This window comes from Strongylocentrotus purpuratus, unplaced genomic scaffold (assembly GCF_000002235.5).
Source record: "Strongylocentrotus purpuratus isolate Spur 01 unplaced genomic scaffold, Spur_5.0 spur5_scaffold_20, whole genome shotgun sequence".
Classification (NCBI taxonomy): Eukaryota; Metazoa; Echinodermata; class Echinoidea; order Camarodonta; family Strongylocentrotidae; genus Strongylocentrotus; species Strongylocentrotus purpuratus.
The window spans coordinates 6,794,237-6,866,325 of NW_022145606.1; the positions used below are offsets into that span (position 1 = coordinate 6,794,237).

Consider the following 72,089-nt stretch of genomic DNA (forward strand, 5'->3'; position numbering starts at 1 on the left):
AGAAATTATTTTTCGTTCGGCCGTGACGAACGAAAACGTGCAAAAATGCGTGTTTTGCGTGATTTTTTATGAAATGCTTATAATGGCCTGAAACGTATGCAAAAAAAATTTAAGACGATTTTGAGCAATTTAAAATTTTACGCGCGCATTAACGCGCGCGCCTACGCGTACGCGCATTTTTGCGCGCATTTATTGAACTCAAATTAACCCGACGGATATTGATCTTAATCTTGATAAATATGAATGTAAAATTACTTTCCGTTATGAAGATATGATCATAAGTTGATTTTTACAAAATGGCGCCTGGATGACGTCACGATGACTTTGAGTCTTTGAAAAGTCACGCAGTTCTAAGTTAGACTAAGATCTATTATCATTGAAAGATTCATAACAATGGCTTCATTCAGTCTTGAGATATCCTGCGAACAAATTCGAGGAAGAATAATAATAAAAAAAAAAAGAAGAAAATCTTGACGAAATCAAAAGGTGATACGTTGACTTCGTTACGTATCACCTAATGATTCCTTCAAAATTTGCAATTTCAACTTTCGATCGAAAATTTTAACATGATCCCAACATCTGATTAAAAAACAAAGTCACCCTTTTTTATAGCCCATGGTCTCAGCTATAACATACCCCAACTTGGGAGAAAACAGAGCACACATAAGATAGATAGTGCTCATAGATGAATGCCATGTAGATTCATGATGTGAACGAAATTCACCTTCCATAGACATAACACGCAAATGACGAAAATTCTGACATGTGGCCTCTAATTGAATTTTGTACTATGATGACCTCATTAAAATGAAACTTAGTGAAAAGTGATCTTGTAGAGAATTGCCTATTCTACAGCATATCAACATTTCAAAGAGAATCGATGAATATTGAGAGAAATACACTACATTTTCCACAAATACAATGACGTCATAATATGCAATTTTGTATTTTTGACTTCCAAGGCCATTATGATGCCGTCAAGATGTACTTAATGGCCAAATGAGATATGAAATCATACCTCCGACTCATACTCTATCTAAATATGAAAAAAAAAATCGGCAATCCCTATTCATCCCAATGGACTTTTCATAGGCATGTTTTTGCCCATATATGCAATGTATTACAAAAATCGCGCGTACGGACGGTTATCTTGAACGGACGCTCATTCCGTTTTTACTAGTGATAAAGAGCTAAACATGGTATCAAATTTTCCGGAAAAATATGAGGAATATTCGGTCAAAAGCTTTTGCGGAGAAATTATTTTTCGTTCGGCCGTGACGAACGAAAACGTGCAAAAATGCGTGTTTTGCGTGATTTTTTATGAAATGCTTATAATGGCCTGAAACGTATGCAAAAAAAATTTAAGACGATTTTGAGCAATTTAAAATTTTACGCGCGCATTAACGCGCGCGCCTACGCGTACGCGCATTTTTGCGCGCATTTATTGAACTCAAATTAACCCGACGGATATTGATCTTAATCTTGATAAATATGAATGTAAAATTACTTTCCGTTATGAAGATATGATCATAAGTTGATTTTTACAAAATGGCGCCTGGATGACGTCACGATGACTTTGAGTCTTTGAAAAGTCACGCAGTTCTAAGTTAGACTAAGATCTATTATCATTGAAAGATTCATAACAATGGCTTCATTCAGTCTTGAGATATCCTGCGAACAAATTCGAGGAAGAATAATATAAAAAAAAAAAAGAAGAAAATCTTGACGAAATCAAAAGGTGATACGTTGACTTCGTTACGTATCACCTAATGATTCCTTCAAAATTTGCAATTTCAACTTTCGATCGAAAATTTTAACATGATCCCAACATCTGATTAAAAAACAAAGTCACCCTTTTTTATAGCCCATGGTCTCAGCTATAACATACCCCAACTTGGGAGAAAACAGAGCACACATAAGATAGATAGTGCTCATAGATGAATGCCATGTAGATTCATGATGTGAACGAAATTCACCTTCCATAGACATAACACGCAAATGACGAAAATTCTGACATGTGGCCTCTAATTGAATTTTGTACTATGATGACCTCATTAAAATGAAACTTAGTGAAAAGTGATCTTGTAGAGAATTGCCTATTCTACAGCATATCAACATTTCAAAGAGAATCGATGAATATTGAGAGAAATACACTACATTTTCCACAAATACAATGACGTCATAATATGCAATTTTGTATTTTTGACTTCCAAGGCCATTATGATGCCGTCAAGATGTACTTAATGGCCAAATGAGATATGAAATCATACCTCCGACTCATACTCTATCTAAATATGAAAAAAAAAATCGGCAATCCCTATTCATCCCAATGGACTTTTCATAGGCATGTTTTTGCCCATATATGCAATGTATTACAAAAATCGCGCGTACGGACGGTTATCTTGAACGGACGCTCATTCCGTTTTTACTAGTGATAAAGAGCTAAACATGGTATCAAATTTTCCGGAAAAATATGAGGAATATTCGGTCAAAAGCTTTTGCGGAGAAATTATTTTTCGTTCGGCCGTGACGAACGAAAACGTGCAAAAATGCGTGTTTTGCGTGATTTTTTATGAAATGCTTATAATGGCCTGAAACGTATGCAAAAAAAATTTAAGACGATTTTGAGCAATTTAAAATTTTACGCGCGCATTAACGCGCGCGCCTACGCGTACGCGCATTTTTGCGCGCATTTATTGAACTCAAATTAACCCGACGGATATTGATCTTAATCTTGATAAATATGAATGTAAAATTACTTTCCGTTATGAAGATATGATCATAAGTTGATTTTTACAAAATGGCGCCTGGATGACGTCACGATGACTTTGAGTCTTTGAAAAGTCACGCAGTTCTAAGTTAGACTAAGATCTATTATCATTGAAAGATTCATAACAATGGCTTCATTCAGTCTTGAGATATCCTGCGAACAAATTCGAGGAAGAATAATAATAAAAAAAAACTAGACTTTAATTCGTCACTTAGACGAATTAGGTGATACGTATTTGTATACCATAATGAAGAACGCATTTTCACGATTTCATCTTCCGTTATGAAAGACTCCTCCCCTCATGGTCTATAGATGAGTCAAGTTTTAACTGTGTAGGGCGGGGAGGCCGTAGAGCAAGAGAATAAGAGGGAGGCAATTATAGGCAAGTGAGAGAGAGAGGATCGAGAGGGTCAAAGAGTAGAGAGAGAGAGCGAGATGCAGAGACAGCCCATGCAATTAAGAGGATAACAATTTAATAGAGAAGAGAAGGGAAACAGCTAGAGCAAGCGAGAGGATCGAGGGAGAGAAATGCAATTGAGAACAATGCCTTTAATATTTTTAGAATTTCTTGAATCCTGATCAGGAAAGTGTTGCCGATAATTCAAAAAACGATAATGTTTATGAATACGATGATGACGATATTAATAATAATGATGACCATGATTAAAAGTGGCATAGCGCCCACTTCATGTATTTGATAGAGGATAAACTGTTTACTTACTAAACAAGCTTAAAACAATATTTTTAAATGAATAATAAAACATGTACATGGTGATTTATTTAGTCCTGATTAAATATAAAATATGAGTAAGATATTAATATTGTACCCGTCCATATTTTAACATCTGTAAGATGTTAAATCTAGAAAAAGTTGTTATATTATGGCAGTGCATGGCCAAACGATAAAAAATACCTGGAATTTCCTTGGATCAAATTGTTATATTATGTAATAAACTAAGTAAATGAGACAAGTCGAGATGATATGCCGAGAAAAAGGGGAGAGAGTAGAGAAAGAGAGGCAGCTAGAGATCGACAGAAGGATCGAGACAGAGCAAGAGAGGAAGAGGGAGAGGGAGAGGGAATTGAGTGAGAGGAAGAGGGTGAAAATGTCGATAGAGAGATCGAGGGAGAGAACAATAGAGATGCCGAGAGACGGAGCAAGAGAGAGGAGGGATAGAGAGGGGGAGAGATGCAATTGAGAAAGATGCCTTCACTACTATGTCTAACATAAGTAGGCTCTTGAATTACGATTTGTGCCGATGATGATATAATGATAATGTTCATGAATACGATAATGACGATATTTATTTTTTTTACTTTTTAAAAAGCTTTTTTTTGCCTTTATTCAGATTTTCATAATTATACAAAATGATGATTAGAAACACAATTGTTCTTACAGTATAAACATACATGTAGTACATTGTCTCATACATTATAAACACAGACATATTTCAAAAATATTTTCCATAAGTATCCAAACTAATATAGTACACATTCAATCAAGTGTACAAATTGTGCTACAATTCCTTTAAAAAAGGAAAAGGTGACGGTAATACTTCATATTAATATTTTTGGATACAACATTATAAACAGGATATTGATGATGATAAAAAGTGGTAAAGCGCCTCCTTCAGGTATTTTTTAAATATTGATTTGTCGTTTAAATACACCGTACAATGTGTTCCCAACAACACCAACAAAACATAGCGCATGTGTATACGTACGTACACACATGTCCAGGCTCCAGCTTTGAAATTTCGGTAAGCATTGCTGCTCTTGTATTATTTAAAAAAAAAAATATATTTATTATTCCCATTATCGTGAATCATTTCATATTTCTTAGTAGGACATTTCGCATTATCGTGGTTTAAGTCACCACTCTTTCAGTATGCACAGTATCGGTGTATTGCGTCAGTACAAACGTGATACTGATAGTGATACGGTGACTAGCTGTAGCTCTTGCAGTCTTGGCTACATGTAGGTACAAATTATGTGTGCGCTTTCGGCATGAAGGTTTCTGCCGCTGCCATGGGGCTAGCTGTTGGAGACCATTTGGATAGCCTACGCAATTCGAATGCGATCTGTTGATGTGCTGATTAGATTTTTGTTTCAGTATTGGATGAGAAGAATGACATTGTTATCTTTCATTTCATACTAAACTTCTATGATGTGATTTATGTTTTCGGCAGTTTGTTTTGCTGCACTGTTTTCAAGAGCCGTGTTTAGTGCCATTCTCTACCCTGATCCCGCATTCAGGATGAAACAAAAAAGGATCTAGGCCTAGGGTCTAGACCCTCTAGGATGATTGTTTACCATATGTGAATTTGCTTTTAGTGAAATTTCAGCGAAATCTAGCGTGAACACATACCACACAAAAATGATACCAAATGATTTGGGATAAAACACTCTTTCATAAGATAGAATCTAGAGTCTAACGTTAGATCTAGAAATCTAGGCGCTAGTGTAGCAAGGTATCCAAAATATAGCCTACTAAAACAGACCTCAAATTTTAGACCCCAAATTTCGTGTTTATCATTATCTCTAGGGTTAGGGTTAGGGTTAGGGTTCTAGGGTTAGGGTTAGGGTTAGGGTTAGGGTAATGATGACCACAAAATTTGGGGTCTGTTTTAGTAGGCTATATTTTGGATACCTTGCTACACTAGCGCCGAAATGTATAGGTCTAGACTATAATTAGGGTGTCTGAACGATTTTTCAATTTTCAATTTGGGATCGTTTTTCACCATTTTTGATGGATATTGGAAAATAAAATGTAATCAGAATAATACCTTTCAAATTTCAAGACTCACCGATGTTTCTATCAAAAGATACAGCCCCTCAAAAACTGCAATATTCATAGGCTTTTTGGTCAGAATTAATGGACAAAAAAGTGGTTCACGCAGAGTTATAATTTCTGCTCAAAAGCTGCACAGCTAATGCACAGCACGATATGCAAAGCGTGGAGCAAGGGTATTTTCAAACTGTTGTGCCAAATGATCCCTTGGGACTAGAGAAAAAATAAGTGCATGGATATATTCTTTACAGCTGGCCGAACTTATCCCTCGGGGGAGCAGTTCGTGAAATTGGTAAATCTCCGAGTTACCATGGAATCGATGTTTAAATCGCTGTTTTGAGCAAGATATTTTTAGAATTCCGGGGGTGGCCCCCTATGGGGAATATGGAGAAAAACCTGCTCTTTCATATGACACCACATTTATCAAGTTTCACCTTCAGGGTCATTTGTTATAAAGGTTTGAATTTCAAATTTTTCATAAAATCATTGACCAATTTTGCTTAGTCGCGCAATGCACATAGGGATGCGTGCAATCTCTATGGGAAAGATTTTAGCACACAACATCGGGTGCGCGATCAGACACCCTACTATAATAATTTACTGTTTATAGAGGGTCTAAATTATTTTAAAAATAATTAGCAATTTTCTAGGTGTAGATCTAGACTCTAAACTTTTTTTTGACTCACACGGTATGAAGAAAACAATTTAATAGTGGATAGTCAGGCAATGACGTCACAGACTCATGAGTGAGTTGCCAAATTGTCTTGTGATTTTTAAAGTTGTTCATGTCATTAAAAGGTAATAGATCTACAAAGTTTTGAAAAATTTTGAAAATTGGCTTAACTCCTTACAATTTTGATTTGGATGCCCATGTGTTATAAGCACTACAAAATTTAGCACCTAACTTTTGCTTTGAAGAAAAATTTAATATCACAATTTACCGATGCTCCCGGTAAATTTTGATAAATTTCAAACGGCGTTCAAACAGTGCCCATGAAAAAAGTACAATTTGTTTTATTTTTTAAACTGTTCCATTTAGCTAGAACTATATATCATTAGGATAGGCAGGCCAATGCCCGGGCGTAAGGCTTCTACACCTATGATTTGTGCGCTCGTCGTCCACTTCAAAAAATTAGCAGATAGAAAAAAATGATGTAAAAATAAAAATTGATGAAAATAACAAAAGAAAATACAATGATACATTTCACAACATAGGTCTACCTATAATCACGGATCTGTAACGGTCTTTCACCATTTGTTGACGATCTTGCAGATTTTGACGTATTTAAATCCAATAATTGTCATAGCAGAAGAACATGGCGCGCACGCCCACCGACTAAGAGAATCCTAGAGGGCGTACAGGTTTGCTCACTAAAAACCTTCTCATTGGCAAAAGGTAGACCCTAAAAATATGGGATCCGTTTTGATTTAAGAACTTTTGATAGAGATCAACATTTCAGATGTTCACAATTGTCACTTCTAACCACTAGAAAATATAAAGAAAAAAGATTATATCTTTTTAAATATGTTTGATTTTTACATACTGAACATTCGAAGGTAGATAGAGTACGATGTTTATGTCAATCTTGCGTTGGTTTGAGCCCCATAGCTACAGCCATCTCAAAATGAGAAGAAAAACAGTGAACAGTGATCTCATTGTTCTAGCCAAATATGGAGGTCTTGCGACATCATAATATGAATATGTATGGCTCCGGTCATATCGCGCGCCAGACAAATCTCTCGTAGTCTCACACACAGTACCTTACTCTCACAGCACTATAGACTCGAGTGTCGAGCTCGTGCAGTAAATCATGCATGAGAAATGTTTAAAAAAGATATTTCAGTAAAAAATGTCTACGTGAGCAGTCTATACTCCAATTGAGAAGTTCGGTTGAAAAGACATGATTGGATGATGTGTTGTCACGTATAGCCGGTCGAAGAAGAAGGAGAGAGAGAGAGAGAGAGATATCCAGGTAGCTAGGGTACAGGGTATGTACATGTATGCGAGGTACGGTGCATGCATAGTATCATTCCGGGGATTAAATAATGTGTTGTGCATTGTGCTGATTTTGGAGGTCGTTCTTGTTGATTGTACAGTAGATCTCGGACTGAAATCATAAGGAATACTCATGAGGAAATCAAGTTATTGGAATACACATCTAAGGTAAATATCAATGAATTAGATCTATTTTTTTTGTGCCAATTTTGATATCTCTTCTTTATTTTTTAACCATCGCCTTCGGCTCGTAGTAGTAGAAGATGTAATCGTTCGCACATTGATGGCTGGATTTCAGCCTGTGTCGGTGTGTACGTGTGCGACCGATTTAAGGCTAGCCGCTGTTGAGTGATTGTACTTTCGCACAAAGTTTTAAACTTCATCATGAACTTTGTCCGGACAATGACACGCCCATTCCCTCGGGCCTGTCTAATTATGAACGTAATTTTGCGACATGAAATATAATTGTTTCAAGGCTATTACGTAAGGATGGCGTAGAAGGAAATGCCTTCAAAAGAGCTGGATATCTCCTATTTTATGGAACTTATGGAGTCGGCAGATGGGTGAGTTGTCTTAGTGAAATAAAATGCTTTCTTTTAATCTTTGTTTTATTATAAACAAATTAGTAATTAAAAAGTTAGATTTGGGCATTGGCCTCCCTAATTAGGACACAGAGCTACTAATTCTTTCTACAGCTGTACTCCCTTGATTGCAATTAATATTACAAAATAAATGTCATCAGGGCATGTCAAATTACAAGTTTTTATCCCCAGTTCAGTTGTCATGAACTATTATGTATTTTGCTTACCGGACGCATCCTTTCGTGCAACTAAATTTGTGCTAAGCTACCAGCTAAATGAAACTTGATTAGTCTGACATTAATCAATATAATTTACAATGTTGTGTTTTTCTTATCAATCTTATCAAATGATCTCTTTGATTTTTGTCATTAATGTACTCTAATATATCATTACTTTTTGCTAATTTTTTTCTTCTTTTTTCCCCCCTCCTTTTGCATCAATGAATACAACGTGTGTGGTGTTAACCTTATCCTGCTGAATGCTGCTATTATACAGGTAAGAGACTGCTGTTTTATTTTTTAATTTAAATATTGTGAAACAGGTACGGTAAAATTGGTTTATTTAAAAATATTGTATGTGTGCAACCAGAAGGATGTAACACAGAGTTAATACCCTTCTGGCTCTGAACAGATGTGGTGTGGGAGAGTTTTTTTTACAACATATTTGGAATAAGAACATGTGTTTTTCAAGAAAATGAAGACTAGGTGGAATTGATTGATATGTATATGGGACTATGTGACATGTATGTGACATGTGCGTGACATGTGTGCGATATCTATCCGGTCCAGATAGATATAATAATTTATTATTTATATCAAATACGGTAGTACCGTATCTGCCGGCGATAAGGCCGCAGTGCCGCATAGGCCACACCCCAACTTTGACATTTTAAAGAAGGAAAGAAAAAAAACGGAAAAAAAAAATAATCGTAATTTTCTCGTAAAACACTATTTTTGTTGACAAACGGATACCAAATTTATCAATATTTTTATAATTTACCGGAAGTTTAGCTAAAAAAGTGATCGCAGGCAGATTTGGTGTCCGATATATGCAAAATGTATCCCTACCACAATGTACATGTATGGTGTAATGCGAAATTGCATGAAATGAAAAACGAAATGGCGACTTCGGATGGATGCTTCGCCGGTAGCTCCGTTAAACGGTCCCTTTCTTTACTTTTGCAAATGCATTGGCACAAACTTAGAGATCTATCGGCAAATTTTGTTTTAGGAAGTTGTTGTTTTAACAATGCAAGATAAAATTGTCGGTAAGATGTGTGGAAATGTCCTGTACCATAATGGTATAGTTATTTTACCGTTCGTAGTCCCATATGCGCAAATTTGTGCTGGTTTGGACTTTCGCACCCCAACTTTTTGATATTTTCTCTTCCAAAAATACTGCGGCCTTTACGTCGGCAAATACGGTAGGTGGTTTCCCGGCAAAATTTGTATCATCACGTATTAGTAAAAACATATTCTTTCACATGATTGGTAATAAAGAGCTTCCATTTCATTTTTTGAGAGGGGGGCATTTTCATAACTGGTCTTTACCATTTGCAGGCCCAAAAAATGAAAAGGGTAAATTCCAACGGCATTTGAAAGATAATACTAATTTAGAACTTCCTTAAAAAAGGTGGGGCTTCAAAATGTCTTCAAGTGGGAAAATAATGACCATTAGTTGTTAAATCGACTTAGGAGCTATAGAGCCAATAAGTAATAGTCTTGTTTTTCAGACCATTGTACCGAATGGTCATACGTTTTATGCTGCGCAAAGATTCAATCAGTTTAATATTGGCCATCGCAAGAAGTGGGTTATTGATGTAGACAAATGCTCATGAACCCTCACAGCTCATTTTATGTATATTATTACTAAAGAAGAAAAAAAGCCAGTCAGTCACTCAATAGTGTCTGACAGTGAAGTCTAGCAAGTAAACAGGTTTACTTGCATAATTTGAATATTAGGACACTGCTAAAGTTTAAATTTCACAGATAGGACATTCATGACATATTCATAATTCCTGCAAAGTTCTACAGAATTTGAGGTTGGCTGCAAAAGGGACATAGCACCTTTTAGCATGGGAAAGTGTTCTACTTTGCACAACTTTTATGAAAATGTATACAAACTAAAATCATGAAGAGACATTTTCACCATTTCTGGACCAATGCTGCATAGCACTAAGCAAACTGTGTGTTATATTTAGTCATAAGATTTCGAAAATTATGAAATGTTAATGTGACATCAAAGTTTGCAAATTAGCTCTCACCAAATTTAAATTTGTGATCGAATCTATTAAACTTGGTTTTATGCTTGACGGATTTTAATGAAATCTGATATGAAGGTACATTACATGGTATCAAAATACAGGCTAAATTTGATTTCGGAGTATGTAGGTGAAAGGCCATAGCTCATTAACCCTTTGAGAAGGAGCCCTCGCACATCGATTGTTTCCCCTGTGACGGAGCGATTTCGGTTACATCGCCAGTAATGGGAAATTTGGCGGTGCTTTCTACTTTCATTGCTCATTGTGCCTCATTCAGTCATTTTCGTGAGTTTTATTATATGTAAAAATATAAGTTTTGTTTATCAATACGAAAAATAAGATCTGTTATTTTTGAGAAAAATATTATTTTGCTGAAGCTTCACGTCTTTCCTTTTCAATACAGTCAACATACAAATTGCGTAAGCACCGCCACATGCTCAGATCTGTCGATACCTCCATTTATTCCCCCAATGTCAATGATTGTCGTCTGCTAAAGCTCGGCCGATTATCAACCGAGCCATAATTAATAGGCCTAAGCCTTCGCTTTACATGGGTTTTCGACAGATTTTGTAACTATATTCTGACCAACATTATGCCATGATCTACAGTAATTGCCCTTTTTTTTAAATGTGCAAATTGTTATGTATATAAAACAACATAATGGACATGCCAGCTGCAATGCATACCAATGTAATGCACATGCTAATGTAATGTACATGCCAATGTAATATACATACCAGCCAGTGACAATAGGACAATAACTCTCAGGTAAAGCACATATATGTTATAGTGTATCAGAGATACAACACAAATCAAATATAGGACTATTTGGGAAATGAATTTTGAGATGAACATGTGTGTTTTTGTTTTTGTTGAAAGGGTGTGGCTAATAAGGAGTTAATCACCGTAGTCTTGGTAGTCCTTTATTTATTTGAAAATAAATGATATTTAAAATATAGTAATTCATTATATGTTACGAAACAATAAAGAAAAACATGCAAACAAAAACACAACAGTTGAGGTGGACAATGATGAGAAACATAGGCACACTAAAACAATACCAATATGTATAAAACAAATGACCGTGATTCGGGGGCAAGGACACAAATGATAGCAATCAACAATAAAAAGCTAGTTGCGCCACCACCCCCCTTTTTGGCTATGACAGGAAATCGATAACGGTAATATATCATGTTAATAGAACACATATAAAAACAAATAAGGCAAAACATTTGTAAATCTATATCTGCCTTTTACTTTTTTCAATGTGGGAGGGGATCATGATTATTCAAATAAAACTGCCATCTGAAGAAAAAAAGCCGTTGTGTGCCTTATCATATTACCATCTTACCACTATTACCTAAATATATTTTATAAAATAAAATGACACACAAATCCCATTTATCAGGATAACCATTGAACATCTAGACTTGTTTTGGTCAAATCCCTTGTGAGAATTCAATTTATTTGTTTTCGTCTCCATTTGTGTTTTTGCTCAACCTATCGTGTCAATAAAACTTTGTTAATCCTTGTTTCATGATCAGTTTTGTAGATGGTATGTACATGTACAATGTATATATGAAATGATGATGATGATGATGATGCTTACAATATTGTAATAAAGTAGTAATGGTAATACAAATTATTTTCTTCATCTTGCACTCGCTTTTTTTTATTGCCAGAAAACTTGCATTTTTTTTTCAACAATGGTAGCTACTGAACAATGGTAGTTACTTCTTTACATTTATTTGTTCTTCTTAGGGTGGGGTCCGGTCCAGGCAGCTGAGATAGGCGTTTTATAAAAGAGGAGATCCATACATGAATGATTCGCTAAATTGGTCAAGTTGATAAAATGAAAAGCGTATAGTCAGAGTTCCAGCACTGGTAATTACAGGGCAGAAGAATTACCAAGTCCTGTTATAAATGCGTACTTATACACAGTTGAGAGTAAGTTTTATTTAAAAGGAATAGTCCTAGGTCTTTATGAATAGGCCTACTATAGGCCTAATAATATTATTATATGAATAACCACAATACATCTATGGAAATGTGAGGAAAACAACGCCCTCTCATATTGCCCAGCGAAAGTCATCCAATCACTGATGGAAAATCGCCATGTAATCGTCTTCATCAACAAAACCAATAATCCAAAGACTTGAATCATAAATAAAAAAACGCAATAATATAGCTGTCTCATAATTCCTTTTTTTTTGTGTGTCATAAATCTGCCAATGTTTTAATAACTCTTTTTGTGTTGCATATTCTACTTTTTAACTATGCATCTAAATCAGTTATGTAAGTACAATGACGTAAAAGATAGATGTGGAGTCAAAACTTTTGAGACGATGGGCTTTATGAATAACATATGGAACGACGCGCGCGTACGCGTCCGTCTCCAGCTGTACCGGTATTTCAAGGGCTTTTTTTTCGATCCGAACACTAACTTAGGGTAAAGTTGAAATGATATCACTTTTTTTCCACATAACGTTATTATTTTTTTAATAGATGAGATGAATGAATATATCTAAATAATACTTCAAACAACTTTAGCACATAATAGCTAATGATAAGCTGGAAAAATATTAGGGATACATCTCGGCTTCTGTAGAAACCCGTCGTCACAGACTTAAAAACTTGCTCGTCTTCTGTAGAATCCCGTCGTCTCCAAAGTGTTAAATATGCGAATATGTTTTTTTTTGGAATAACTTTAATAATGTTTAACAGATTTTAATCAAATTCGAAATAAAGGTACATAGTATCAAAACACAGCCTCAGTTCAATTTTCGAGTATGTAGGTCAAGTGTCATAGCTCATTAAATATACGAATCTGGTTTGTGTTTGATAACTTTAGTAACGTTTAGCGGATTTTAATAAAATTTGATATGAAGGTCATGGTATCAAAATACAGCCTAAGTTTGATCTTGGAGTATGTAGGTCAAAGGAGAAAAGTCATAGCTCATTAAATATGCAAAAACACCTAATTATATCTGTAAAAATGTGGTCAACTTACTTGCCTACTAATATAATAGTATAGCCCAATGGAGGTAACTTGTTTTGATGTACATGTATATATAGGCCATTTGTACCCTGCGAGGGGATGCTACGCTTTGCGTTCGACTTGTTTAAATAAATATTTTGGTCATGTTTTACTTTTTACTTTGTTATTTTTCTTTTGAAGACTGGTGGCATCAATTGAGTGATTTGGACTTTAGGAGAAGCAACGTTTCTGGAGAGTAGGTTTATTTTAATGCTACATTCCATGATTCTTTTAATAAATTACCCAACCTGTGTTACTAACAGATCTTCATCACTATTAGATGATATATTTATATGATTTTTGACATATTTATTTTTGAATATTATTAACTGACATTTCTGACCACTTCCCAGTATATTGTATTTGTGATATGGCTATTTACAAATGTACCTGTGAAACTGACTTTTTTAAACATGATTTAAATAAAAATAATATTATAATATTTTTGCATTTGCTGTATTCAAGGTACATGTAAATGGTATTTATCTAGTGATGTGAATAATATTTATGATAGCTTTGTTTTTAAATTCACAAAACTATAACTCGTGTTTCCCTGTAAAATTAATGTGTATGAAATATAAGCGTAAAAATAAACCTTGGATTACAAATGAAATTATAAAGTTGAGTAAGAAAATATGTGACTATATAAGTTGTATATTAAAAATCCTAATGATTATAGAAAAGAAATATATATAGGAAAATTTGTAATAAATCAAATAATAAGATTAAGATTGAGATAAAGAAATATTTAAAGAAAAGTCTTGAAGAAAACATGGAATATTATTAATAAAGCAATGGGAAAAAATGTAAGATAACTAACATTCAAGAGATTAAAAAAGTGATAATTGATAAGAATGACTTAGAAAATTATGAAATGTTTACGTGACATGATTGTAGACGGGAATGTATGATACAGTATTTAAAATTATGTACATTTTGTCTGTAATTCAAATGAAACTTTGTACAACTGATCATTCCAAGATTTACATGTCATATTCTAATTTTATGTTTCTTTTCGTTTCCTAGGCGGAGACTTTTACATTCCTTTCATTCTCATTGAGCTTGTTGGCGGACTGAACAATTCCATTTCATCTTCACCCATATTCCCTTCCCAACTGTCTTCAGACGTATATTCATCATTCACTTTTCTTTATCTCAGAAAGATCCTGCTCTCCGAAGAGAGTGTACCACAGCTGTCTCTTGTAGACCGTATTGGCTGTGTCTTTTATCCATTTCATCCCATTTCATCTTCACACTTGCAAAAACAAATGAAAAATTTACAAAAGCAATTATGAGAACATTATTATATATTCATGCAGAAGCATTCTATACCTAATCACAGAAGTCTTAAATGTTTGCTACAGAAGAAGTCCTACTTTTTACTTGTGATACTTTATATTACTGAATTTTCTAAATTTCACAAATCTTCTCTTATTCTACAAACTTTCTAAATCTATTCTTAATCACAAAAGTTATTCCTACAAGATCTCTAAATCTATTTTATACTAAGCTGTCTGAACTTTTCTAACCTATTTCATATTACTGAATTTTATATTTCTTAATTATGGAACTTGAAATTGATCAATTCAAGGAAGTGATGAAAGAGATTGTAGATATGCTATATACATGCGATCCGCATAATGAAGAATGTTGTGTCTGTAAAAATACAATCGAAGAAAGTGAAAACAAAGCTACTTGTGAGAGCTGCAATGAACATTATCATGTAACATGTATGGGCTTTTTGTGTCAAGATCTAGTAAATGAGCAAAGATTAATCTGGATATGTTCATATTGTGGAAATAACAACATTGCACATCGACTATTTGATAAAGTATGTATCCCCTCTCATATCAATAGATACCAGCCTCTCGAGACAGTGGATGAAGTATTCAATGATGATGTGCTCCTCTTACCCAAGCAAAATGACAAACAAAAGAAATGCAGATCAAAGAAAAGGTATTTTAAGAAATGCAAGAAAATCATTATAGAGCCAGGAAATCAAAGTGTAAAAGTAATGAAATCAAGTGAGTTTGACACGCATGAACATGATCATCTAGTCACTCAAAGAGATTCCCCCAAACAACGTGATCAAGTGCATAGTGAAGAAGTAGGCAGTAATGAATGGATGAAAGTGAAATCAAAAAAGGCAAAGATGTTGGAAAAGATGCAAGACAGAATATCACATTCAACAGCAAAAAGTGACAGTGGAACAGGTCAGAAAAAGAGAATCATAAATGGTGTTGTTTTAGAACCTGGAGTAACGTACATTGGCAAAGCAATGAAATCTTTCTACGAAAGACGAAAAAGTAAAAAATCAAAACGCAAAGTAGACATCAAACTAAACAGAGATGTAGAATGTCAGAATGTATTGGAAAATAATGTTCAAATGTACGCAGAAAAATTGCTAAATGAATACTCAAAGTGTGTGCAATCACCAAAATCTATGATGTCCCATGAAACGAAACTCTACAAAGAAAATAACATGAAGCAAAAACAATCTTGGGCTGATGTAGTAGGCCATGTACAAAATGAAATAATACAGGAACATTCTATTGTTGGCAGTGCGACATGCAGTCATGTTTTTTTAAAACAATATAAGGGCAAAGAACAGAGCACATTTCGAGTATGTGGTGGTGCAAAACCAAATGATAAAGGAAAAGTATGTGACGGAAAGACTGAAAACGCGGGTGAAGTAAAGGTGGATAAAGATTGTAAGCAACATGTGGACAAGTCTATTCCTATGAAAATGTTTGAAATGAAACATGATAGTAAATTTCATAAACAGTCAGTCAACACCTCTAATGTAAATTTAGAAGAGAAGCAAATACCAAATGAGAACATGTCAAATATGGAACAAAATACACTTGTGCAATGTGTTGCCCTGGGCAATTTTCATCAAGGAAATGCTAGATTTGGATTTTATTCTGGAAAGCAATGTGTTTCTAACAGTTTTGCTGCTATTTTATACAGTAAAATTACAGATGTTTCCCAATGGCAAAAACAAGATCTTGACAAGGTATTGAATTATGGTAATGAGTTGTATAGATTTATTCAGCTTAGTTCTGCAATAAATGAAGATTTCTTATTGATATCTGAGTTACCTGATCAATTAGAAGCTTTTGATGTCCATTTTAAGATGCAATGTTCTCAGAGTGTTGTGGGTATAATTTGTGGAGATGAATCTTTTTTAAGTCATTTTAATGCAGTAACATTAAAAGATGCTCTCCATCAGGAATTAGATAGACATGATGCATGCTTTTGTACATTTGGTGGCCAAACATTTGCAATCATATCCACACAAGAACAATATTTTATTTTTGATTCACATTCAAGAGATAGGCATGGACTTATGACAGATGGTGGGACCAGTGTCATTCTATGTTCATCAAACTGGGAAGGTGTGTACGATCATATTTTGAAATTAGCTGAATCTATGGGTATCAATAGAAACCAGACTGAATTTGAACTTACAGGTATAATTGTGAATCTTATCAATTCAAGCGAGATTACTGTGACGGAACATGGTGATAATGGTCATGTTGCAAAAGATGAACAGGACTGTATAAATGTAGTTGAAGGTAATGATGGATTTTTCTTGCCAACAGATAGAACTGACAAAAGTAGTAGATGTGTTCCCACAAATGTGCCTGATTCTATTGAAATCAATGAAGATGACTGCAATATTATTGATACTGAAAATGATCGGAATGATTGCAGATATTTCGCAAGCAGTTTTTCGACAGATATGTCTGATTGTATTGAAATAGATGATGATGAGGATGACTGCATAATAATTGATGCAGAGCATGATACAAATTATTGCAAAGATTTGTTTAGTGGTGCTCCCTCAGATAGGCCTGATTCTATCAATATAGATGATGTTGATGATGATGACTGCATGGTAATTGATACAGAATACATTACAAATAACTACAAATATTTTCCAGTCCATTCAAGTGAAAAGAAAAAAATGTGTGCTAGATTTAATATTACAGATACATGTATCAGTTCGAAATCAGATATCGACACGTGCATTAATATTGGTACTCCTGCTATTATTTCAAATATTACCGGCGATGGAAATTGTTTTTACCGGGCAATCTCTCTTTTTCTGACAGGGAAGGAAGGCAATCATAAATTTCTGAGGCAAAAGTGTATCCAACATTTGCTGGAAAACTCGCACTTATTTGCTGGTTGTTTAAGATATGAATTTGTATCAGTTAAAGACTATGTTAGTAAAAATAAGCCAGACATCAATGGTGAATGGGCCACAGAGGTAGAAATTGCTGTCATGGCCCATCTGCTTGAAACAGACATATTAATATTTAGTGATATTTATTTAAAGTGGAGACTATATTCATGGAATAACCCTGGACGCATTGTACATGATTCAAATATGGGCATTTATCTATTACATGTTAAAGGGGTACATTTTGATTATGTTGAATCTGTTAATTGTATTGATTTGGTTACTGACGAAGGAAAAAAAACAAAGGAAGTTACATGTAATAAAAAGAGATCTATTAATAGTGAAATGCTTAAAGACAAAAGTAAACTATCCAAACAATATGCATCTTGTGCAACGAAAGATGAAATTGAAGAAACGTTTATGCCAAGTCTAAGCGGAAAAAGTGAAGACATTTTTATGTCCAAAAGAAAGAGAAAAGGTGACACAATTCATGAAAGTGTAAAGTGTGCTAAGTCGAAAAAGATGTCTTTTCCAAAAATGCATAGATATTGCAAAACAAAAGAACCAAAACTGGAAAACGGTGAGAGGGATAAAAAATCAGCTTCTAAAATTACAAGTTATCCATCAGACAATTGTAATACTATGAATAGAGGTGTTTCTGATGTTTTAAATAAAGGAAACGTGTTCATTGGAAATGACCCTTTAAAAATACGGAATGAAAAAATTGTACTGAAAAAAGTGTCAATTAGACTTGTACGTTTATCTGAATCTGAAATAAAGAATCTTTCATTTGATCTATTGAAAGGTATAAAGAAAACACAATCTAGTGCTAACTTTAAAGGTACAAATATTCCAGGAAAAGGGTCTACAATTGAATTTCCTAAAAAACAAATTAAAAAAGAAAACAAGAAAAGCAAATGTAAGCAGTCCTTAAAAAAACGACAACAATTAGCTAAAGAAAGGATGAAAGCAAAACGAAAACAAATTAATGATCAAGATGCATACGAAAATGTACAAAACAATGAGAATTATGCAAATGATATGGATGGTTGCAAATTCAAAGGAGATTTCAGTGATGTAAAAAAGACAAAAATGAAACAAAAGTATCACTCTAACAAAAGTTTCAGAGATGAAAAGAAGAAAAAGATTAAAGAGAAGTATCAGTCTGACGAATCTTTCAGAGATGAACACAAGCAAAAAATAAAGCAGAAGTATGAGTCTAATATATTGTTTAGAGATGAACACAAAAAGAAAATAAAATTGAAATATGAGTCTAATGAATCCTTTAGAGATGAACATAAGAAAAAAATGAAACAAAAAATAAAACATGACTATGAGTCTAATAAATCCTTTAGAGATGAACACAAGCAAAAAATAAAGCATAAGTATGAGTCTAATATATTGTTTAGAGATGAACACAAGAAGAAAATAAAATTGAAATATGAGTCTAATGAATCCTTTAGAGATGAACATAAGAAAAAAATAAAGCATAAGTATGAGTCTAATATGTTGTTTAGAGATGAACATAAGAAAAAAATGAAACAAAAAATAAAACATAACTATCAGTCTAATAAATCCTTTAGAGATGAACACAAGAAAAAAATGAAACAAAAAATAAAACATAACTATCAGTCTAATATGTTGTTTAGAGATGAACACAAGAAGAAAAAAAGAAAAAAGTATCACTCTAACCAGCATTATAGGCAGAGACTCGCAGAAAAAAATAAAGAACGTGCTGGACTTAAGAAAATGAGTTTCAAAAAATTAGAAAATGTACTAGGAAATTTCAGAAATGTTATTTCTCATGGACCAGAATATGTCTGTTGTGTATGTCTAAAATTGCTTTTTCAAAGTCAAGTCTTAAAATGCATTAAGCCAAATTACCAAAACAAAACGTGTATGAATGAGTCCTATTTACATATTTGCAATTCACACTGTAATGAAAACTGTCAATTGGCGCACTCATCTCGTGGACATTTATGGATATGCTTTACATGCCACAGAAAATTGTTGGTGAATAAATTACCAGCTGAGGCTAGTGTTAACAGTTTGCAATTGCATGAGATTCCAGAAGAATTGAAGGACTTGAATAATTTAGAACAACATTTAATTGCACGTAACATAAGTTTTTTCAAATTAATCCGTTTACCTAAGGGAGGTCAAAATGCAGTTCATGGACCAGTTGTTTGTGTGCCTTCGAATACAATGAAAACTGTAAATATGCTACCTCCACCAGAAAGAGAAGATCAATTGATCCGTGTGAAATTGAAAAGGAAAATATCTTATAAGGGCCATCATGAGTATAAATTTGTTAATAAAAATAAGGTGCTAAATGGGTTGCACTATTTGAAAAAAAACAATAAGTGGTATTCTGATATAAGTATCAATGAAAACTGGAATAATTCGTTGTCAGGAGAAATGTGTAGTGCAGAAACAAACGACAATGACGATTCAATTCAAAACTTTGAAGAACAGGAAAATGATGACCAAGAAGCAAGGTTAAATGGAATTCAACTTGATACCTGCTTGCAACCAGTTGATATTGGACAAGAAATCCTTGATCAACATTTTGATGATATTTTCTGTTGTGCTCCATGTGAAGGCAACAATCCCATAGCACTTCTTAGAGATGAAAGCAATGAACCTAAATCTTTTCCTGTATTATTTCCAAAAGGTCAACCAACTTATCATGATTTCAGAAGTGTACGGGTGACCCTTGGAAGATATCTTCAAAATAGGCTAATGCACGTAGATAATCGCTTTGCTAAAAGTACAGATTTTATTTTTTATGCTCAGTGCATTTATGAAATTCAACAAGTTTTGTCCGGTGTTTCAATTGCATTGAGAAAAACATCAAGTAAAAGTGATACTGATGCACCAATCACTATCAAAGATTTAAAACAAATTGACAAAGTTCAGGACATATTAAAATCAGATAGAGGGTTTCGCTTTCTGAAACAGATAAGAGGTTCTCCTCCATATTGGTCTGCCACACAAAAAGATTTATTAGCCATGGTGAGACAGCTTGGTATACCTACATGGTTTGCAAGTTTCTCTGCAGCAGACATGAGATGGCCTGAAGTATTAAATACTTTATTAATGGAAAGAGGTGATAAACGAAAAATCAATGACCTAGATTGGACAGATAAATGTGAACTTTTAAAGTCAAATCCAGTGACTGTTGCAAGGATGTTTGACAAAAGATTTCACACTTTTTTGAAAAATGTTATTTTGTCTGAAGCACATCCCATTGGTCATGTAATAGATTATTTTTATCGTGTTGAATTCCAACAGCGAGGATCTCCACACACACATTGTTTATTCTGGGTAAAGGATGCACCAGAGCATGGATATAGTTCAGATGAGGAAGTAGTTTCCTTCATTGATAAATACATTTCTTGCAAGATACCATCCGAACAAGAAGATCCAGAACTCCATGAAATAATCACTCATGTGCAGCAGCATAGCAAAAAGCATTCAAAATCTTGTAAAAAGAAGGGAAAAACATGTCGGTTCAATTTTCCAAGACCACCATCTGATAGAACATGTGTACTTTATCCCAAAGAGGGTAATCCCGATGAAATTGATAGTGCAAAACAATTATTAGAATCTATCAAAAACGCTGTAAATCAGGAAAATAATTACACTAATGTCTCAGACCTTTTTAAAGATTGTAACACAACACAGACTGAATTTGAAACTGCAACTAGGTTATTAGCTAAACAAGAAATTTTGATCAAGAAAAGAGACCCCAAAGATGTATGGATAAATCAGTACAATCCTTTTCTACTGAGAGCATGGAATGCAAATATGGACTTACAATTTGTTATGGATGTTTATGCATGTGTTAGATATATTGTATCATACATTTCAAAATCAGAGAGAGAAATGGGAATGCTCTTAAGCCATGCTCAATCTGAAATAAATGAGGGAAATCATGATGCAAGAAAAAGTATCAGACAGCTCGGAAATGTCTACATGCAAAATCGAGAAGTATCTGCACAGGAGAGTGTGTATCGTGTATGTTCCCTTCGATTAAAAGAGTGTTCACGAAAAGTCGAATTTATTCCGGTTGGTCCAAATCCTGTTAGAATGAGTTTACCTTTACATGTTATTCAAAGGAGACCTGACGATGATGATGATGATAGGAGTCCATGGATGGCAAATAAACTTGATCGATATAAAGCTAGACCTAATGGAAGTGAATTTGACACTATGTGTCTTGCAAAATTCTGCGCATGCTACAGAATACTAACTGCATCGCAAGTGAAAGGCACTAAAACATCACCATATTTATTTGAATTGAAAAATAATTCGGGATACATTCAGAAACGAACAAGGTCTAGTGTTGCTGTCGTAAGATATCCACGATTTTCTAAAATACTTTCTCCAGAAAAATATTACCTCAGTATATTACAACTTTTCCTGCCATTTAGTAATGATGAGCAGTTAAAACCACCACAGTTTGAGACATATCAGGAATTTTATAAAACAGGTAATGTCAAACTACAGGGAGGCAATTTGGAAAGTGTAAAATCAATAGTAGACAAACATTGTAAAGAGTACGAAAGAAATTCAAGAGCCATTGAACAAGCTGAACTTTTCATGGACAAATTTGGTTCTCCAGAAGATGCGTGGGCTCTTTTATGTCCTGAAAGTGAAAAAGAAAGACTAGAAAATCCTAAGAACAAAGTTGAAATGGATGAACCAGAATGTGAATTGGACATTCCAGATTTCAAACATGAAAAAAAGAATGAAACTTCTAGTGTGGAATTTCGAAGCCATGGAATTTCAAAACATGAATCGAATAGTTTGATTCGATGTTTAAACAATGAGCAAAAAGAAATCTTTTACAAAATTAGACAATGGTGCTTAGAGAAAGTGAATGGTACAGAAAGTCAACCTTTTCATGTACTTATTAGTGGTGGTGCAGGAACAGGAAAATCTTATTTAATAAAATGTATATACCACGAAGCTGTACGCATACTTGGTAAAATGATGGTTAATCCTGATGACATTTCAATCTTGAAAGTTGCACCAACTGGCATAGCTGCATTCAATATAGATGGATCTACAATTCACAGTGCGCTCTCAGTTCCAATCAACGCCAAATTTCCTTATCGACCACTTGGTGAAGAAAGAATTAACACCCTTCGTAATAAGCTTGGACAGTTGCAAATTTTGATCATAGATGAAATTTCCATGGTAGATTCCAAATTGTTGTACTACATACACGGTCGATTAAGACAAATTAAGCAATCACGCACTGATTGTCCATTCGGTAACGTTTCGGTATTGGCAGTTGGAGATTTTTATCAATTACCACCTGTGAAAGGAACACCCTTGTATAAGGAATCGGTAGAACAATTGCTGTGGTCTGAAAATTTCAAAAAGGTAGAACTGGTTGAAATAATGCGACAAAAGGAAGATTTGGCATTTGCTCTACTCTTGAATAGATTGAGAGTTAAGGAAAAGAAAGACAATTTATCAGATGCAGATTTATCCATCCTTACCTCTTGTGAAACCGGTGAAGAATGTGAAGAAGATATGCACATCTATTCAACTAATAAACAAGTAAATGAATGGAATAGCAGAATGTTGCACAGCAAATGTGAAGATATTATATGTGTTAAAGCTGAAGACAGAAATAACAGCAAGGATAATGACGAAATATGTACCGAACCATGTAAATCTAGTCAAAGTTCTTTGCCTCGCAATCTGTCAATTGCTTTGAATGCCAGGGTGATGCTTTTAAAAAATATTGATACCAATATAGGTTTGACAAATGGATGTATAGGTACAGTTGCAGAAATAGTAAAACGAAACAACGAATCCAAGCCATACTGCATCAGTGTAAAATTTGATAGCCAGAAAATTGGCATTCAATCGATCAAAATGTATGAAGAATCAATGGGTAAAAATTACACAAGAAAGCAATTTCCCCTCAAACTGGCTTATGCTTGCACGGTTCACAAAGTACAAGGCATGACTTTAAATAAAGTAGTAGTATCACTGAAAAAAATATTTGCATCTGGACATAGCTATGTAGGCCTGAGTCGTGTAACTTCTTTATCTGGACTTACCATTGAAGATTTTCATCCAAAAGTTATATACTGTGATCCAAAGATTAAAAAACACCTTAATGATATGACCAATTTCTTGGAAACTTCTATAGCAGAGGAAACATATGATGATGGTTTATGCATAATGTTGCACAATATTCAAGGATTAAAACAACATTATGTAGACTTACAATGCAATCCAACATTCCTGAATTCTGATATTATTTGTTTGACTGAAACATGGCTATCGGATAAGGATGATGCTTTTGAAATATTCTTAGCTCATTTCAAATTGTATCATCAATCAAGATATAACTCTTATTCTATCACAAGTGACTCAAGGCAACAGTTCAAGGACCAGTCACATGGAGGTGTTGCAGTTTATAGCAAGAATGAATTTTCAAGCAGACTTGATATAAAGATTGATAATCTAGAGTTTATTGCTTTTCTTGTAACCTGTCCTGTTTCTGTTGTCATTGCAGTTGTTTATCGCCCTCCGACATACAGAATAAAAGACTTCTGTGAGTGTTTGAATAACTTATTAGAAGAGCTACATAAAGTGGGTACAAAATGTATTGTAATGGGCGACTTCAATGATAACTTATTAAAACAGTCATCTAAAATACAAGACTTGATGTGTAATCATGGCTATACACAACATGTAAAGCAATCAACCACTGAAGGTGATACTTTGATTGACCATGTATACAGCAAAGGTCTACCATTGGTTGAAACACAAGTGATTCCTATTTATTATAGTTACCATGAAGCAATTAAAATAAAGCTCTTTCACATTTGACATTTTAGATTTTTCAATCGTATCACAAGGTGATCCTTAGCTGTTAATCTAAACTACTCCAGACTTTATTTTGTTGAAGATTAAGATTAGGGTTGGTATTGAGTTCAAGGTTAGTTCTTTGAACTAAGTGAGCATTAGATATAGTGTTTGGTCCTGAGCTGAATTCGGGATTTGGTTGATGTAGAAAATTTGACCACGGACTACCTGTAATCATCTTTGGAGCATTTTTACTTTCTCTGATTGAAGCTTTCTCAGACCTAATCTTCATTACATTAATAAATAAAAGTTAAACTGAATTCGACCTCCACCACAAAAGGCAGCGACACTACCGCCCCAGAGATCACGTTTTGTCCCTGTAACGTCTTCGTCCAGGCTGCGTCCTGTGCCAGCAGTGCCACGGCCTCCTGGGACGTCCCTACAGCTACGGACGCCTCAGAACCCATCACAGCAGTCAGTAACTTCTCGCCTGGTGATTCCTTTGATGTAAGCACTTATCTGGTCATCTATTACCTTATCGATAACGCTAGTTTCTACTCGACATGCAGCTTTAAAGTCACTGTCACTTCAAGTGGAGGTCAGTGATTTTCTTTTAATAATTTTTGTTTGTTTTTGATTTGTTTTGGGAGTGTAGAACATTATTGTGAAATCTTGCTTTAACTGACCCATTTATGTATAGAGTACCAAGGTGTGACGTCATACTAGCCAAGTTGTCAAGGTTGCTGGTTCCAAACAATTTGTGCTAAACCATGATGTGGTAATCACACCGGTGCCAAACACTGACTTTGCCCTGCTCTAGCTTGTTGTGTGAATGATTGTGCCTTGAACCTCATTGACGGGCTCTGTTTAAAACCAGTAACCCGGACAAGTGAACATGACGTTAACACTTTACTCTATTACAGCAATTGTTTGGTTCAAATTTTTCCTGCATATAAACATGTTGCTATATTTGGCATTTGTCTGTGTTTCGTGAGCAGATTAGAATTGTAAAAATGTAAGTAGTGAAATGATTCAAATTTGTACCAAATCTGAGGAGATGAATGTACACTGTATCTCTGGATAGAGGAGGCAACTTATATTTTTTGAAAATGGAGGCTGCATGTAAATATTCCCTATCTCTGACATCATTTTCATCCTATTTCTTTGTCACAGTGGTCATCGACAGAGAGAACCCCATCCTGACCAGCTGTTTAACCGACATCGTCGCCAATGCCAGCCCTGGTACCTCGACCCCGGTGGTTTTATGGCTGGCTCCTGAAGCATCAAACAACTCTGACTCCGTTTCCCTGACGGTCAATCAACTACAAGGCGGTTCCATCGCTGTTGGATCTACTGAGGTCACCTACACAACTAGGTATGGATTGTTAGAAAGACAGAGCCAAGCTGTGTTATTGATAGAATTCTATCAATAACACAGCTGCATAATAAGTTGCAAGGGGACAAAAAACGAGGGTGCTGACTAGAACTATTTTATTTTTTGGGTACCATAGGAATTTTTGTTATCTGTCTTCTCTTTGAATGTCATGATTTAGACCTATGCTCAGTACAGATCGGGAGAAAAGTGTATAAAGGTGATATGCCATTTAAAGAGATATTTTTGCTTCATTATGATTCATCATAGTACGATTTATCCAGGAACGGATGGCACCCGACCATCCTTCCTCAACTGGCCAAGCAACATCGACGGGACTGTCCCCTTCGGTAGCAGCCCAACTACCGTCAGCTGGACCGAGCCCATTCGTGTAGCCAGCATTGCGGCCCCACAGAGCTCTGGATCTTTCTTTGCCATGGAATACACTAACATGGTGTACACCGACACAGACCCAAGCGGCAACTTCGAAAGCTGCTCTTTCTCTGTCACCGTCACAGGTAGGTGGGAACTTGTGTTTAAAAGAGATTGTGGTTGAAAGGGAGTAAAGATAGAAGCAAAAATGTTGATGTTTTAGAAAACTCAAATACATACATGTGTTCAAGTGTACCAATCGCCTGAAGATGAAAAAATCTTGTGTATCATTGGAATATATAAGATCAGCCGAACAAAAATTTGTAGGTCTTTAACAAAATAATGGAGTATGACTATGAAGACAATAAAGGGTAACAAACAAACAAATGGAACAGAGTGAGCAAGAAACTGAAGTCATTTGCGTTCCAGTTGCGTCTTTTCTACCCCTACAATTCGCTAAGCTACCTTATCCTAATTCTAAACTTCAACTCTGGACCAATGAAACCTAACACTAGAACCTAAGTGAAATCAGAATCGTCTTTGATTTTCATATTGTACCTATTGTTAAGTGCAAAATAGCATGTGTGACAAACGAGCGAAGATCGTAACTAAAGTGTTGAAAATAAGCTCTAAATATCATTTTAATAAACTTGTTTATTTTCCTTAGACAACACAGCCCCGGTCACCTCCAGCTGCCCTGCGTCCTAGACTATCACCTGGACTGAAACCCATCTTTACTGATAGCTCAGGTGTGGTCACCAGCAACTTCAACTCAGGCTCCTCTTTCCCCACCGTCACTTACGCCGCGACCGATTTTCTCAGCAACGTTGGATAATGTTCCTTTAATATCGTTGTCAATCTTGGTACGTAGGCTTCTATTAAATGCACAGACTGCAATAATAAAATCTGGGCCCTGCTTATATGAATTTAGGAGCACTCGTAATAGTAAACTCTACTCCATAACATGTTCAGCAAGAGGCTATTAATCTGCCTGTAAAATATATTGCAACTCATCTCTGTATGCCAAAAATATGTAAGTTAGCATAGGTATAGATCATTAGAAAGACAGAGCCATGCAGTGTTATTGGTAGGAGTTGCAAAGGGACAAATATAGAGGGTACTGACTAAAATGGTACCATAGGAATTTTTCTTATCAGTCTTCTCTTTGAATGTCCTAATTAAGACCTATGCTCAGTACAGATCAGGGGAAAAGTGTAAAGGCGATATGCCATTTAAAGAGATATTCTTGCTTCATTATGATTTATCAAGGAACAATTTATCCAGGAACGGATGGCACCCGACCATCCTTCTTCAACTGGCCAAGCAACATCAACGGGACCGTCCCCTTCGGTAGCAGCCCAACTACCATCAGCTGGACCGAGCCCATTGGTGTAGCCAGCGTTGCGGCCCCACAGAGCTCTGGATCTTTCTTTGCCGTGGAATACACTAACATGGTGTACACCGCCACAGACCCAAGCGGCAACTTCGAAAGCTGCTCTTTCTCTGTCACCGTCACAGGTAGGTGGGAACTTGTGTTTAAAAGAGATTGTGGTTGAAAGGGAGTAAAGATAGAAGCAAAAATGTTGATGTTTTAGAAAACTCAAATACATACATGTGTTCAAGTGTACCAATCGCCTGAAGAAAAAAAAATCTTGTGTATCATTTGAATATATAAGATCAGCCGAACAAAAATGTCTAGGTATTTAACAAAAAAATGGAGTATGACTATGAAGACAATAAAGGGTAACAAACAAACCAATAGAACAGAGTGAGCAAGGAACTGAAGTCATTTTGCGTTCCAGTTGCGTCTTTTCTACCCCTACAATTCGCTAAGCTACCTTATCCTAATTCTAAACTTCAACTCTGGACCAATGAAACCTAACACTAGAACCTAACTGAAATCAGAATCGTCTTTGATTTTCATTTTGTACCTATCGTTAAGTGCAAAATAGCATGTGTGACAAACGAGCGAAGATCGTAACTAAAGGGTTGAAAATAAGCTCTAAATATCATTCTAATAAACTTGTTAATTTTCCTTAGACAACACAGCCCCAGTCACCTCCAACTGCCCTGCGTCTTAGACTATCACCTGGACCGAAACCCATCTTTACTGATAGCTCAGGTGTGGTCACCAGCAACTTCAACTCCGGCTTCTCTTTCCCCACCATCACTTACACCGCGACCGATTTCCTCAGCAACGTTGGATAATGTTCCTTTAATATCGTTGTCAATCTTGGTACGTAGGCTTCTATTAAATGCACAGACTGCAATAATAAAATCTGGGCCCTGCTTATATGAATTTAGGAGCACTCGTAGTAGTAAACTCTCCTCCATAACATGTTCAGCAAGAGGCTATTAATCTGCCTGTAAAATATATTGCAACTCATCTCTGTATGCCAAAAATATGTAAGTTAGCATAGGTATAGATCATTAGAAAGACAGAGCCATGCAGTGTTTTTGGTAGGAGTTGCAAAGGGACAAATATAGAGGGTACTGACTAAAATGGTACCATAGGAATTTTTCTTATCCGTCTTCTCTTTTTTAATGTCCTAATTAAGACCTATGCTCAGTACAGATCAGGGGAAAAGTGTAAAGGCGATATGCCATTTAAAGAGATATTCTTGCTTCATTATAATTTATCAAGGAACGATTTATCCAGGAACGGATGGCACCCGACCATCCTTCCTCAACTGGCCAAGCAACATCGACGGGACCGTCCCCTTCAGTAGCAGCCCAACTACCGTCAGCTGGACCGAGCCCATTGGTGTAGCCAGCGTTGCGGCCCCACAGAGCTCTGGATCTTTCTTTGTCATGGAATACACTAACATGCCAAAAATATGTAAGTAAGCATAGGTATAGATCATTAGATAGACAAAGCCATGCAGTGTTATTGGTAGGAGTTGCAAATGGACAAATATCGAGGGTACTGACTAAAATGGTACCATAGGAATTTTTCTTATCAGTCTTCTCTTTGAATGTCCTAATTAAGACCTATGCTCAGTACAGATCAGGGGAAAAGTGTAAAGGCGATATGTCATTTAAAGAGATATTCTTGCTTCATTATGATTTATCAAGGAACGATTTATCCAGGAACGGATGGCACCCGACCATCCTTCCTCAACTGGCCAAGCAACATCAACGGGACCGTCCCCTTCGGTAGCAGCCCAACTACCGTCAGCTGGACCGAGCCCATTGGTTTTGCCAGCGTTGCGGCCCCACAGAGCTCTGGATCTTTCTTTGCCGTGGAATACACTAACATGGTGTACACCGCCACAGACCCAAGCGGCAACTTCGAAAGCTGCTCTTTCTCTGTCACCGTCACAGGTAGGTGGGAACTTGTGTTTAAATGAGATTGTGGTTGAAAGGGAGTAAAGATAGAAGCAAAAATGTTGATGTTTTAAAAAACTCAAATACATACATGTGTTCAAGTGTACCAATCGCCTGAAGAAAAAAAAATCTTGTGTATCATTTGAATATATAAGATCAGCCGAACAAAAATGTCTAGGTATTTAACAAAAAAATGGAGTATGACTATGAAGACAATAAAGGGTAACAAACAAACCAATAGAACAGAGTGAGCAAGGAACTGAAGTCATTTTGCGTTCCAGTTGCGTCTTTTCTACCCCTACAATTCGCTAAGCTACCTTATCCTAATTCTAAACTTCAACTCTGGACCAATGAAACCTAACACTAGAACCTAACTGAAATCAGAATCGTCTTTGATTTTCATTTTGTACCTATCGTTAAGTGCAAAATAGCATGTGTGACAAACGAGCGAAGATCGTAACTAAAGGGTTGAAAATAAGCTCTAAATATCATTCTAATAAACTTGTTAATTTTCCTTAGACAACACAGCCCCAGTCACCTCCAACTGCCCTGCGTCTTAGACTATCACCTGGACCGAAACCCATCTTTACTGATAGCTCAGGTGTGGTCACCAGCAACTTCAACTCCGGCTTCTCTTTCCCCACCATCACTTACACCGCGACCGATTTCCTCAGCAACGTTGGATAATGTTCCTTTAATATCGTTGTCAATCTTGGTACGTAGGCTTCTATTAAATGCACAGACTGCAATAATAAAATCTGGGCCCTGCTTATATGAATTTAGGAGCACTCGTAATAGTAAACTCTACTCCATAACATGTTCAGCAAGAGGCTATTAATCTGCCTGTAAAATATATTGCAACTCATCTCTGTATGCCAAAAATATGTAAGTTAGCATAGGTATAGATCATTAGAAAGACAGAGCCATGCAGTGTTTTTGGTAGGAGTTGCAAAGGGACAAATATAGAGGGTACTGACTAAAATGGTACCATAGGAATTTTTCTTATCCGTCTTCTCTTTTTTAATGTCCTAATTAAGACCTATGCTCAGTACAGATCAGGGGAAAAGTGTAAAGGCGATATGCCATTTAAAGAGATATTCTTGCTTCATTATAATTTATCAAGGAACGATTTATCCAGGAACGGATGGCACCCGACCATCCTTCCTCAACTGGCCAAGCAACATCGACGGGACTGTCCCCTTCGGTAGCAGCCCAACTACCGTCAGCTGGACCGAGCCCATTCGTGTAGCCAGCATTGCGGCCCCACAGAGCTCTGGATCTTTCTTTGCCATGGAATACACTAACATGGTGTACACCGACACAGACCCAAGCGGCAACTTCGAAAGCTGCTCTTTCTCTGTCACCGTCACAGGTAGGTGGGAACTTGTGTTTAAAAGAGATTGTGGTTGAAAGGGAGTAAAGATAGAAGCAAAAATGTTGATGTTTTAGAAAACTCAAATACATACATGTGTTCAAGTGTACCAATCGCCTGAAGATGAAAAAATCTTGTGTATCATTGGAATATATAAGATCAGCCGAACAAAAATTTGTAGGTCTTTAACAAAATAATGGAGTATGACTATGAAGACAATAAAGGGTAACAAACAAACAAATGGAACAGAGTGAGCAAGAAACTGAAGTCATTTGCGTTCCAGTTGCGTCTTTTCTACCCCTACAATTCGCTAAGCTACCTTATCCTAATTCTAAACTTCAACTCTGGACCAATGAAACCTAACACTAGAACCTAAGTGAAATCAGAATCGTCTTTGATTTTCATATTGTACCTATTGTTAAGTGCAAAATAGCATGTGTGACAAACGAGCGAAGATCGTAACTAAAGTGTTGAAAATAAGCTCTAAATATCATTTTAATAAACTTGTTTATTTTCCTTAGACAACACAGCCCCGGTCACCTCCAGCTGCCCTGCGTCCTAGACTATCACCTGGACTGAAACCCATCTTTACTGATAGCTCAGGTGTGGTCACCAGCAACTTCAACTCAGGCTCCTCTTTCCCCACCGTCACTTACGCCGCGACCGATTTTCTCAGCAACGTTGGATAATGTTCCTTTAATATCGTTGTCAATCTTGGTACGTAGGCTTCTATTAAATGCACAGACTGCAATAATAAAATCTGGGCCCTGCTTATATGAATTTAGGAGCACTCGTAATAGTAAACTCTACTCCATAACATGTTCAGCAAGAGGCTATTAATCTGCCTGTAAAATATATTGCAACTCATCTCTGTATGCCAAAAATATGTAAGTTAGCATAGGTATAGATCATTAGAAAGACAGAGCCATGCAGTGTTATTGGTAGGAGTTGCAAAGGGACAAATATAGAGGGTACTGACTAAAATGGTACCATAGGAATTTTTCTTATCAGTCTTCTCTTTGAATGTCCTAATTAAGACCTATGCTCAGTACAGATCAGGGGAAAAGTGTAAAGGCGATATGCCATTTAAAGAGATATTCTTGCTTCATTATGATTTATCAAGGAACAATTTATCCAGGAACGGATGGCACCCGACCATCCTTCTTCAACTGGCCAAGCAACATCAACGGGACCGTCCCCTTCGGTAGCAGCCCAACTACCATCAGCTGGACCGAGCCCATTGGTGTAGCCAGCGTTGCGGCCCCACAGAGCTCTGGATCTTTCTTTGCCGTGGAATACACTAACATGGTGTACACCGCCACAGACCCAAGCGGCAACTTCGAAAGCTGCTCTTTCTCTGTCACCGTCACAGGTAGGTGGGAACTTGTGTTTAAAAGAGATTGTGGTTGAAAGGGAGTAAAGATAGAAGCAAAAATGTTGATGTTTTAGAAAACTCAAATACATACATGTGTTCAAGTGTACCAATCGCCTGAAGAAAAAAAAATCTTGTGTATCATTTGAATATATAAGATCAGCCGAACAAAAATGTCTAGGTATTTAACAAAAAAATGGAGTATGACTATGAAGACAATAAAGGGTAACAAACAAACCAATAGAACAGAGTGAGCAAGGAACTGAAGTCATTTTGCGTTCCAGTTGCGTCTTTTCTACCCCTACAATTCGCTAAGCTACCTTATCCTAATTCTAAACTTCAACTCTGGACCAATGAAACCTAACACTAGAACCTAACTGAAATCAGAATCGTCTTTGATTTTCATTTTGTACCTATCGTTAAGTGCAAAATAGCATGTGTGACAAACGAGCGAAGATCGTAACTAAAGGGTTGAAAATAAGCTCTAAATATCATTCTAATAAACTTGTTAATTTTCCTTAGACAACACAGCCCCAGTCACCTCCAACTGCCCTGCGTCTTAGACTATCACCTGGACCGAAACCCATCTTTACTGATAGCTCAGGTGTGGTCACCAGCAACTTCAACTCCGGCTTCTCTTTCCCCACCATCACTTACACCGCGACCGATTTCCTCAGCAACGTTGGATAATGTTCCTTTAATATCGTTGTCAATCTTGGTACGTAGGCTTCTATTAAATGCACAGACTGCAATAATAAAATCTGGGCCCTGCTTATATGAATTTAGGAGCACTCGTAGTAGTAAACTCTCCTCCATAACATGTTCAGCAAGAGGCTATTAATCTGCCTGTAAAATATATTGCAACTCATCTCTGTATGCCAAAAATATGTAAGTTAGCATAGGTATAGATCATTAGAAAGACAGAGCCATGCAGTGTTTTTGGTAGGAGTTGCAAAGGGACAAATATAGAGGGTACTGACTAAAATGGTACCATAGGAATTTTTCTTATCCGTCTTCTCTTTTTTAATGTCCTAATTAAGACCTATGCTCAGTACAGATCAGGGGAAAAGTGTAAAGGCGATATGCCATTTAAAGAGATATTCTTGCTTCATTATAATTTATCAAGGAACGATTTATCCAGGAACGGATGGCACCCGACCATCCTTCCTCAACTGGCCAAGCAACATCGACGGGACCGTCCCCTTCAGTAGCAGCCCAACTACCGTCAGCTGGACCGAGCCCATTGGTGTAGCCAGCGTTGCGGCCCCACAGAGCTCTGGATCTTTCTTTGTCATGGAATACACTAACATGCCAAAAATATGTAAGTAAGCATAGGTATAGATCATTAGATAGACAAAGCCATGCAGTGTTATTGGTAGGAGTTGCAAATGGACAAATATCGAGGGTACTGACTAAAATGGTACCATAGGAATTTTTCTTATCAGTCTTCTCTTTGAATGTCCTAATTAAGACCTATGCTCAGTACAGATCAGGGGAAAAGTGTAAAGGCGATATGTCATTTAAAGAGATATTCTTGCTTCATTATGATTTATCAAGGAACGATTTATCCAGGAACGGATGGCACCCGACCATCCTTCCTCAACTGGCCAAGCAACATCAACGGGACCGTCCCCTTCGGTAGCAGCCCAACTACCGTCAGCTGGACCGAGCCCATTGGTTTTGCCAGCGTTGCGGCCCCACAGAGCTCTGGATCTTTCTTTGCCGTGGAATACACTAACATGGTGTACACCGCCACAGACCCAAGCGGCAACTTCGAAAGCTGCTCTTTCTCTGTCACCGTCACAGGTAGGTGGGAACTTGTGTTTAAATGAGATTGTGGTTGAAAGGGAGTAAAGATAGAAGCAAAAATGTTGATGTTTTAAAAAACTCAAATACATACATGTGTTCAAGTGTACCAATCGCCTGAAGAAAAAAAAATCTTGTGTATCATTTGAATATATAAGATCAGCCGAACAAAAATGTCTAGGTATTTAACAAAAAAATGGAGTATGACTATGAAGACAATAAAGGGTAACAAACAAACCAATAGAACAGAGTGAGCAAGGAACTGAAGTCATTTTGCGTTCCAGTTGCGTCTTTTCTACCCCTACAATTCGCTAAGCTACCTTATCCTAATTCTAAACTTCAACTCTGGACCAATGAAACCTAACACTAGAACCTAACTGAAATCAGAATCGTCTTTGATTTTCATTTTGTACCTATCGTTAAGTGCAAAATAGCATGTGTGACAAACGAGCGAAGATCGTAACTAAAGGGTTGAAAATAAGCTCTAAATATCATTCTAATAAACTTGTTAATTTTCCTTAGACAACACAGCCCCAGTCACCTCCAACTGCCCTGCGTCTTAGACTATCACCTGGACCGAAACCCATCTTTACTGATAGCTCAGGTGTGGTCACCAGCAACTTCAACTCCGGCTTCTCTTTCCCCACCATCACTTACACCGCGACCGATTTCCTCAGCAACGTTGGATAATGTTCCTTTAATATCGTTGTCAATCTTGGTACGTAGGCTTCTATTAAATGCACAGACTGCAATAATAAAATCTGGGCCCTGCTTATATGAATTTAGGAGCACTCGTAGTAGTAAACTCTCCTCCATAACATGTTCAGCAAGAGGCTATTAATCTGCCTGTAAAATATATTGCAACTCATCTCTGTATGCCAAAAATATGTAAGTTAGCATAGGTATAGATCATTAGAAAGACAGAGCCATGCAGTGTTTTTGGTAGGAGTTGCAAAGGGACAAATATAGAGGGTACTGACTAAAATGGTACCATAGGAATTTTTCTTATCCGTCTTCTCTTTTTTAATGTCCTAATTAAGACCTATGCTCAGTACAGATCAGGGGAAAAGTGTAAAGGCGATATGCCATTTAAAGAGATATTCTTGCTTCATTATAATTTATCAAGGAACGATTTATCCAGGAACGGATGGCACCCGACCATCCTTCCTCAACTGGCCAAGCAACATCGACGGGACCGTCCCCTTCAGTAGCAGCCCAACTACCGTCAGCTGGACCGAGCCCATTGGTGTAGCCAGCGTTGCGGCCCCACAGAGCTCTGGATCTTTCTTTGTCATGGAATACACTAACATGCCAAAAATATGTAAGTAAGCATAGGTATAGATCATTAGATAGACAAAGCCATGCAGTGTTATTGGTAGGAGTTGCAAATGGACAAATATCGAGGGTACTGACTAAAATGGTACCATAGGAATTTTTCTTATCAGTCTTCTCTTTGAATGTCCTAATTAAGACCTATGCTCAGTACAGATCAGGGGAAAAGTGTAAAGGCGATATGTCATTTAAAGAGATATTCTTGCTTCATTATGATTTATCAAGGAACAATTTATCCAGGAACGGATGGCACCCGACCATCCTTCCTCAACTGGCCAAGCAACATCAACGGGACCGTCCCCTTCGGTAGCAGCCCAACTACCGTCAGCTGGACCGAGCCCATTGGTTTTGCCAGCGTTGCGGCCCCACAGAGCTCTGGATCTTTCTTTGCCGTGGAATACACTAACATGGTGTACACCGCCACAGACCCAAGCGGCAACTTCGAAAGCTGCTCTTTCTCTGTCACCGTCACAGGTAGGTGGGAACTTGTGTTTAAATGAGATTGTGGTTGAAAGGGAGTAAAGATAGAAGCAAAAATGTTGATGTTTTAAAAAACTCAAATACATACATGTGTTCAAGTGTACCAATCGCCTGAAGAAAAAAAAATCTTGTGTATCATTTGAATATATAAGATCAGCCGAACAAAAATGTCTAGGTATTTAACAAAATAATGGAGTATGACTATGAAGACAATAAAGGGTAACAAACAAACCAATAGAACAGAGTGAGCAAGGAACTGAAGTCATTTTGCGTTCCAGTTGCGTCTTTTCTACCCCTACAATTCGCTAAGCTACCTTATCCTAATTCTAAACTTCAACTCTGGACCAATGAAACCTAACACTAGAACCTGACTGAAATCAGAATTGCTTTGATTTTAATTTTGTACCTATCGTTAAGTGCAAAATAGCATGTGTGACAAACGAGCGAAGATCGTAACTAAAGTGTTGAAAATAAGCTCTAAATATCATTCTAATAAACTTGTTTATTTTCCTTAGACAACACAGCCCCAGTCACCTCCAACTGCCCTGCGTCCTAGACTATCACCTGGACCGAAACCCATCTTTACTGATAGCTCAGGTGTGGTCACCAGCAACTTCAACTCCGGCTCCTCTTTCCCCACCGTCACTTACACCGCGACCGATTTCCTCAGCAACGTTGGATAATGTTCCTTTAATATCGTTGTCAATCTTGGTACGTAGGCTTCTATTAAATGCACAGACTGCAATAATAAAATCTGGGCCCTGCTTATATGAATTTAGGAGCACTCGTAGTAGTAAACTCTACTCCATAACATGTTCAGCAAGAGGCTATTAATCTGCCTGTAAAATATATTGCAACTCATCTCTGTATGCCAAAAATATGTAAGTTAGCATAGGTATAGATCATTAGAAAGACAGAGCCATGCAGTGTTATTGGTAGGAGTTGCAAAGGGACAAATATAGAGGGTACTGACTAAAATGGTACCATAGGAATTTTTCTTATCAGTCTTCTCTTTGAATGTCCTAATTAAGAGCTATATGCTCAGTACAGATCAGGGGAAAAGTGTAAAGGCGATATGCCATTTAAGGAGATATTCTTGCTTCATTATGATTTATCAAGGAACGATTTATCCAGGAACGGATGGCACCCGACCATCCTTCCTCAACTGGCCAAGCAACATCGACGGGACCGTCCCCTTCGGTAGCAGCTCAACTACCGTCAGCTGGACTGAGCCCATTGGTGTAGCCAGCGTTGCAGCCCCACAGAGCTCTGGATCTTTCTTTGTCGTGGAATACACTAACATGGTGTACACCGCCACAGACCCAAGAGGCAACTTTGAAAGCTGCTCGAACGGATGGCACCCGACCATCCTTCCTCAACTGGCCAAGTAACATCGGTAATCTTTTCAATGGAGGATGGTTGTTAGCTCACAAGGGAGTAAAGATAGAAGCAAACATGTTGATGTTTTAGAAAACTCAGATACATACACGTGTTAAAGTGTACCAATTGCCTGAAGAAAAAAAATCTTTGCTATCACTGGAATATACAAGATCAGCAAAACAAAACTTTCAAGGTATTTTACATAATAAAGTAGTATGACTATGAAGACAATAAAGGGTAACAAACGAACCAATAAAACAGAGTGAGCAAGGAACTGAAGTCATTTTTCGTTCCAGTTGCGTCTTTTCTACCCCTACAATTCGCTAAGCTACCTTATCATGATTGTAAACTTCAACTCTGGACCCAAAAAACCTAACACTAGAATATAATTGAAATAAATTGTCTTTGATTTTCATTTTGGACCTATCGTTTTGTGCAAAATAGCATGTGTGACAAACGAGCGAAGATCTTAACTAAAGTGTTGAAAATAAGCTCTTAATATTATTCTAATAAACTTGTTGATTTTCCTTAGACAACACAGCCCCACTCTTGTCAAACTGCCCTTCAGACCAAACCGTTTTGATCGATAAATCACAACTCCAATCAATTGCATAAGAATAAACTGAAATTGAAATTGGTATCGAGTTGCTATCAATTTGCAAAAAACACATCTGTTTATGTTATTGAACAATTAATAGCACTTTATCTACTTTCCTCCCCATACGGGTGTTTAATAAATACCTGGTTAGATAAGCATGTGTGGGCATCTATTAGAAAGTGACTAGCTGGAATGCACCCCAGGGAGCAGAGAATGTGCACTGTAATGTGGAATATAATAATTGAATCCAGTGACCTGGGTAATAATAATACTGTATTGCGCTTTGGTCAGTTAATGGTCACGCGCTATGTGAGAGACAGACATTATTACAGTCAAACCTGTTTGGCGACCACCTGTATAGAAAGGCCACATATTTTGTTTCCCTTGAATATTGTTTCTCATTGAAACCTGTTCATAAAGACCAACAGCCTTTAAAGACATTTAATGTCTCCCTTGAGCGGTCTTTATATACAGGTTTCACTGTATTATTATCATTATTGTTATAATCATTGTCTTGTGTATGTGTGTATTTTCAGTTCACAACTGAGTTGGTGCCAACCCTTGTTCCAGCAACCCATGTGCTCCCAGCGAACAGTGCTTTTACATCCCGTCCTGATACCTGTGTATCAACAACAGCAGGAGGAGGAGAGAAGCTGAGATGCTCGACCTTAGCGGTAAGAACATTCTGTTCTTCTGAATCTGTCCTCTTTCTAACTTTGGCGTCCGTCCATCAGACTTGGGCTTTGTTTTATAAAACCTCTTATCAATAATTAATGCTAAAATTCTATGACAAATTTGATCTCGGCCAATCAAATGCGTTGATTTCAGTATCTTATAACAGTTATGTTACTTTTCATTGAGAACAACTTGGTACATTTAGTTGCTCTTTCATTGAAGGTCTTGACAACCTGGTGTGGCATCAGCAAAAATTATCATTCAATAAGTTTGCATGCCATTAAATAAATTATATCAGCTTTGGAACTCTTTTACTTGATTTGGCTCTCATACACCTATTTTTCATAAGCAAAATATTTATATTTTGTTATCTTTTATTTGAATGTTTTACACTGATGTTGTCTATTTTTCTTTATACAGACATCTGCCCCTGCCAGAATGGCGGTATGTGTCTCCTAGACGACGCCACATCCTCAGCCACCTGTTAATGCCCTATTGGATACGCTGGTGTGCTCTGCGAGATGGGTAAGCCACCATACTAGCTGTTCTACGAAGATAGTCATCAAGATTATAGGGAAACCGTTCTATGAACGGAATACCAGCTGTCCTGCAAATAAGGGAATATGAAGAAAAAAAGTTGCTAAAATCTGGGATTCATCAGCAAATTTCATTAGCCTTTAACAAAAAGCGGTCTCTTATTTTTTCGTCTCGTGTCCAAAGATTGTATCATTGGATTTTGGAATTTTGAAACCATTTATCTTTTTTTTTTAAATTGGAAAGTTTTATTTTTATAAAGTTCTGGGAACCCTGACAAAAGACTACCAGAGGAATACACAGTAATGAGACCTTTGAGAGGTTGTTGTAGTACAGTGCTTAAACCTTTAACTTAAGATGTAAAGATTGTGGGTTTGAGCTGTGGTTCAGTAGGAATGTAATTTGATGAGACATCGATCAGAGTCAGTCATTCACATATGCCTCTGTAATACCTCGATCAAACCAACCAATTCTTGGCCATTGGAGTTAATGTAATTCCTTGTTTAGTCTCTTTTTGGTCTCTTATTGGTTGATAGGACCAAAGTATTAAAAGGTGAAAGCCACTGTAATATCTGTGATATGTGATCTCATACATGTTATATATTGACCTTACATGATCAAATACAACCATGCTGCACTGTCAATACGAAGTTCATGTGTTTTAGTAATAAAGCCAAACAACACACAATTACACGGTGGCAGCTGTGAGATTCTAACCCATGCCATTGAAATGACTGGTGGCTAGTCTCATGATGTTAAGTTGTCAACCAAGTTTTCATTCAAAGTTGAAATAACTTATAAATTCCTTTCGGTCTATTTCAGTTACAATGCCTGCTGCATGGCGATTATGCTCATCGTCATCTCTCTATCTGGGTTGCTTTGTTGCATCATTCCGCGCCTCGGCATGGTTCGTTGACATCGAAGCAAGATGAAATTCCTATCCTTCAATAAACACAACACTGCTCACAAGCTCATTTAAATCTAATCTAAGCTTATTGCATTCATGCCTTTGCTAGAAAGATCCATTGTGTAATCCCAATGGTAAGTTATGAGAATTGAAATATTGGGATGTACATGCGAGGAGAATATATTTCTATGCAAAACATGAATTCAAATGGCCTGTAATTAGATTTTTCAAAAGGGAAAAATCTTGTGGCCATTATACAATGTTCATTGAAGAAAGTCTTTCTAACCATGATATATTAATTGTGCTATAAATGTCTGTAAATAGTGTGTACGCTTAATGGTAGATTCTTAATTGCATAGTTTCATGTTGATGTAAGACATAGTGGAATGCCGATACATGGAGGAGGTTAACAATTTGTTAATAATGTTATGTTACTACTCTGGGATTACTCTAAGAATATTCTCTCCCCGTGAATAATAATATTAAAAAACAGTATTTATAAAGCGCTTACCACCAAAGTCTCTAAAAACACTTACTAGCCTTTCTCTCTGAAATTCAGTCTAGAAATGCTGTTTTTGTAACATTTTTTTTAACGACAGAACTGATCATTTGTCAATTTTTTTCTTCTTCAAACTAATTGGTGACGGCTTAGACTTTAATGCCAACTGAAAAATATGGCTATGTTTAGGTCGTTTTGTTGGGAGGGAGTAATGTTTGGAAGTATTTTTGACTTTATTTCGCTTTAGATATGCTCATAAGCGATGTTGTGGGGTTTAAATCCTGACTATCGTATATCAAACCTACTTTATTCCACTCTTAAAGTATTTCAAACACCAAAGCATTTCAGAAATGCCAAATATATCATGTTTTATATTGCATTCACTTATATATATATTGCAGAATTTTTATATTGAATTACATCAATTCTGTTTTGTTTTTCTTCAATTTTATCTTCGCATAAAGTCGTGGCTATTTAGAATATGAATTCATTTAGTGACTTGTGTTTGTGTTTAAATAGATATGAGTTTTCAAAATATCTCAATTGATATAATAAATAAAAAAATGGCCTGATTGCATAAATAATGTTTATACTGATTTTCCTTGTATTATTGTGATAGTAGTGGCGGTTGTGATGATTATGATGATGGTGGTGATGGTGTATGAAATTGATGATGATGATGGACTTGGTAAAAATAAAGTTGATAATGATGATGCTAATGATGATGATAGTTATGATGGTGGTGATAACGGCTATGATAATTGTGATGATGGTTCAATTCAATTTGACATTTATTCCATTTATTTTTTTTTTTTTAAAGTATATTGACACAATTTATAGAGGAGATCATGAAATAACAATGCATGAATAAAGAGACAGCTCAATTACAAAAGGCAAGAGCCTTATAGGTGCTGTCATCGAGAAAAAAAGGTGGCATGATGGTGATAGTGATGTTTCTCGTACCGACTAAACTAATGAAATTACAAACAAAAAATCATGAACATAATTCACAAACATAAGTGTCATCAAGTCAGTAGATAGCATCAGTCCTTATGAAATTAAAGGCCATACACATATGTAACTGTTTACCCACTAGATGAAACGTGTTTGTATTCCTATAACTTCAATCAAAACAGTTACAAATGATAATTGTCTGAAACGTATAGAAAACGAGTTTTAAATTTGTCACTTTGCGAATGAGGTGGTGTGTCTGTTTTTTATAAGGGTCTATGGTGTTAACGAAAAGATAAAGAGAGAGAGAAAAAGATGGCAGTAGATATATATAGAGAAGGAGGGAGACAGGGTATAGTCCTGTACAAAATAAATGAGCTGGACAGAGATATAAAAATAGGGATCTGAATGCATGCACTTAGAGAGAGAGAAGAGAGAGAGGATAGTGAGGAAACCCCGGCCCCCCCCACTCAGTGTTATTTAGGGTACGCATATGCGTGTTCCAACCGACCCCCCCTTTTCAGCAAAAGTCCGGTGTGTAAAGTCAATACGGCTCGACCTTTTTCTTTTGTTACGAAAAGGACATTTTGGCAACACGCATGCGGTCATTTTGAAACCTGAGTGGGGGGGCCGGGGAGGAAACGTGGTAGGTGTGAAATAAGAATACAAGGGGCAAAGGGGAGTGCTAGAGAAAATTCAAGAGCATCCAAGACATAATAAGAGGCAGAATAAAAGCTAGAAGCGGGAAAGTAGAGAAAGAGAGATATAGAGACGGAGCAAGAGAAGGAGAGCGGGCAAAACAAGAGAGCCAGAGGCGGAAAAGGGGGAGAGTAGAGAAAGAGAGATACAGAGACAGAGAAAGAGAATAAGAGGGAAGCAAGGCAAGAGAGAGGGAGAGGGTGAAAGAGTAGAGAGAGACAGAGAGAGAGATAGATGCAGAGACGGACCAAAAAAGGGAGAGGGGCAGAACATGAGGGGAGAAAGGAAACCGAGCAAGAGAGATGCAATTGAGAACAATGCCTTCCATTTTTCTACCACACATAAGCTCTTGTGAATACTGATCATGAAAGTGTTGCCGATAATCAAAACAACGATTATGTTCATGAATACGTTGATGACGATATTACAATAATGAACATGATTAGTGGCACAGCGCCCCTTCAGACTTTCGATAGAGGATTAAACTGTTTACTTATACTAAACTAGCTCAAAACTTTTTAAAAATAAATATTACAAAATGTACATAGTGATTTATTTAGTCCTGATTACATATAAAATATGAGTAAGATATTCATATTGTGCCCATCCATAATCCAACATCTGTGATGTTAAATCTAGAAACGATTGTTAGTATGCATGGCAGTGAATGGCCAAACGATAGAAATTGCCTCGTATTTCCTTGGATTAAATTGTTATACATATAAATGACACAAGCTGAGATGATGCAGAGTGAGAAAGTGGAGAGAGTAGAGAAAGAGAGAGAGACAGAGACAAAAGGAGACATAGCAAGAGAGAAAGAGGAAAATGGAAACAGTGAGAGGGAGAGGGTGAAAGTGTAAGAGAGAAGGAGAAGACAAGAGAGATGCAGATGAGAGAGACCAAGAGAAGGAGAGGGGCAGAACAAGACTAGGTGAAGGGAGACAGAGCAAGAGAGAAAAGAGAGAGAGGGGAGAGATGCAATTGAGAAAAATGCCTTCAATATTTCTAGCATAAATAGCTAGGCTCTTAAATTACGATCATGACAGTGTTCCGAAACTACCGTTGTGATATAATGATAATGTTCATGCATTCGATAATGACGATATTGATAATGATGAAGATGCCATGATTAAAAGTGGTATAGCGCCCCCTTCAGGTATTCGATTGAGGATTGATAACTGACATGTCACCTATGATTGAATTTTTGACTATGATTACGTCGTGATAATGTTATATAGTCTACATAAATCTTGTGGGAAACTTGTCTCAGCTACAACATGTTCTAAAATCAACAAAATCCAAGGAGCAATATCGGCGATATCGCTCAAAAAGACAGAAATGTAGAATCCAGATTTGAGAAAAAGTCATCTCCCATAGGGATTACACCCAAAAAGTAATAGATTAAGTGTAAATAGGGTAATAATAAAGTAAATAGGGTTTTTTATTACATTATTTGCGAATCTACGTGTTTTAATAATCAAAGGAGATGGTAGAGTGAAAGGTCAAAAGGAAAACAAAGTGAAGAAAAAAATTGTTGGAGACACCCGGACTCGAACCAGGGATCTCGAGGTTGGAAGTCAAGTGCGTATACCGATATAACAAAACATCTATAGCGATTACACGTAAACGGGAAATGAAATTCTGAAATCTTACTTTGCAAGTGAAATATAAGCATGATCCCGGCATCTGATCGAAAAATAAAGTTTACATTTGTGATAGCTTATTGTCTCAGCTACAACATACTCGAAGCTCAACGTAAACAAAGCTAAAACAACGGAGATATTGCTCGCGAAAGACAAAAATGTAGAATCCACTTTTGAGAAAAAGTCATGTCCCATAGAGAATGCATGCAAAATGTAAAAAATTGACATGCCTCCTTAAATTGCAAGATTACGCCATGATGCCTTTGTCAAAATGAAAAATTGTGGATACTAAATTTGTAGAAAATTGTCTCAGCTAGAACATATCAAAATTTTAAACAAAATTAATCAATATTTACAGAGATACAATCAGTTTTCCAAAAATATGCTTACGTCATAATGTGCAAATTAAAATTTTGAGTTCGGAGGCCATTATGATGACGTCATGATTTAATTGAGGGTCAAACGAGACATGAAATCATATCTCCGACTCATAATCTATCTAAATATGAAAAAAAATTGGGAGTTCCTATATATTCTAAAGAGTTACAATGAATTTTGTATAGGCATGATTTTGCCCATGTATTGTGGATAAAGATAACGCAGATCCGCGCGCGCTGTCAAATTTGGCGGACGCTCATTGCGTTATTAAAAGATGAACAAGTTATCAAAATGCTTGGAAAAATGTGCCAAATATGATGATAAAGAAAATTCGGCAATTCTATGTTGCAAAATGCTAGTACGCGCAAAAAACGCGCGCGCATGCGCGTGAGCGCAATTTTTTATCAAATGCTCTATATGGCCTGAAACGTATGCAAAAAAAATTTGGGATGATTTAGAGCATTTTAAACTTTTGCGCGCGCGTAAACGCGCGGACGAGCGCGCACGCGCGTATTTGCGCACGTTTTTTGACCTGAAATTGACCGGACGGATATTGATCTTAATCGTGATAATTATGAATGAGAAATACTTTTCCGTTATGAAGATATGATCATTAGTTGATTTTCACAAAATGGCGCCTAGATGACGTCATGATGACTTTGAGTCTTTGAAAAGTCACGCAGTTCTAAGTTAGACTAAGATCTATCATCATTGAAAGATTCATAACAATGGCTTCATTCAATCTTGAGATATCCTGCGAACAAATTCGAGGAAGAATAATAATAAATAATAATAATAAATAAATAACAATCTTGACGAAATCAAAAGGTGATACGTAGACTTCGTTACGTATCACCTAAAAAGAAAATCTTGACGAAATCAAAAGGTGATACGTTGACTTCGTTACGTATCACCTAATGATTCCTTCAAAATTTGCAATTTCAACTTTCGATCGAAAATTTTAACATGATCCCAACATCTGATTAAAAAACAAAGTCACCCTTTTTTTATAGCCCATGGTCTCAGCTATAACATACCCCAACTTGGGAGAAAACAGAGCACACATAAGATAGATAGTGCTCATAGATGAATGCCATGTAGATTCATGATGTGAACGAAATTCACCTTCCATAGACATAACACGCAAATGACGAAAATTCTGACATGTGGCCTCTAATTGAATTTTGTACTATGATGACCTCATTAAAATGAAACTTAGTGAAAAGTGATCTTGTAGAGAATTGCCTATTCTACAGCATATCAACATTTCAAAGAGAATCGATGAATATTGAGAGAAATACACTACATTTTCCACAAATACAATGACGTCATAATATGCAATTTTGTATTTTTGACTTCCAAGGCCATTATGATGCCGTCAAGATGTACTTAATGGCCAAATGAGATATGAAATCATACCTCCGACTCATACTCTATCTAAATATGAAAAAAAAAATCGGCAATCCCTATTCATCCCAATGGACTTTTCATAGGCATGTTTTTGCCCATATATGCAATGTATTACAAAAATCGCGCGTACGGACGGTTATCTTGAACGGACGCTCATTCCGTTTTTACTAGTGATAAAGAGCTAAACATGGTATCAAATTTTCCGGAAAAATATGAGAAATATTCGGTCAAAAGCTTTTGCGGAGAAATTATTTTTCGTTCGGCCGTGACGAACGAAAACGTGCAAAAATGCGTGTTTTGCGTGATTTTTTATGAAATGCTTATAATGGCCTGAAACGTATGCAAAAAAAATTTAAGACGATTTTGAGCAATTTAAAATTTTACGCGCGCATTAACGCGCGCGCCTACGCGTACGCGCATTTTTGCGCGCATTTATTGAACTCAAATTAACCCGACGGATATTGATCTTAATCTTGATAAATATGAATGTAAAATTACTTTCCGTTATGAAGATATGATCATAAGTTGATTTTTACAAAATGGCGCCTGGATGACGTCACGATGACTTTGAGTCTTTGAAAAGTCACGCAGTTCTAAGTTAGACTAAGATCTATTATCATTGAAAGATTCATAACAATGGCTTCATTCAGTCTTGAGATATCCTGCGAACAAATTCGAGGAAGAATAATAATAAAAAAAAAAAAGAAAATCTTGACGAAATCAAAAGGTGATACGTTGACTTCGTTACGTATCACCTAATGATTCCTTCAAAATTTGCAATTTCAACTTTCGATCGAAAATTTTAACATGATCCCAACATCTGATTAAAAAACAAAGTCACCCTTTTTTATAGCCCATGGTCTCAGCTATAACATACCCCAACTTGGGAGAAAACAGAGCACACATAAGATAGATAGTGCTCATAGATGAATGCCATGTAGATTCATGATGTGAACGAAATTCACCTTCCATAGACATAACACGCAAATGACGAAAATTCTGACATGTGGCCTCTAATTGAATTTTGTACTATGATGACCTCATTAAAATGAAACTTAGTGAAAAGTGATCTTGTAGAGAATTGCCTATTCTACAGCATATCAACATTTCAAAGAGAATCGATGAATATTGAGAGAAATACACTACATTTTCCACAAATACAATGACGTCATAATATGCAATTTTGTATTTTTGACTTCCAAGGCCATTATGATGCCGTCAAGATGTACTTAATGGCCAAATGAGATATGAAATCATACCTCCGACTCATACTCTATCTAAATATGAAAAAAAAAATCGGCAATCCCTATTCATCCCAATGGACTTTTCATAGGCATGTTTTTGCCCATATATGCAATGTATTACAAAAATCGCGCGTACGGACGGTTATCTTGAACGGACGCTCATTCCGTTTTTACTAGTGATAAAGAGCTAAACATGGTATCAAATTTTCCGGAAAAATATGAGGAATATTCGGTCAAAAGCTTTTGCGGAGAAATTATTTTTCGTTCGGCCGTGACGAACGAAAACGTGCAAAAATGCGTGTTTTGCGTGATTTTTTATGAAATGCTTATAATGGCCTGAAACGTATGCAAAAAAAATTTAAGACGATTTTGAGCAATTTAAAATTTTACGCGCGCATTAACGCGCGCGCCTACGCGTACGCGCATTTTTGCGCGCATTTATTGAACTCAAATTAACCCGACGGATATTGATCTTAATCTTGATAAATATGAATGTAAAATTACTTTCCGTTATGAAGATATGATCATAAGTTGATTTTTACAAAATGGCGCCTGGATGACGTCACGATGACTTTGAGTCTTTGAAAAGTCACGCAGTTCTAAGTTAGACTAAGATCTATTATCATTGAAAGATTCATAACAATGGCTTCATTCAGTCTTGAGATATCCTGCGAACAAATTCGAGGAAGAATAATAATAAAAAAAAAAAAGAAAATCTTGACGAAATCAAAAGGTGATACGTTGACTTCGTTACGTATCACCTAATGATTCCTTCAAAATTTGCAATTTCAACTTTCGATCGAAAATTTTAACATGATCCCAACATCTGATTAAAAAACAAAGTCACCCTTTTTTTATAGCCCATGGTCTCAGCTATAACATACCCCAACTTGGGAGAAAACAGAGCACACATAAGATAGATAGTGCTCATAGATGAATGCCATGTAGATTCATGATGTGAACGAAATTCACCTTCCATAGACATAACACGCAAATGACGAAAATTCTGACATGTGGCCTCTAATTGAATTTTGTACTATGATGACCTCATTAAAATGAAACTTAGTGAAAAGTGATCTTGTAGAGAATTGCCTATTCTACAGCATATCAACATTTCAAAGAGAATCGATGAATATTGAGAGAAATACACTACATTTTCCACAAATACAATGACGTCATAATATGCAATTTTGTATTTTTGACTTCCAAGGCCATTATGATGCCGTCAAGATGTACTTAATGGCCAAATGAGATATGAAATCATACCTCCGACTCATACTCTATCTAAATATGAAAAAAAAAATCGGCAATCCCTATTCATCCCAATGGACTTTTCATAGGCATGTTTTTGCCCATATATGCAATGTATTACAAAAATCGCGCGTACGGACGGTTATCTTGAACGGACGCTCATTCCGTTTTTACTAGTGATAAAGAGCTAAACATGGTATCAAATTTTCCGGAAAAATATGAGGAATATTCGGTCAAAAGCTTTTGCGGAGAAATTATTTTTCGTTCGGCCGTGACGAACGAAAACGTGCAAAAATGCGTGTTTTGCGTGATTTTTTATGAAATGCTTATAATGGCCTGAAACGTATGCAAAAAAAATTTAAGACGATTTTGAGCAATTTAAAATTTTACGCGCGCATTAACGCGCGCGCCTACGCGTACGCGCATTTTTGCGCGCATTTATTGAACTCAAATTAACCCGACGGATATTGATCTTAATCTTGATAAATATGAATGTAAAATTACTTTCCGTTATGAAGATATGATCATAAGTTGATTTTTACAAAATGGCGCCTGGATGACGTCACGATGACTTTGAGTCTTTGAAAAGTCACGCAGTTCTAAGTTAGACTAAGATCTATTATCATTGAAAGATTCATAACAATGGCTTCATTCAGTCTTGAGATATCCTGCGAACAAATTCGAGGAAGAATAATAATAAAAAAAAAAAGAAAATCTTGACGAAATCAAAAGGTGATACGTTGACTTCGTTACGTATCACCTAATGATTCCTTCAAAATTTGCAATTTCAACTTTCGATCGAAAATTTTAACATGATCCCAACATCTGATTAAAAAACAAAGTCACCCTTTTTTATAGCCCATGGTCTCAGCTATAACATACCCCAACTTGGGAGAAAACAGAGCACACATAAGATAGATAGTGCTCATAGATGAATGCCATGTAGATTCATGATGTGAACGAAATTCACCTTCCATAGACATAACACGCAAATGACGAAAATTCTGACATGTGGCCTTTAACTGAATTTTGTACTATGATGACCTCATTAAAATGAAACTTAGTGAAAAGTGATCTTGTAGAGAATTGCCTTATCTACAACATATCGACATTTCAAAGAGAATCGATGAATATTGAGAGAAATACACTACATTTTCCATAAATACAATGACGTCATAATATGCAATTTTGTATTTTTGACTTCCAAGGCCATTATGATGACGTTAAGATGTACTTAATGGCCAAATGAGATATGAAATCATACCTCCGACTCATACTCTATCTAAATATGAAAAAAAAAATTGGCAATCCTTATTCATCCCAATGGACTTTTTATAGGCATGTTTTTGCCTATATATGCAATGTATTACAAAAATCGCGCGTACGGACGGTTATCTTGAACGGACGCTCATTCCGTTTTTACTAGTGATAAAGAGCTAAACATGGTATCAAATTTTCCGGAAAAATATGAGGAATATTCGGTCAAAAGCTTTTGCGGAGAAATTATTTTTCGTTCGGCCGTGACGAACGAAAACGTGCAAAAATGCGTGTTTTGCGTGATTTTTTATGAAATGCTTATAATGGCCTGAAACGTATGCAAAAAAAATTTAAGACGATTTTGAGCAATTTAAAATTTTACGCGCGCATTAACGCGCGCGCCTACGCGTACGCGCATTTTTGCGCGCATTTATTGAACTCAAATTAACCCGACGGATATTGATCTTAATCTTGATAAATATGAATGTAAAATTACTTTCCGTTATGAAGATATGATCATAAGTTGATTTTTACAAAATGGCGCCTGGATGACGTCACGATGACTTTGAGTCTTTGAAAAGTCACGCAGTTCTAAGTTAGACTAAGATCTATTATCATTGAAAGATTCATAACAATGGCTTCATTCAGTCTTGAGATATCCTGCGAACAAATTCGAGGAAGAATAATAATAAAAAAAAAAAGAAAATCTTGACGAAATCAAAAGGTGATACGTTGACTTCGTTACGTATCACCTAATGATTCCTTCAAAATTTGCAATTTCAACTTTCGATCGAAAATTTTAACATGATCCCAACATCTGATTAAAAAACAAAGTCACCCTTTTTTTATAGCCCATGGTCTCAGCTATAACATACCCCAACTTGGGAGAAAACAGAGCACACATAAGATAGATAGTGCTCATAGATGAATGCCATGTAGATTCATGATGTGAACGAAATTCACCTTCCATAGACATAACACGCAAATGACGAAAATTCTGACATGTGGCCTCTAATTGAATTTTGTACTATGATGACCTCATTAAAATGAAACTTAGTGAAAAGTGATCTTGTAGAGAATTGCCTATTCTACAGCATATCAACATTTCAAAGAGAATCGATGAATATTGAGAGAAATACACTACATTTTCCACAAATACAATGACGTCATAATATGCAATTTTGTATTTTTGACTTCCAAGGCCATTATGATGCCGTCAAGATGTACTTAATGGCCAAATGAGATATGAAATCATACCTCCGACTCATACTCTATCTAAATATGAAAAAAAAAATCGGCAATCCCTATTCATCCCAATGGACTTTTCATAGGCATGTTTTTGCCCATATATGCAATGTATTACAAAAATCGCGCGTACGGACGGTTATCTTGAACGGACGCTCATTCCGTTTTTACTAGTGATAAAGAGCTAAACATGGTATCAAATTTTCCGGAAAAATATGAGGAATATTCGGTCAAAAGCTTTTGCGGAGAAATTATTTTTCGTTCGGCCGTGACGAACGAAAACGTGCAAAAATGCGTGTTTTGCGTGATTTTTTATGAAATGCTTATAATGGCCTGAAACGTATGCAAAAAAAATTTAAGACGATTTTGAGCAATTTAAAATTTTACGCGCGCATTAACGCGCGCGCCTACGCGTACGCGCATTTTTGCGCGCATTTATTGAACTCAAATTAACCCGACGGATATTGATCTTAATCTTGATAAATATGAATGTAAAATTACTTTCCGTTATGAAGATATGATCATAAGTTGATTTTTACAAAATGGCGCCTGGATGACGTCACGATGACTTTGAGTCTTTGAAAAGTCACGCAGTTCTAAGTTAGACTAAGATCTATTATCATTGAAAGATTCATAACAATGGCTTCATTCAGTCTTGAGATATCCTGCGAACAAATTCGAGGAAGAATAATAATAAAAAAAAAAAAAGAAAATCTTGACGAAATCAAAAGGTGATACGTTGACTTCGTTACGTATCACCTAATGATTCCTTCAAAATTTGCAATTTCAACTTTCGATCGAAAATTTTAACATGATCCCAACATCTGATTAAAAAACAAAGTCACCCTTTTTTATAGCCCATGGTCTCAGCTATAACATACCCCAACTTGGGAGAAAACAGAGCACACATAAGATAGATAGTGCTCATAGATGAATGCCATGTAGATTCATGATGTGAACGAAATTCACCTTCCATAGACATAACACGCAAATGACGAAAATTCTGACATGTGGCCTTTAACTGAATTTTGTACTATGATGACCTCATTAAAATGAAACTTAGTGAAAAGTGATCTTGTAGAGAATTGCCTATTCTACAGCATATCAACATTTCAAAGAGAATCGATGAATATTGAGAGAAATACACTACATTTTCCACAAATACAATGACGTCATAATATGCAATTTTGTATTTTTGACTTCCAAGGCCATTATGATGCCGTCAAGATGTACTTAATGGCCAAATGAGATATGAAATCATACCTCCGACTCATACTCTATCTAAATATGAAAAAAAAAATCGGCAATCCCTATTCATCCCAATGGACTTTTCATAGGCATGTTTTTGCCCATATATGCAATGTATTACAAAAATCGCGCGTACGGACGGTTATCTTGAACGGACGCTCATTCCGTTTTTACTAGTGATAAAGAGCTAAACATGGTATCAAATTTTCCGGAAAAATATGAGGAATATTCGGTCAAAAGCTTTTGCGGAGAAATTATTTTTCGTTCGGCCGTGACGAACGAAAACGTGCAAAAATGCGTGTTTTGCGTGATTTTTTATGAAATGCTTATAATGGCCTGAAACGTATGCAAAAAAAATTTAAGACGATTTTGAGCAATTTAAAATTTTACGCGCGCATTAACGCGCGCGCCTACGCGTACGCGCATTTTTGCGCGCATTTATTGAACTCAAATTAACCCGACGGATATTGATCTTAATCTTGATAAATATGAATGTAAAATTACTTTCCGTTATGAAGATATGATCATAAGTTGATTTTTACAAAATGGCGCCTGGATGACGTCACGATGACTTTGAGTCTTTGAAAAGTCACGCAGTTCTAAGTTAGACTAAGATCTATTATCATTGAAAGATTCATAACAATGGCTTCATTCAGTCTTGAGATATCCTGCGAACAAATTCGAGGAAGAATAATAATAAATAATAAAAAATAAATAAATAATAAAAATCTTGACGAAATCAAAAGGTGATACGTTGACTTCGTTACGTATCACCTAAAAAGAAAATCTTGACGAAATCAATAGGTGATACGTAGACTTCGTTACGTATCACCTAATAACAATCTTGACGAAATCAAAAGGTGATACGTTGACTTCGTTACGTATCACCTAATGATCCCTTCAAAATTTGCAATTTCAACTTTCGATCGAAAATTTTAACATGATCCCAACATCTGATTAAAAAACAAAGTCACCCTTTTTTATAGCCCATGGTCTCAGCTATAACATACCCCAATTTGGGAGAAAACAGAGCACACATAAGATAGATAGTGCTCATAGATGAATGCCATGTAGATTCATGATGTGAACGAAATTCACCTTCCATAGACACAACACGCAAATGACGAAAATTCTGACATGTGGCCTTTAATTGAATTTTGTACTATGATGACCTCATTAAAATGAAACTTAGTGAAAAGTGATCTTGTAGAGAATTGCCTTATCTACAACATATCGACATTTCAAAGAGAATCGATGAATATTGAGAGAAATACACTACATTTTCCACAAATATAATGACGTCATAATATGCAATTTTGTATTTTGACTTCCAAGGCCATTATGATGACGTCAAGATGTACTTAATGGCCAAATGAGATATGAAATCCTACCTCCGACTCATACTCTATCTAAATATGAAAAGAAAATTGGCAATCCCTATTCATCCCAATGGACTTTTTATAGGCATGTTTTTGCCCATATATGCAATGTATTACAAAAATCGCGCGTACGGACGGTTATCTTGAACGGACGCTCATTCCGTTTTTAATAGTGATAAAGAGCTAAACATGGTATCAAATTTTCCGGAAAAATATGAGGAATATTCAGTCAAAAGCTTTTGCGGAGAAATTATTTTTCGTTCGGCCGTGACGAACGAAAACGTGCAAAAATGCGTGTTTTGCGTGATTTTTTATGAAATGCTTATAATGGCCTGAAACGTATGCAAAAAAAATTTAAGACGATTTTGAGCAATTTAAAATTTTACGCGCGCGTTGACGCGCGCGCCTACGCGTACGCGCATTTTTGCGCGCATTTATTGACCTCATATTGATCCGACGGATATTGATCTTAATCTTGATAAATATGAATGTAAAATTACTTTCCGTTATGAAGATATGATCATAAGTTGATTTTTACAAAATGGCGCCTGGATGACGTCACGATGACTTTGAGTCTTTGAAAAGTCACGCAGTTCTAAGTTAGACTAAGATCTATCATCAGTGAAAGATTCATAACAATGGCTTTATTGAGTCTTGAGATATCCTGCGAACAAATTCGAGGAAGAATAATAATAAAAAAAAACTAGACTTTAATTCGTCACTTAGACGAATTAGGTGATACGTATGATAATGGTTTACATAACGATTAATGCATTACACGATATTTTATTTTGTAAAATGCTTCTTCCATTTATATGCTTCTCCCATTATGATCTATTCATATGTCAAGATTAAATTGTGTCTCCTTGATCATCATGGATCTAGGGAAGATAGATTGAAACAATATATGACCTTTGACCCTGTGCAGTAACCAGTTACACATTTGACTCTAATTTACATCATGAAGAACACCTTTTGACGATTTTATCTTATTCAAAGAAATGAAAATGTAATTGATAAATGATTATCATCATTATGATAATGATGATCATGATGATCATGATCATGAGCGCGATCATGACATCTTATTACAAAAATGAGGGTTGATTTAGATAGCATATAGTCTCAGCTACAACATACTCAAAAATCAACAAAATCCTAGCCGAAATAACGGCGATATTGCTCGCAAAAGACAGGAATGTAGACTCCAGATTTGAGAAAAAGTCATCTCCCATACGGATTACACGCAAAAAGTAATGGATTAAGTGAAAATAGGGTAATAATAAAGTAAAAAGGGTTATTTATGACATTATTTGCGAATATACGTGTTTAAATAATCAAAGGAGATGGTACAGTGAAGGTCAAAAGGAAAAACAAGGGGAAAAAATTGTTGGAGACACCCGGACTCGAACCAGGGATCTCGAGGTTGGAAGTCAAGTGCGTTACCGATATACCAAAACATCTCCCATTAGGCTAGGAATATTGTGTTTTGAGGTCAAACAAATTGCAATAAAATATTTTTTACTGCAATGCATTTTAGTAAGGTCCCCAAAATGACATACTAAAAGTCCAAAAAAATCCAAGTAGTGGAAGTGTCCCTAATTTGCATAAATCCAATATGGCCGCTATTTCGAAGATTTTCACATAGATTTTGTCATATTTGTCAACTTGTATAGGCTGGTGTGGCACTAAATGAGTAGGAAAAGTGATCTGCTGTACATTTTGTATCAACTAAAATACCCATATACTACAGGTACATGACACACCTGAAACAAATCCCCCCGCACACCCACACCCACACAATCCAACATGTAATTTATGCTTCATTTATTACCTCAGCAGATGATGTTATTTCATTATGCACTAGACAAATATCATGTCATTTTATATTGAAAAAACTAAAACAAAAATATTCAGAAAAACTGGCCCTTATGTGTATCCGTACAAACACAAGAGCTGTTATATGGTTATGTAGGGGTACAGCCTGTACCTTATATTATCCGTGTAGTGGACTAATATTGTGTCAAATTTCCATAAATCCAAAATGGCCGCCAATTATAGGGTTTTCTCCTAGATTTGGTCAAAATATTCATGTACATAACTTTTAGCACACTTTTAGTGTACTTTGAAAGTCTCAAATGTTATTTCCAAGAATGTTTGTGTTTGCATAAGGTTTCATATGCCTGGTTGAGTGTTTTAATTTGCTTAAATTCCAAATGGCTGCTAAATTAAACATTTTTGTATGGAATATATTATAATTATATTTTTGGTCCTATGTTACATTGAGACTAATTGCGACAACACTTATATATGTTGTACAAATATATTTATATTTCAAATGTTTCATAATTAGGTTTTTTAATTTGCATATACACATACATTTTTTTTTTAAGCGGGTTAATTTGCATACATTTTGTGTTGATTCTCACCTTACAATGCATTTCAGAGCAGCTATGTCTATGTTGGTTTACAATCCCAGTGCAGTTGTTATTACAGGATGCAGGTCATGAGGCCTACAGTTAAGTATACATATTTTAATTTGATTAGAGTTGGTAGTCTCCAACATTTATGTGGCATGCTGATCAGTAGTATCATCAAATTCTAGGTAGGCCTATAATGGTGGTGAGTTGCTGCAACTAGTGCCACGACAATCAGTGCAAGGCTGTTGAACATACTTCCGGCACATGCATTTCTTGGCTGCACAATCTTTCTTGCATCCACATCTGATGACCTTAAGGTGTTATTCGGATGCTGGTGTTTTATCAGCTTTTATAGGAAGATGCTTCCCATTCATGACCTGCCAACTCAGTTACCCGATATCAGGCTGTCTGACATTCCTTTCCATTCTAATATCTGATAGTACACACGCAGACTGTGGAACTTTCCTGCTGCTGAAGTTGGTTGCAAAGTCTTTGCTTCTAAGGCAGACAAGATTGGAGATACCTTTACGCAATCTTCTATTGAGTCACCACCATACAGGCATACCAGTGCCTTCTCTCCAGCTGGAATAATGGCCTCCTTCAGGTATGATGCCGGCTGACTAAATACCATGGCAAGTTCACAGAAGTTGTCATTCTTCATGATTTTCTTCAGTGCTACGCCTTTCCCTAGTCCAAATATGCGAGACGTTATGTCGCAGTCCAGCTAGAAGCACATGGCAAAGAGAAAGTAGTCACACACACTACTTCCTAGAGTTACCTTCAGCTGTTTGATATTCCATGTTCGGTTCTTCTTGGAGTTGCCTTGGGCCCAGGTGCAAAAAAAAAGTCCTTTGCATTCAGATCAGCGTGGAAGATCAGCAAGATGAGAAGGTTTGTGTCATCACCGACAAGAACTGTTGCTTTAAACTTCTGCTGCATCACAATTAATTATAGGAATCTGCTCTTCCTCAATTGCTACATCACACGACGATCAGGAAGATGCTGTCCGTTAATAGTTGTTCGAGAGAGAATTTAAGTGGGCTGCTCCCCGAAATTAGCTACAACACATGGAACACCTGGGTGCTGAACAACCTCTGGAAATTCCTATAGTGATCACTTTAGGAGCTTCCGGAGGTTGTTTGTACTTGTTGCAGATGTACATTATTACAAGTCTGGTATCAGCATATATTTAGAGCAGCATCAACGAGTAAATGGACCCGCACATGCAGCTCTAGAAATCACCTTTCCACCCAGCATATATGGCATACACTACTTCAAGACGTTCGTGGGGTCCTGAGCCCGTCATCAAATGCCCTGCAGAACGATCTGCTTCAAGTCACTGTCACTTGGCTGGGTCCTGATTATTGTGAGTGCCTTCCACCATAGCAGTTTATCAAATGTCAAAACAGGTGTATAGTATTATACCGTTTAGCATGGGTACAAGCAAAACGCAGAGTGTAGTAAATACATGCAGGATGGATCACAAAGATTCATGTCAATCATGGGGAGAAACAAAGAAGATGAATGATCAGGATACTTGCCGTTGTTTTTATTATCTGTATCGTTCCGGACCTTTGAAGGCCTTGGGGACCGCAGTAGTAAAGATGTCTTCAACAACACATCAAGGTCAAATGTTGGATCTTCTGGTCCCCGATTCACAATCGGCTGGTAAACCAGAGGTTGTACAGTTGTAGATGCCTTTAAGTATTCAATGATGATACGTCCAACAGTAGCAAAGTCCTCAGCGGATACCATTTATCTAGGTACAAGCTTACAGTACTTTATCCCTGGGGTTTGGGTAGCAATGTGCCTATCTGTGGAAAGTACCTGATCCATTAGGGGTGTCGATATTATTTGCAATATACTGAATGCACTCTTGAGAAATTGCCACACTTCTTTCATATTTCTTAACCACCGGATAAGAGCATTAGAAGCATTGCGCATGCAGTGTGTCGATCAGAGAGCGAGATGAGAATTGATGATGCATTTGTAATCCAAGTCCAAGCTGAAGAGGAGCGAGGAGAACCCTTGGACGTATTGCGTGCATTGTGGCTTGCCTAATAGATGCCAGCATCACAATCTACCTTTTGGCCAACATACATGTTCCTCAATAGCAGTTGCAGGGAATCTGTGAGAAATGCAGGTAAACGCGCCACTAGTGTAATTTTCTTTTAATAACTTGACGTCATTTTTTATACGGTGAGGCAGCAGTTCTGATCATCCTCATTTTCTCCTGATTTGGTGTGTTTGTTCTTTGGCTGCTTGTGGAATTCATACAGAATAGCACTAGCTGTGCTACGAAATGTAACTACATCATGCTTTCCTTTCAGTTCAGTTATACAATCCTCTCACCGAAGTGCCCCTGTATTTTCTTGTTCATGTGTACCCCACTGTCGGCATCATGATCTGTATCCAGAAAATACTCTTGCATCTTAGTAACAAAATCAAATGCTGTTGTTTGTTCCTCATCATTTTCCTCAAGGGACTTAACTATACTTTTAAGAATGCAGTCAATTTCACCTCATGTTTAGGTCGGCCAGTTTTAGCCTTTTGGGAAGTGCTTGTGCTCACAGAGTACTATTGGTATTTGTTTTTTAGTTTTAAAGTTCATCATGCATAGTTGATGGTATACTGCATCAACTGCGGGAATATAATTGACCGATGCAAGTCTTCCAGACACATATTGCGACCAAGTATCATTTCTTTTTATGCATGCATATCTCTACTACAACTACAGTAATAGCACAACCAGTAACATATCAACAACTAAAGCCCCCTTCCTATTGATGTAGCTAGGCTCATGTGTAGGCTTGCCTTTTGTAGCACTACATAGATCGGCGATCAAGAGAGGTGTACATTCTGTGGCGTCATGAATTACAGGCTTAATTTGACCTCTGAATGACCTTAGATGAAAAAAAGGGGGGGGGGGTGTAGTGACAAACTTTGATTAGTTATTGTGCCTTAGTGGATTCTGATATCTTAATTTTTTTTTTAAAGGATTGTATTCTGCACATTATAAGCTTTCCATCGATATTATATAATAATGAAACTATTATTGGGTGTTCTACTTTAAAGTTTTGCAATGAATGACTATGAATTAGGTATCATGGATATCACAAAGCTTACGGGTCTAACTTAGTTGAATATTTGACAAAAATAGTGACTAGAGAGCACAAATACCGCAGTAATATGGATACTTGTAACTGTCACTGTGATGAGCCATTAGCATGCAATGTATGCTTCTGTTTGTCACCTCTCTTAAAATGAAGTAAACTGTTGCACTGAGAACAATTTCTAATTCCAATGACCATGAGGATAATGTAAGGTACAGGTCGTACCCCTAATAGCCCTACCGACAGCTCTTGTGTTTGTATGGATACTCATAAGGGCCAGTTTTTCTGAATATTTTATTTTAGTTTTTTCAATATAATTAAAATGACATATTTGTATAGTGCATAATGAAATAACATCATCTGCTGAGGTGGTAAATTAAGCATAAATTACATGTTGGATTGTGTGGGTGTGGGTGTGCGGGGGGATTTGTTTCAGGTGTGTCATGTACCTGTAGTAAATAGGTATTTTAGTTGATACAAAATATACAGCAGATCACTTTTCCTACTCCTTTAATGCCACAACAGCCTATACAAGCTGACAAATATGATAAAATCTATGTGAAAATCCTCGAAATAGCGGCCATATTGGATTTATGCAAATTAGGGACACTTCCACTACTTGGATTTTTTTGGACTTTTAGTATGTCATTTTGGGGACCTTACTAAAATGCATTGCAGTGAAAAATATTTTATTGCAATTTGTTTGACGTTTACCTAAAAAAAGAGACAATATTCCTAGCCTACATAGCGATTACACGTAAACGGGAAATGGAATTCAGAAATCCTACTTTGCAAGTGAAATATGAGCATGATCCCGGCATCTAATCGAAAAATAAAGGGCACACTTTTGATAGCTCATTGTCTCAGCTACAACATATCCAAAGCTCATTGAAAACAAAGCTAAAACAACGGAGATTTTGCTCGCGAAAGACAGGAGTGTAGAATCCAGTTTTGAGAAAAAGTCATGTCCCATAGAGAATACACGCAAAATGCGAAAAATTGACATGCCTCCTTTAATCGCAAAAATACCCCATGACACTTTTGTGAAAAATGAAAATTGTGAATACTACATTTGTAGAAAATTGTCTCAGCTAGAACATATCAAAATTGAAAAGAAAATTGATCAATATTTCTAGAGATACAATCAATTTTCCAAAAATATGCTGACGTCATAATATGCAAATTAAAATTTTGAGTTTGGAGGCCATTATGATGACGTCATGAGTTAATTGAGGATAAAATGAGACATGAAATCATATCTCCGACTCATAATCTATCCAAATATGAAAAAATATTAGGAGTTTCTATCTATTCGAAAGAGTTACAATTAATTTTATATAGGCATGTTTTTGCCCATGTATTGTGGATAAAGATAACGCAAATCCGCGCGTGCTGTCAACTTTGACGGACGCTCATTGCGTTAATAAAAGGTGAACAAATTATCAAAATGCTTAGAAAAATGTACCAAATATGATGACAGAAAAAATTCGACGATTCTATGTTGCAAAATGCCAGTACGCGCGAAAACGCGCGCGCATGCGCGTGTGCGTAATCTTTTTAACAAATGCTCCATATGGCCTAAAACGCATGCAAAAAAAATTTGGGATAATTTAGGGCATTTTAATTTTTTGCGCGCGCGTAAACGCGCAGACGAGCACGCACGCGCGCATTAGCGCACGTTTATTGACCTCAAACTGACCGGAAGGATATTGATCTTAATTGTGATAATTATGAATGAGAAATACTTTTCCGTTATGAAGATATGATCATAAGTTTATTTTCACAAAATGGCGCCTGGATGACGTCACGTTGATTTTGAGTTTTTGAAAAGTCACGCAGTTCTAAGTTAGGCTAAGATCTATCATCATGGCAAGTTTCATGATAATGGCTTTAGCCATTCTTGAGATATCCTGCGAACAAAATTGAGGAAGAATAATAATAATTTCTTCTATACAGACACAAAATAAATACTAGACTTTAATTCGTCACTTAGACGATTTAGGTGATACGTATGATATTGGTTTACATAACAAAGGATGCATTACACGATATCATATTATTTTATAAAATGCTCCTCCCATAATGATCTATCCATATGTCAAGTTTAAATTGTGTCGATCCCTTGATCATTATGGATCTAGGGAAGATAGATTGAGACAATATATGACCATTGACCCTATGCAGTAACCAGTTACACCTTTGACTCTAATTTACATCATGAAGAACGCATTTTAGACGATTTTTATCTTATTCAAAGAAATGAAAATGTAATTGATAAATAAGAGCTTATGCCTGAATAATTAAAAATGAATAGTGTATGACGTCACGATGTCCCGGCGTAAATGAAAAGTCAAAATAAATGTGAGAATACATTAGCGATCATTTTGAGTTGTCGACGTGAGATTCACTAGTTGCTTGAAAATAAAATCTTTAAATATCGGATGGATATATACTGTCACTGTATAAGGAATGTGGATTAGAGGGATATTGATCCGTCAGTCTTTCTTGAAGGCTTGTCAATTAAAGGAATACAAAGATTTGAATGTATTTCGCTCAAGAAATTACATACAGCATTGCCAGTAAATTTCACGGGATCAATGTTAAAATCTCCCATTATATAAACCTGTTTATGTTCAGTATGTGTTTTTTGTAAAACATTTTCAAAGACAGGGATGAAATCATTGATATTTGATTGGGGTTTCCTATATATGACACCTACAATAATATTCTTATGTCTCGGCAAATTGCTTTCAATAAACAGTGATTCATAGTTGTATGATGGGTATAATATAAATATATCATTGCGTATTTCATATTCAAAATTGTCAGCGACCAATAGACCAACACCTCTACTCTTTTCTACTTGGCGATTAAAATGTATAAATGAATGACCAGACACATTGAATAAAAGTGGCGTACTATCATTAACCCAAGTTTCTATACATAAGTACAGATGAAATTGGATAAAGCATTACAATGTATGTTTAAACTACGCGAATTAAAATGTAAAATACTAAAATGATAGTTAATGTTACTGAATTCAGTCGTAAAATCCTCATCAATATAATATTTACAGTTCAGAAACCTACTGAAATGAAACTCATATTCTTTTTCGGATAAATAGTTTAAATCATTGATATCAGTATAAGTATCTGTAGTATTACTACCAAATATTGAATGAAGTTCGTCATTATTCAAGTCTTGAATAGGAAATGAACAATGATAACAGAGTGGGTTATTAATGTAGCCGAATGCTCATGTTCTCTATAACGCTCATTTTAAGTATTTTATTATCAGAGAAAAAAAGATGTCAGTCAGTCACTCAATAGTGTCTGAGAGTAAAGTCTAGAAAGTAAAAGGTTTCCTTACATAATTTCAATACGAGGACACTGCTAACGTTTAAGTTTCACAAATAGGACATACTTGACATATTCATCATTTCAACATCCAACTGAAAATTGTGATATGATCCCAACATCTGATCAAAAAACTAAAAGCACCGTTTTTATAGCCCATGGTCTCAGCTATAACATACCCCAATTTGGGAGAAAACAGAGCACACATAAGATAGATAGTGCTCATAGATGAATGCCACGTAGATTCATGATGTGAACGAAATTCACCTTCCATAGACATAACACGCAAATGACGAAAATTCTGACATGTGGCCTTTAATTGAATTTTGTACTATGATGACCTCATTAAAATGAAACTTAGTGAAAAGTGATCTTGTAGAGAATTGCCTTATCTACAACATATCGACATTTCAAAGAAAATCGATGAATATTGAGAGAAATACACTCCATTTTCCATAAATACAATGACGTCATAATATGCAATTTTGTATTTTTGACTTCCAAGGCCATTATGATGACGTTAAGATGTACTTAATGGCCAAATGAGATATGAAATCATACCTCCGACTCATACTCTATCTAAATATGAAGAAAAAAATTGGCAATCCCTATTCATCCCAATGGACTTTTTATAGGCATGTTTTTGCCCATATATGCAATGTATTACAAAAATCGCGCGTACGGACGGTTATCTTGAACGGACGCTCATTCCGTTTTTAATAGTGATAAAGAGCTTAACATGGTATCAAATTTTCCGGAAAAATATGAGGAATATTCGGTCAAAAGCTTTTGCGGAGAAATTATTTTTCGTTCGGCCGTGACGAACGAAAACGTGCAAAAATGCGTGTTTTGCGTGATTTTTTATGAAATGCTTATAATTGCCTGAAACGTATGCAAAAAAAATTTAAGACGATTTTGAGCAATTAAAAATTTTACGCGCGCATTAACGCGCGCGCCTACGCGTACGCGCATTTTTGCGCGCATTTATTGACCTCATATTGACCCGACGGATATTGATCTTAATCTTGATAAATATGAATGTAAAATTACTTTCCGTTATGAAGATATGATCATTAGTTGATTTTCACAAAATGGCGCCTGGATGACGTCACGATGACTTTGAGTCCTTGAAAAATCACGCAGTTCTAAGTTAGACTAAGATCTATCATCATTGAAAGATTCATAACATTGGCTTCATTCAGTCTTGAGATATCCTGCGAACAAATTCGAGGAAGAATAATAATAAATAATAATAATAAATAAATAACAATCTTGACGAAATCAAAAGGTGATACGTTGACTTCGTTACGTATCACCTAATAAATAACAATCTTGACGAAATCAAAAGGTGATACGTTGACTTCGTTACGTATCACCTAATGATTCCTTCAAAATTTGCAATTTCAACTTTCGATCGAAAATTTTAACATGATCCCAACATCTGATTAAAAAACAAAGTCACCCTTTTTGATAGCCCATGGTCTCAGCTATAACATACCCCAATTTGGGAGAAAACAGAGCACACATAAGATAGATAGTGCTCATAGATGAATGCCATGTAGATTCATGATGTGAACGAAATTCACCTTCCATAGACATAACACGCAAATGACGAAAATTCTGACATGTGGCCTTTAATTGAATTTTGTACTATGATGACCTCATTAAAATGAAACTTAGTGAAAAGTGATCTTGTAGAGAATTGCCTTATCTACAACATATCGACATTTCAAAGAAAATCGATGAATATTGAGAGAAATACACTCCATTTTCCATAAATACAATGACGTCATAATATGCAATTTTGTATTTTTGACTTCCAAGGCCATTATGATGACGTTAAGATGTACTTAATGGCCAAATGAGATATGAAATCATACCTCCGACTCATACTCTATCTAAATATGAAGAAAAAAATTGGCAATCCCTATTCATCCCAATGGACTTTTTATAGGCATGTTTTTGCCCATATATGCAATGTATTACAAAAATCGCGCGTACGGACGGTTATCTTGAACGGACGCTCATTCCGTTTTTAATAGTGATAAAGAGCTTAACATGGTATCAAATTTTCCGGAAAAATATGAGGAATATTCGGTCAAAAGCTTTTGCGGAGAAATTATTTTTCGTTCGGCCGTGACGAACGAAAACGTGCAAAAATGCGTGTTTTGCGTGATTTTTTATGAAATGCTTATAATTGCCTGAAACGTATGCAAAAAAAATTTAAGACGATTTTGAGCAATTAAAAATTTTACGCGCGCATTAACGCGCGCGCCTACGCGTACGCGCATTTTTGCGCGCATTTATTGACCTCATATTGACCCGACGGATATTGATCTTAATCTTGATAAATATGAATGTAAAATTACTTTCCGTTATGAAGATATGATCATTAGTTGATTTTCACAAAATGGCGCCTGGATGACGTCACGATGACTTTGAGTCCTTGAAAAATCACGCAGTTCTAAGTTAGACTAAGATCTATCATCATTGAAAGATTCATAACATTGGCTTCATTCAGTCTTGAGATATCCTGCGAACAAATTCGAGGAAGAATAATAATAAATAATAATAATAAATAAATAACAATCTTGACGAAATCAAAAGGTGATACGTTGACTTCGTTACGTATCACCTAATAAATAACAATCTTGACGAAATCAAAAGGTGATACGTTGACTTCGTTACGTATCACCTAATGATTCCTTCAAAATTTGCAATTTCAACTTTCGATCGAAAATTTTAACATGATCCCAACATCTGATTAAAAAACAAAGTCACCCTTTTTGATAGCCCATGGTCTCAGCTATAACATACCCCAATTTGGGAGAAAACAGAGCACACATAAGATAGATAGTGCTCATAGATGAATGCCATGTAGATTCATGATGTGAACGAAATTCACCTTCCATAGACATAACACGCAAATGACGAAAATTCTGACATGTGGCCTTTAATTGAATTTTGTACTATGATGACCTCATTAAAATGAAACTTAGTGAAAAGTGATCTTGTAGAGAATTGCCTTATCTACAACATATCGACATTTCAAAGAAAATCGATGAATATTGAGAGAAATACACTCCATTTTCCATAAATACAATGACGTCATAATATGCAATTTTGTATTTTTGACTTCCAAGGCCATTATGATGACGTTAAGATGTACTTAATGGCCAAATGAGATATGAAATCATACCTCCGACTCATACTCTATCTAAATATGAAGAAAAAAATTGGCAATCCCTATTCATCCCAATGGACTTTTTATAGGCATGTTTTTGCCCATATATGCAATGTATTACAAAAATCGCGCGTACGGACGGTTATCTTGAACGGACGCTCATTCCGTTTTTAATAGTGATAAAGAGCTTAACATGGTATCAAATTTTCCGGAAAAATATGAGGAATATTCGGTCAAAAGCTTTTGCGGAGAAATTATTTTTCGTTCGGCCGTGACGAACGAAAACGTGCAAAAATGCGTGTTTTGCGTGATTTTTTATGAAATGCTTATAATTGCCTGAAACGTATGCAAAAAAAATTTAAGACGATTTTGAGCAATTAAAAATTTTACGCGCGCATTAACGCGCGCGCCTACGCGTACGCGCATTTTTGCGCGCATTTATTGACCTCATATTGACCCGACGGATATTGATCTTAATCTTGATAAATATGAATGTAAAATTACTTTCCGTTATGAAGATATGATCATTAGTTGATTTTCACAAAATGGCGCCTGGATGACGTCACGATGACTTTGAGTCCTTGAAAAATCACGCAGTTCTAAGTTAGACTAAGATCTATCATCATTGAAAGATTCATAACATTGGCTTCATTCAGTCTTGAGATATCCTGCGAACAAATTCGAGGAAGAATAATAATAAATAATAATAATAAATAAATAACAATCTTGACGAAATCAAAAGGTGATACGTTGACTTCGTTACGTATCACCTAATAAATAACAATCTTGACGAAATCAAAAGGTGATACGTTGACTTCGTTACGTATCACCTAATGATTCCTTCAAAATTTGCAATTTCAACTTTCGATCGAAAATTTTAACATGATCCCAACATCTGATTAAAAAACAAAGTCACCCTTTTTGATAGCCCATGGTCTCAGCTATAACATACCCCAATTTGGGAGAAAACAGAGCACACATAAGATAGATAGTGCTCATAGATGAATGCCATGTAGATTCATGATGTGAACGAAATTCACCTTCCATAGACATAACACGCAAATGACGAAAATTCTGACATGTGGCCTTTAATTGAATTTTGTACTATGATGACCTCATTAAAATGAAACTTAGTGAAAAGTGATCTTGTAGAGAATTGCCTTATCTACAACATATCGACATTTCAAAGAAAATCGATGAATATTGAGAGAAATACACTCCATTTTCCATAAATACAATGACGTCATAATATGCAATTTTGTATTTTTGACTTCCAAGGCCATTATGATGACGTTAAGATGTACTTAATGGCCAAATGAGATATGAAATCATACCTCCGACTCATACTCTATCTAAATATGAAGAAAAAAATTGGCAATCCCTATTCATCCCAATGGACTTTTTATAGGCATGTTTTTGCCCATATATGCAATGTATTACAAAAATCGCGCGTACGGACGGTTATCTTGAACGGACGCTCATTCCGTTTTTAATAGTGATAAAGAGCTTAACATGGTATCAAATTTTCCGGAAAAATATGAGGAATATTCGGTCAAAAGCTTTTGCGGAGAAATTATTTTTCGTTCGGCCGTGACGAACGAAAACGTGCAAAAATGCGTGTTTTGCGTGATTTTTTATGAAATGCTTATAATTGCCTGAAACGTATGCAAAAAAAATTTAAGACGATTTTGAGCAATTAAAAATTTTACGCGCGCATTAACGCGCGCGCCTACGCGTACGCGCATTTTTGCGCGCATTTATTGACCTCATATTGACCCGACGGATATTGATCTTAATCTTGATAAATATGAATGTAAAATTACTTTCCGTTATGAAGATATGATCATTAGTTGATTTTCACAAAATGGCGCCTGGATGACGTCACGATGACTTTGAGTCCTTGAAAAATCACGCAGTTCTAAGTTAGACTAAGATCTATCATCATTGAAAGATTCATAACATTGGCTTCATTCAGTCTTGAGATATCCTGCGAACAAATTCGAGGAAGAATAATAATAAATAATAATAATAAATAAATAACAATCTTGACGAAATCAAAAGGTGATACGTTGACTTCGTTACGTATCACCTAATAAATAACAATCTTGACGAAATCAAAAGGTGATACGTTGACTTCGTTACGTATCACCTAATGATTCCTTCAAAATTTGCAATTTCAACTTTCGATCGAAAATTTTAACATGATCCCAACATCTGATTAAAAAACAAAGTCACCCTTTTTGATAGCCCATGGTCTCAGCTATAACATACCCCAATTTGGGAGAAAACAGAGCACACATAAGATAGATAGTGCTCATAGATGAATGCCATGTAGATTCATGATGTGAACGAAATTCACCTTCCATAGACATAACACGCAAATGACGAAAATTCTGACATGTGGCCTTTAATTGAATTTTGTACTATGATGACCTCATTAAAATGAAACTTAGTGAAAAGTGATCTTGTAGAGAATTGCCTTATCTACAACATATCGACATTTCAAAGAAAATCGATGAATATTGAGAGAAATACACTCCATTTTCCATAAATACAATGACGTCATAATATGCAATTTTGTATTTTTGACTTCCAAGGCCATTATGATGACGTTAAGATGTACTTAATGGCCAAATGAGATATGAAATCATACCTCCGACTCATACTCTATCTAAATATGAAGAAAAAAATTGGCAATCCCTATTCATCCCAATGGACTTTTTATAGGCATGTTTTTGCCCATATATGCAATGTATTACAAAAATCGCGCGTACGGACGGTTATCTTGAACGGACGCTCATTCCGTTTTTAATAGTGATAAAGAGCTTAACATGGTATCAAATTTTCCGGAAAAATATGAGGAATATTCGGTCAAAAGCTTTTGCGGAGAAATTATTTTTCGTTCGGCCGTGACGAACGAAAACGTGCAAAAATGCGTGTTTTGCGTGATTTTTTATGAAATGCTTATAATTGCCTGAAACGTATGCAAAAAAAATTTAAGACGATTTTGAGCAATTAAAAATTTTACGCGCGCATTAACGCGCGCGCCTACGCGTACGCGCATTTTTGCGCGCATTTATTGACCTCATATTGACCCGACGGATATTGATCTTAATCTTGATAAATATGAATGTAAAATTACTTTCCGTTATGAAGATATGATCATTAGTTGATTTTCACAAAATGGCGCCTGGATGACGTCACGATGACTTTGAGTCCTTGAAAAATCACGCAGTTCTAAGTTAGACTAAGATCTATCATCATTGAAAGATTCATAACATTGGCTTCATTCAGTCTTGAGATATCCTGCGAACAAATTCGAGGAAGAATAATAATAAATAATAATAATAAATAAATAACAATCTTGACGAAATCAAAAGGTGATACGTTGACTTCGTTACGTATCACCTAATAAATAACAATCTTGACGAAATCAAAAGGTGATACGTTGACTTCGTTACGTATCACCTAATGATTCCTTCAAAATTTGCAATTTCAACTTTCGATCGAAAATTTTAACATGATCCCAACATCTGATTAAAAAACAAAGTCACCCTTTTTGATAGCCCATGGTCTCAGCTATAACATACCCCAATTTGGGAGAAAACAGAGCACACATAAGATAGATAGTGCTCATAGATGAATGCCATGTAGATTCATGATGTGAACGAAATTCACCTTCCATAGACATAACACGCAAATGACGAAAATTCTGACATGTGGCCTTTAATTGAATTTTGTACTATGATGACCTCATTAAAATGAAACTTAGTGAAAAGTGATCTTGTAGAGAATTGCCTTATCTACAACATATCGACATTTCAAAGAAAATCGATGAATATTGAGAGAAATACACTCCATTTTCCATAAATACAATGACGTCATAATATGCAATTTTGTATTTTTGACTTCCAAGGCCATTATGATGACGTTAAGATGTACTTAATGGCCAAATGAGATATGAAATCATACCTCCGACTCATACTCTATCTAAATATGAAGAAAAAAATTGGCAATCCCTATTCATCCCAATGGACTTTTTATAGGCATGTTTTTGCCCATATATGCAATGTATTACAAAAATCGCGCGTACGGACGGTTATCTTGAACGGACGCTCATTCCGTTTTTAATAGTGATAAAGAGCTTAACATGGTATCAAATTTTCCGGAAAAATATGAGGAATATTCGGTCAAAAGCTTTTGCGGAGAAATTATTTTTCGTTCGGCCGTGACGAACGAAAACGTGCAAAAATGCGTGTTTTGCGTGATTTTTTATGAAATGCTTATAATTGCCTGAAACGTATGCAAAAAAAATTTAAGACGATTTTGAGCAATTAAAAATTTTACGCGCGCATTAACGCGCGCGCCTACGCGTACGCGCATTTTTGCGCGCATTTATTGACCTCATATTGACCCGACGGATATTGATCTTAATCTTGATAAATATGAATGTAAAATTACTTTCCGTTATGAAGATATGATCATTAGTTGATTTTCACAAAATGGCGCCTGGATGACGTCACGATGACTTTGAGTCCTTGAAAAATCACGCAGTTCTAAGTTAGACTAAGATCTATCATCATTGAAAGATTCATAACATTGGCTTCATTCAGTCTTGAGATATCCTGCGAACAAATTCGAGGAAGAATAATAATAAATAATAATAATAAATAAATAACAATCTTGACGAAATCAAAAGGTGATACGTTGACTTCGTTACGTATCACCTAATAAATAACAATCTTGACGAAATCAAAAGGTGATACGTTGACTTCGTTACGTATCACCTAATGATTCCTTCAAAATTTGCAATTTCAACTTTCGATCGAAAATTTTAACATGATCCCAACATCTGATTAAAAAACAAAGTCACCCTTTTTGATAGCCCATGGTCTCAGCTATAACATACCCCAATTTGGGAGAAAACAGAGCACACATAAGATAGATAGTGCTCATAGATGAATGCCATGAAGATTCATGATGTGAACGAAATTCACCTTCCATAGACATAACACGCAAATGACGAAAATTCTGACATGTGGCCTTTAATTGAATTTTGTACTATGATGACCTCATTAAAATGAAACTTAGTGAAAAGTGATCTTGTAGAGAATTGCCTTATCTACAACATATCGACATTTCAAAGAAAATCGATGAATATTGAGAGAAATACACTCCATTTTCCATAAATACAATGACGTCATAATATGCAATTTTGTATTTTTGACTTCCAAGGCCATTATGATGACGTTAAGATGTACTTAATGGCCAAATGAGATATGAAATCATACCTCCGACTCATACTCTATCTAAATATGAAGAAAAAAATTGGCAATCCCTATTCATCCCAATGGACTTTTTATAGGCATGTTTTTGCCCATATATGCAATGTATTACAAAAATCGCGCGTACGGACGGTTATCTTGAACGGACGCTCATTCCGTTTTTAATAGTGATAAAGAGCTTAACATGGTATCAAATTTTCCGGAAAAATATGAGGAATATTCGGTCAAAAGCTTTTGCGGAGAAATTATTTTTCGTTCGGCCGTGACGAACGAAAACGTGCAAAAATGCGTGTTTTGCGTGATTTTTTATGAAATGCTTATAATTGCCTGAAACGTATGCAAAAAAAATTTAAGACGATTTTGAGCAATTAAAAATTTTACGCGCGCATTAACGCGCGCGCCTACGCGTACGCGCATTTTTGCGCGCATTTATTGACCTCATATTGACCCGACGGATATTGATCTTAATCTTGATAAATATGAATGTAAAATTACTTTCCGTTATGAAGATATGATCATTAGTTGATTTTCACAAAATGGCGCCTGGATGACGTCACGATGACTTTGAGTCCTTGAAAAATCACGCAGTTCTAAGTTAGACTAAGATCTATCATCATTGAAAGATTCATAACATTGGCTTCATTCAGTCTTGAGATATCCTGCGAACAAATTCGAGGAAGAATAATAATAAATAATAATAATAAATAAATAACAATCTTGACGAAATCAAAAGGTGATACGTTGACTTCGTTACGTATCACCTAATAAATAACAATCTTGACGAAATCAAAAGGTGATACGTTGACTTCGTTACGTATCACCTAATGATTCCTTCAAAATTTGCAATTTCAACTTTCGATCGAAAATTTTAACATGATCCCAACATCTGATTAAAAAACAAAGTCACCCTTTTTGATAGCCCATGGTCTCAGCTATAACATACCCCAATTTGGGAGAAAACAGAGCACACATAAGATAGATAGTGCTCATAGATGAATGCCATGTAGATTCATGATGTGAACGAAATTCACCTTCCATAGACATAACACGCAAATGACGAAAATTCTGACATGTGGCCTTTAATTGAATTTTGTACTATGATGACCTCATTAAAATGAAACTTAGTGAAAAGTGATCTTGTAGAGAATTGCCTTATCTACAACATATCGACATTTCAAAGAAAATCGATGAATATTGAGAGAAATACACTCCATTTTCCATAAATACAATGACGTCATAATATGCAATTTTGTATTTTTGACTTCCAAGGCCATTATGATGACGTTAAGATGTACTTAATGGCCAAATGAGATATGAAATCATACCTCCGACTCATACTCTATCTAAATATGAAGAAAAAAATTGGCAATCCCTATTCATCCCAATGGACTTTTTATAGGCATGTTTTTGCCCATATATGCAATGTATTACAAAAATCGCGCGTACGGACGGTTATCTTGAACGGACGCTCATTCCGTTTTTAATAGTGATAAAGAGCTTAACATGGTATCAAATTTTCCGGAAAAATATGAGGAATAT

The 72,089-nt window shown here is 36.0% G+C and overlaps 2 protein-coding genes across 5 annotated transcripts; both read left to right on the forward strand.

Moving 5' to 3' along the window:
- Positions 1-8,565: 8,565 nt before the first annotated feature.
- Positions 8,566-28,899, forward strand: LOC577012 (hyalin). 4 transcript variants are annotated; one of them, XM_030992677.1, is made up of 8 exons: positions 13,624-15,391; positions 24,169-24,207; positions 24,806-25,059; positions 25,635-25,836; positions 26,104-26,351; positions 27,475-27,659; positions 28,602-28,611; positions 28,850-28,899. In XM_030992677.1, coding segments are annotated over exons 1-8 (1,332 nt in total). In that variant the 5' UTR covers positions 13,624-14,999; the 3' UTR covers positions 28,852-28,899. The 4 variants fall into 4 exon arrangements, with proteins under 4 accessions (XP_030848535.1, XP_030848537.1, XP_030848534.1 ...); XM_030992676.1 differs by lacking the exon at positions 28,602-28,611 and adding an exon at positions 28,246-28,327 and having other exon boundaries at positions 13,631-15,391; positions 27,475-27,723; XM_030992674.1 differs by lacking the exons at positions 26,104-26,351; positions 27,475-27,659; positions 28,602-28,611; positions 28,850-28,899 and having other exon boundaries at positions 13,628-24,207; positions 24,858-24,968; positions 25,635-25,722.
- Positions 28,900-29,267: 368 nt separating this feature from the next.
- LOC105445579 (hyalin) lies at positions 29,268-38,495 on the forward strand. The gene is made up of 8 exons (XM_030993600.1): positions 29,268-29,529; positions 30,656-30,904; positions 32,028-32,276; positions 33,403-33,558; positions 33,990-34,082; positions 35,640-35,888; positions 37,014-37,290; positions 38,409-38,495. Exons 1-7 carry the CDS (start codon positions 29,268-29,270, stop codon positions 37,283-37,285), a joined length of 1,530 nt encoding a protein of 509 aa, XP_030849460.1. The 3' UTR covers positions 37,286-37,290; positions 38,409-38,495.
- Positions 38,496-72,089: the final 33,594 nt, after the last annotated feature.

Bases quoted from the DNA above. Each gene is read 5' to 3' on its own strand.
- LOC577012 (XM_030992674.1), top strand. From the start codon at position 15,000: ATGGAACTTGAAATTGATCAATTCAAGGAAGTGATGAAAGAGATTGTA. The intron at 24,208-24,857 runs GTGAGTGTTTGA...GTCTTCGTCCAG, and splicing joins ATACAGAATAAAAGACTTCT to GCTGCGTCCTGTGCCAGCAG.
- LOC105445579 (XM_030993600.1), top strand. From the start codon at position 29,268: ATGATTTATCAAGGAACGATTTATCCAGGAACGGATGGCACCCGACCA. The intron at 30,905-32,027 runs GTAGGTGGGAAC...TGATTTATCAAG, and splicing joins TTTCTCTGTCACCGTCACAG to GAACAATTTATCCAGGAACG. The intron at 32,277-33,402 runs GTAGGTGGGAAC...TAATTTATCAAG, and splicing joins TTTCTCTGTCACCGTCACAG to GAACGATTTATCCAGGAACG.